General features: G+C 38.4%; 1 protein-coding gene and 1 long non-coding RNA gene across 5 annotated transcripts; both read right to left on the bottom strand.

Moving 5' to 3' along the window:
* Window positions 1-210: 210 nt before the first annotated feature.
* On the bottom strand, window positions 211-55,703 carry RBPJ (recombination signal binding protein for immunoglobulin kappa J region). Of its 4 annotated transcripts, XM_030493278.1 has the most exons (12): window positions 55,530-55,701; window positions 34,615-34,673; window positions 22,294-22,332; window positions 18,922-19,017; window positions 12,171-12,336; window positions 10,869-11,043; window positions 9,240-9,377; window positions 8,912-9,024; window positions 6,677-6,817; window positions 5,490-5,645; window positions 4,653-4,756; window positions 2,073-3,831 (listed from the first exon to the last, which is right to left on the bottom strand). In XM_030493278.1, exons 4-12 carry the CDS (start codon window positions 19,008-19,010, stop codon window positions 3,516-3,518), a joined length of 1,398 nt encoding a protein of 465 aa, XP_030349138.1. In that variant the 5' UTR covers window positions 19,011-19,017; window positions 22,294-22,332; window positions 34,615-34,673; window positions 55,530-55,701; the 3' UTR covers window positions 2,073-3,515. The 4 variants fall into 4 exon arrangements, with proteins under 4 accessions (XP_030349136.1, XP_030349139.1, XP_030349138.1 ...); XM_030493276.1 differs by lacking the exon at window positions 34,615-34,673 and having other exon boundaries at window positions 211-3,831; XM_030493277.1 differs by lacking the exon at window positions 55,530-55,701 and having other exon boundaries at window positions 34,615-36,560.
* On the bottom strand, window positions 28,819-34,601 carry LOC115611009. Its single transcript, XR_003992428.1, has 2 exons — window positions 33,397-34,601; window positions 28,819-32,300 (listed from the first exon to the last, which is right to left on the bottom strand). It is a non-coding gene; the product is annotated as an uncharacterized LOC115611009 (long non-coding RNA).
* Window positions 55,704-60,948: the final 5,245 nt, after the last annotated feature.

Below are 60,948 nucleotides of genomic sequence, written 5' to 3'. Positions count from 1 at the left end.
CTCAATCCCACAGTACAGTGCTTGAAAACAAAGTCAAAAGTCTGGCACAGGAAAGTATACACATTTGTTCAGTACTCATAAACACAGCTGCTTTTGAAAGAAAGTAAATAATATGGTTAATAATTGAAGAGCATCTTAGTTTCAAGATGGACACCTCAATGGAGTCATTCAATCAACAAGTGGGTGGCTTACTTCCAATAGATAATTTGTTTCACTTGGCATTAAAATTTTGTATATGGGGAAAACCTCTGATTTACGTCTTGAGTTCATGTCTTTTCAGGTAACCATTCTGATCTTATAAGTCTGTGCAATGAAAAGAAGTACAGAATACCATTATTAACACAATTGTGGGATGCCCTCAGGGCAAATAATTAGGAAAAACATCAGCAGCAGATTATTAAAGACTATGCTAGTGTTGAATTCTGAAATGCAGTTCCAAACAAAAGAAAGTAAGAAAAAGGCATTGCTAAATTTGAGCACTTAATATGCTTTTTATGCTTTTTCTTCCTACAGTTGGAACTATAACAACATTCTGAACACAGACTCAATTTCTATGTATATAGAATTAACAGCAGACTTAACACAGCTAGACTTGAACAGTTATAATAGTTTCATACTGAAACATTCTAAACGTAGTTTTATCAAAATCTTGAGATATTGTTAATAGTATGAAAATTGATTAACAGCTCACAAGGCCAATAAATGTAACAATATCACCCCACAGGAAAAAGTTCAGGAAGATAATATATCTGAACAACTGGACATCTTAACAACAGTAAGGACCTGGAAGACTATTTCTGTACTACTGAATAACTACTGGCAACAACAGAGCCACAAGCCCAAGGGTAAAATGGGCTTTAAAATAATCTTGTAAGCAGAATTTTAATAGTCTCTTTTTTTCACCCACTTGGCTGTAGTGTGTAGAACAGCAGAAATTAGGCTAAGTCATTAGGTTCTTTACAAGTCAAGGAATATTACATCTATTGGGCAAAATTACTGTAAGTACAGAAACTGAATATAAAAAGTATTGCATTTATATGTAAAAATTTTAAAATAATGAGTATAAAAGCACGTGTCAAGTTCTGAAAAGCTATTTTAAATAGTCTTTGAAGGTTAAAAGGCTTGTTATGGTTTGCCTACTGTGTGTATATTGTGGTTTCTTCTTGAATACCCTCTGAATCTGATATATATTTATCGCTTATTTTAATTCTCAGTCTAATTGGTGATGAAAATCTGTGGCACTTGAATTAAGCCATATTGTAAGATAATTATGTGCTTCTAACAAAAACACTGTGAAATGATTCCTGCCACAACACAATTAAAACAAAGTTTTATAGCACATACAAAGGTAAACAGATTTGCAAGTAAATGCCAGTAAACAGTTTAAAACAGAGATAAGGCCACAATGAATTCTGCCCTTGGTCACTGAAACGGAGATGAGGTGAGGCAGTATTCACTAGTGCTAAGAACCAGCATTGCGACTATGTCATGGGAAGAAATTTTATCAAGCAGAATAGCAAATATGAAGGCCTGTGGTAGAATATAAGCACATTTTCAAAGGACAGTGGCACCAATTTTACTATTAGCTAAATATGCTTTATAATCAATTTCTTCCTTTAACCACACTGCTTCACACATACAATGGAGCACTAAAGCAAACAAGTAGAACGGAGCATCAGAGTACACAAACATGGTGCAGAGACAATGCTTTAAAATGGTGGTGGGTGTTGAAACTGGAATAAGTGGTCAGAAATAAAAAACCTATGAAAATAGTCGACACATAAGCTTGTAAGCAATGCACTGTAGGAAGCCACAGGTTCACACTTACACAGCAGTTGTGACTCTTGCTTCAGGGTATGGAAAAGGCTGAACACAGCACAAAATTTGTATTTTGGCTTTTAAAAAGGAAGATCACACTATCAGAACTTGTCCTATGAGTCTATGCCTAGTTGTGTGACTACAAATGAACTACCGGGGTATACTTCCAAATACAAATGAGGCAGGCAGGTCTACAAGAAGGGACAAAAACATGGCAAAGTCAAAATGAAAAACAAATGCAACAACCAACAAAGTCAAAGTGCAAATGAGCCTTGAATTTATGATGGAGAGAAGACTTGAATGCTGCATAAGCTGTTGGCAGGGAAAGAGAAACCCACAGGAAATAAGGATGGGAGGAGTTAGCATCTTCATAGTGCTTTTATGATTTTCTATTTGCCCATTTCTAAGTAATAAAATTTACTTCTCTAGTTATTATGGTATGATCACTTCACTATGAAAGCACGTTCTCAATACAAGTGTTACATCAAAGTCTGGCCTAATTTACTGAACAGTATGAAGAAAAACATGCTTGTTGTGATTCTCAAATGATGAAGGGCATCACCTACCAATCCCATTTGTAGCACATACTTCTCATGGTACTTTAGTTACATGCCAACAAGACAGAAGACATGCTGCCAAATGAAGTTATTGGGGACATTCCACTTTTGAAATAAAACATTTAACTTACACTTAATACAAATTATGTACAAGATTAGAAAAACCTGAACAGATCCTGAAACGTTTTCAGATGTAATATGACTGAGCAAGGAAGAGGGGGAGTAACCCAGTAACAACCCTTCAAAAACACCAACGTATGCCTGTGACATGAACAATCATTAATATGACTGCTTGAGATGCCACTTTTAAAAAAAACTCATGTAATGTTAGAACCTCATGAATTATCACTATAAATACATATTTAAAAAAGGAAAACAGAAATAACTATTAACAATGACTGAAAACAGAGCACTAAAGTTAACATACATTGCATGTATTGCAGGCAAGGCAGAGGCATTTTTTAAAGCTTTTGCACAGACTTCATATAATCTTAAAAAAAATATGCTGGCCTTTACAAGGTTCTACTTGCTGAAATAAAAACAATTTCAGTCCATAAAAAGTCACAAGACTTCAGTTTAAAAAAAGGAACAGTTCCAGCCACAGACCAAAAATATATATATTTTTTTAAAACTGGAAGAGTATGGTAATTAGATTATACAAGCATGGTCAGGCTTGGAACCTGAATATACTTCAGAGCAAAAGCTCAGAGGAAAAAAAAATATAAACTATTTGGTAACAAAAGTGTACTATATGTTGTGATACAAAAAAGGTATGGTGAAAATGTACCTTTTATACTAAAGCTTATACAAGTTCCTTGGTCCATAAAAACTATGTTGTGTTCATGTTTTCTAGTTTGCTTAACATGTATCCCAGCCACATTTTTTGTTTCTTGCCCATTAAAAAAAAACAGCTGAAAAATAGATTTTCAATAAAGTTCTTATGTTTCGGATGTTGGTGGTGATGGTTGGTTTTTTTTTTTTATTGTGGCTTCTATATTTAAGATCAGCACTTGCGGGTAACAAGGTTCAAATAATATCACCTAAAATGGAAAGGTGTTTTCCCATGAAACCACAAAAATTGTTCAGTTCTCTTGAATGTAGCACTCAAAAGTCAGTTAAAGTCCAGACAAACAACAGTAGTTAGGAAACTACAGTTGCTGTAGATGATGTGACATTGGTTGGATTTGTGCTGACATTTGTGTAACTTCCCTCGCTGTTTGTATTTGTTTCACTGGAAGCCATGAGGCTTGAGTTGGCTCTGAGGATTGCTCCAGCAGCACTGCAGTGTGGTCGCGGCCCTGGTTCTGGTGTGTATGTAAAGGTAAGGCTGGTGGAGTAAATTATGCCATCGTTACGGACCAAAGTTACTGGAACCTGGACTGGCTGACGGACCCACCTCCAACCCTCTCGAAATGCAGAAATGTCTGGAACAACACACAGCATGCTCTCTGCGCACCTGAAAAACAGGAGAGTCAACTGAGCACAATAAAACTTAAGCTTAGAGAATAGAACAGATCAGAATAGTTCAGTTGGATGGGTCTTACAACAGATCTTCTAGTACAACTGCCTGACAACTTCAGGGCTGACCAGAAGTTACAGCATATTATTAAGAGTGTTTTTCAAATGCCTCAAACACTGACAGGCTTGGGGAATCAACCACCTCTCTAGGAAGCCTGTTCCAGCGTTTGACTGCCTTCTCAGTAGAGAAGTGTTTCCTAAAGTCCAGTCTAAACCTCCACTGACACAGCTTTGAACCACTCTCATGCATCCTGGCACATGATACCAGGGAGAAAAGCTCAGCATCTCCCTCTTCACCCTCCCCTCCTCTGTAGAGGGGAAGGCTGTAGAGAGCAAGAAGGTTACCGCTCAGCCTCCTTTTCACCAAACTAGACAAGCCCAGAGTCCTTACCTGCTCCACACAGGACATTCCTTCCAGCCTACATCCTACCAGCTTTGTTGCCCTCCTCTGGGCACATTTAAGTATCTCCATATCCTTCTTAAACTGTGGGGCCAAGAACTGCACACAGTGCTCAAGGTGAAGCCGCACCACTGCTAAATACAGTGGAATAATCACCTTTTCTGACCAGCTGGATGCAGTTTGCCCTCTTGGCTGCCAGGGCACACTGCTGACTCATACTGAGCCTGCTGTCAACCAGCACTCCCAGATCCCTCTCTGCAGGGCACAAAGTATACACTTCAGTGTGTACACGTGAATATACATTCTTCAAAGCATCCAGTAAAATGTAATCACCATAAAAGTAGTAGGAAATATTGTACCTGTACATGGTTTCTGCTTCCACATCCCCAAACCAGACACGTAAATTTGGAGTGAAGTTCTGTCCTGTAAGTTCCAACATTGCTACATCCCCACCACCATTCAACTGAAAGGAAGTGAATAGAAAAAAGAAGAAAATCCACTGTAAAAAAGTATTAATAAAAATATACACCCCCCCTCTGAGGAAAAAAACCCAAAACAAACAAGAAAAAATTCTTCACATGCATATAAGAGCTGTAAACAGTGCTGTTTCTATCAGCTGGATAAAACTGAAAGAAATACCTGCACAACTGAACTGTAAAGAAGTAACACATCTAAAAGATACTGCCAATTAATTTGATATTCTGAAGGTACTTCCAAGTGGAAGTTTTGATAGTGGCTACTCAGAACAGGAGTCAATAAGGCTTTGAAAACAAAGAACAAAGAATCTTTCGGAGAACGTGTTAGGAGAGCTCCAAGTTTTTCCACAGCAGAATGCTGATTTTCTTAATAAGGCTTCTGTCTGGCTCTCTTTGATCTATGGTTGGCTGGTTCAAGAGACAAAATCAATTTCTAAATAATCAAACAGAAGTAGAAGTCCTAAGGATATTACTACCATAATACTTAAAGAAATAAAATTCTTAATGTATAGAACAATATTATTCCTAAGATGGATAGGCTCATGTATTCTGAAACACAGGTAAGAAAAATTGTTGCAACATAAAGTAAATTTCCTATTTATAAAGCAAGTAAGAATGCTTTCCTACAGTATTCCACAATGGTACCATGAAGGTTAAATCTGCATGACAAAAATAATCTCACATAAGAGAGTTTATTAAAACAAAATAAAATCAACTTACTTGAAGACTTTCTACAACAGGCACAGGTGTCACAGGAGCATGGACCGGTCCCATCCCCTCATAAAATGTGTATTCTGCTTTATCTGTGCTAATGATTGTCCAAGAAGCTCCATCATTAATCATTTCTTTATTTGGTTCTTTTGGGCATGGAGTGGCCTTAGAAAGAAAGAAAAGTTTTCAATCTGACCTGTAGACTCATTTGCCAAGTCACAGAGCTAAAAAACAACTCAGCCAGTAACAATGTCTATTTCAAAAACATGTTTCCTTATATATTCCTGTAACCAAATGACCTAAAGAAACAGTCACATACATTTCAGCAAAAGCAGTAGAAAACTAAAGCTTGGGAAAACACTGTAACTCTCACCTATGATACTGTCATCTTTCCAACCTTTTGTTTATTATTGGGTTTTATTTCAGTCCAGCTTTCAAAGTTTTAACATTATTCAACAGCCAATAACCAACAAACTACACCAACTAGAAGAAGCTATTTAAAATAGATCTTGTTTTAATAATGCAAAGTGACTAAAACACCTGCAGATTGAAGTATAATACTTTTCATTAGCTATGATTTATATAAGGCCAAGATTTTGTTTTTCTTTTTAGAGAGTTCTTCACCATCCACAAAATGATAGAAAACACAAGCTTACAGAATCATACTCATATTTCAGTGTTTGTGCAGACATGGGAGAGAAGCTGAACTGACAACCTTGCAAATTAGTCAAACTTTCACTGTCTCCCTGTAAATAGTACTAAAATTAATATACATGCATACATAGAAAATACACCGACAACTATTTTTTATAGCAACAAACACATCTCTAATTCCATCATCTAGCAACCAGTAAGAAAATTGTGTATAGGTTAAACACAGGTACAGAAAAAAAATGGGACTCAAAAATTCTAATTTTAATACCTAAATTCTGTTTTCTTCCGTTAAGCTTTAATGATATCTACATATGTAACCATAACCTTCACTCTTCAAAATGTCAGATAAACTTCAACTAGTATGAATTTACCAGTTTAGACAAAAAGTTGTTAAGATCAAAGCTGCATTCTCATGTGCACTCTTCATTTTGCTATGATCATGTAAAAAAGCACTGAAAACAGCTTGCAAGGGAAATGGGTAACAAAGATAGGAACCACAGATCGTTCCAAGCTCAAGCTCAACCCCGTTTTAAATAACTCACTTGAAATTGGATTATTCTCTCCTGGGAAAGGCACAAATACATTCTCTCAGTGTCTTTAAGGTAAAATGCGCATTTATGGAGCTGCGATACTGGATCATCTGCATCCAATAACGCTGTTTGTTTATCTACTTTTCGAATTATCTGTGAAAGAAAATTGTACATATACATTTAGGACAATTTCTGTACTTCATTACATTGGAGGTTACATATGTACTGTTAGTAAAAGGTATTCTTTTAATTTCCATGCCTCCTGTTTAAATACCACATTAGATTCATAATTCTCAATGCTTTTGAAATAAAAACACAACATTGAAGTGACACTCAGTACTACATCTTCAGTGTGCTGCATGCATATATATTTTATCTTTTTTTGCTGTAAGAGTAGGGAAAAAACTTGATGCTTCAGCAAAATCTACTTTTGTTCCATTTCATGGTACAAACAAGCAGTAGGTCAAGTATTAATAGACTTCTACAGAATCTTCCATCATTGATAGCATCCACAACATTCTGTGGCAGACTGGCTGCAGAATGAGAACAGTTGAAAATAAATATTTACTTTGTAGGTATTGAGATGTCCTTAAGTACAGTTTTGCAAACACAACAATCATAGTGTACCTTAACAACAGGTGGTCATTAAATATTACAGACAACTGCAAAAAACAATTGTTCCTCACATCTGGCAGTTCAATGAAAAAGTATCTGCTGACTTAACTCAGAGCTGTTATACTGATTTATTTTCAAAAATTAAAAAAGTTATTCCCTTACAGACAGTGGAAATCTGTAGCTTGGAATTTTAACTCAACTTCTAGAAAAAAGTTTAATACTTCATTTTATGCAACATCAGCAGAAGCAGCAGCCAAAGTGCTTGAAGTTTTCTAAGCCGACAATCAGAAAGCCAACCATGTCCTCTGGAATTTCTAATGATAATAAATGGCATTATTAGCAATGTAAGTTTCAAGGTTAACTTGTTTCTTCAAAGTTCTTTGCATTGACCTATAAAATGTCTGCAAATTACCTTTTAATCATGTCACCTTCAATCAATCTTATAAAGCAGCATGACAAATGTTCCCAATAGCAAACCTAAGAGGAACCTTTAGCCTAATTTTAATCTATTTCTACCTAAATACAAGGTTTCTGAAATCATAAATGATGGCATCTCCTTTCAGCAGTACGAAAATATTAACATGAAGCCCACAGATAAAGCGAGATCCTCTTACTGAATGTCATGTGCACTGAACCAGATCAGTAGTAAACAGGCCTGGATTTTTCTGTCAAATAATGGGAGTAAAAAAAAAAACTATTCAAGTGATCATTTTATCCCACTTACTCTGAGCAGTTTTACTCTTCTTTTTTAGTTAAGTTTGATATTAGGAGAGAATTTCTCATTACAGTCCTAGTAAAATAAGTCTGGAAAGGGGAAGAAAAGCCTGCCTTCAGGGAAGGTTGGTTTTACATTGGCACATTCTAAAAATTGTTTCTAGTTAAAAGTGGAATTGGCAGAGCCTTGTATGAAGTTCATAATGGGCTGCAAACCACAATTTCACAGAGGACTGCATATGAAGCATTGTTTATTATCAGTCACATAAAATTCCACTTAGGCTGACATTAAAAGTGCATAAAACAGGAGGAAAAAAATAAGCTGTAATTATACAAGGGCTGAAATTGTCTCTTTCTGAAAAAAGTAATTCCAAAGGCATTTTCAATGTTCCATATTTAAAACAGACAGTATTAATAAATGTCCAAAATGCTTTTGCAAGCTGATATTGATATCATTATATATGCCGAGAAGTACACAGAAGTGGTTTTAGGTTCAAGTTGGAAGAGCATTTTTAAAGCTGTCCTGAACTCAACAAATGGAATGCTCCTACTGGCTGCAGAGACTTTACTCAGCTATTTGATATCGGTATCTAAAGTATTTTGCTACACTGGGGCCTACATTACTGTTTTTAAAATAGACGTTTTCTTAAGGACAGCTTGCAGATTAACCTAGTTTGGCAGGTCTGAATTCTGAAGAATTTTCTACACTTATGCTACAAGCTGTTCTCTGCTTACAGAATTAATCTGCAGATGCAAAAATACGCTTTTACTAAACTGAATGCCATTTGCCATATAAAAAATATATATTACTAAAAGGAAACATAAAGCCAAATATTGTAAACAAGCAAATGCAACTATGCAATTACACTACATAGCCATCTACATATTAATTACAGCACTGAAGAAATTAAACTGTACCAGTCTTGGGAGTGCCATGCCAGTAACTGAGCATACAAGTTTGACAGTCTGACCATAATGTATGTAGCCATCTCTCACTGTGAACTCTTCTCCTTCTGATTCATCATCATCCACTGCATGAAACAGGAATTTGCACATTATTTGTTTTATTCACTGTTTACCCCAATAGGAAGAACGTTTAACATCCCACTATTCCATCAAATATACACTCAGTAACAAAACAAATCCACATATGGGCAATTAATATGGAGGAAAAAATGCAGGACTTTCTTTTTTGTGGGGATGGAGGGAGGGAGGTGAAAATATACATTGCTTCATTTTTACTTACAGAGGTGAATGTAAAATGCTCCCCACTGCTGTGAACTGGCATGGAAATTACCACCTTCTACGTGCAAATATCTGGTGCTAACTGTTTGGGATCGAAGTCTATTAAATAGTGCCACTTTTGTCCCTGACGCAATACATACTGCAAGGAACACATACAGACTTGAGATTATAAAATTACTTCATTATTACACAGAAAAGTAACAAAAAGTCACAAATACAGTAAAATAAACTGATGAAATTAAGAAACACTTCTCAACCATTGGTAAATTTAGAAAATATTTATATTTGTGACAGATCAAAAATAATCACAAAATTACAAGTGGGTAACATACATAGTGGCTGTTCTCCAAAGGCATGCTAGTTCACAGAATTTTTCCACTTAGCCAAATGGGACAGTGCTTGCCAGCTGAAAACTCCTTCTGTTCCTAGTTCTCAAATAACTGATTATTTGAGCTTAAGCATTAACTCGCCCTTGTGAAGTACTTCCAACAACTTTCAGTGATCATTCAGAGTATATATGAAGTATAAAGAAATTATTCATACAAATCACAACCAATTGAAAGGAAGACAGACATAACTATGTAAAATTGTAACCATGCAACTTGACATTTTCGTATCTGAACTTACTTAGCATTCAAGAGAGAGAGAATGCTAAGTCTGCTCCCCTGAAAAAATCTGCAACTAGCATTTTGCCATTAAAACGGGTGTGTTTATTCTACTTGGTTCATATTTACTATCAAAGAATGCCTGGTTCATATTCACTGTCCATCAAAACTATCTGTCTGAACACAAAGTCAACAGTGCATACTCTGAGCCCACGGGCGTGAACTGCACAGCAACAGATTGCCTTTAGTCATGTGGGAAGCTAGCACCCTGAGATCCACATTCCATAGGTGAACGGGTTCCAGCCCAACACATATGGAAGAGCCTTTTAAAGCACTAGTGAAGAGAGAGAGAAAAAAAAAGGGTATCTCCTGAGGTGCTCCAGTGGAATGGAGGCAAAAAATGTGAGGGAAAACCAAAAATGCTCCCAATTATACATGAGCACCAGAGATATCTTTATTGGAAAAAACACAGTAAGCAAATAAATCTGGGTAAAATATCACCAGATTATTTCTTGACCAATAACATAAAAGGAACCACGCAAAACATATTAAAAATAAAAAAAACATGCAAATGGCATGAGGTAGTAAGAAGGTGGCTGTGATGTGACCAAGTGCAGTTTGGCTAACGTGATGCTATTCATTTATCAGAATCTGAAAGCTATCTCTTTGAAACTGATCAGACCATCCTAAGCACCACATCATGGCAGCTTAAGAGATCTAACAGCTTAGAAAGCCGAGGTAGAGCATTCTTTATGCATTTGTCTACAAGGATTCACTCCTCAGAATAGTTTTTCTGGTGAACCTTTTATATTTACTAAATAATTAACTGTGACTGCATAAAACTCAGTGTAGACTGTACTGGAATACTTTAAAATACACTGATGTGTTCAGTTCTGAAATACATTAGAAAAACAGAAATTGAAAATTCCATTGTATTTACTTTGCAGTCAGACCTCAGAACACGTAAGAAAAAAATCAGGAGGAGGCAAAATGAATTGCTACATAAAGAACTGTAAAATACTTACAGTCTGCATTTTTCAGTGACTGTTTCTTTTTAGAAGGCTTGGAGATGACTTTGATCCGTTTACTGAGGAACACACCGATGTCGTCACTATTGCCATAGAACATTTTTACCGATAACATGAAGTGCTTTCTCTTGTCTGAGTCTGATATGTATAATGTTTTGGCAGTGCAATAATTCTGTAGGTGAAAACATACTGTTGTTTCTTCAAGTCAACCCAGTTTAAGAAACTACATATATTTAATTATGAACAAAATAGGAAAACTGATGCAATAGTTTCTAAACCAGATCAGAAACTGCTTTTTCAATCTCTTCCATATGGATATCTTTTATGACTACTGTTTAGCTTTGTGAAGTTTAGCACCCAACTTCAGTGCTGTTCTAAAGACCCTTACCAGGACTAGTTTAGAGACTATAGCTGTGTCAAATCCATCTCTGAGTGATCAAGAGCAGTTCTAAAAATTACATTTCAGTAGAGCTATACAGGCAGTGCACTAGGCATGCACGAGAGGCTGCCTGTGCAGAAAAAGTGTTCAGCCATATTTTTCTTGAAAGGATGGGAGATGATTGGGTTTTGAAATTGGAGGAAGTTACTTTTGGCTAAGTGTTACATGCTAGTTGACAACAGGAGCTTCAAAAAAAAAAAAAATCTCAAAAAGAACTTTTATTATTTTCCCTATTCAGCAACATATGAAGCATTTCTAAGTAGACTGGGTTGGAAATACTAGGTAGCTATAAAATACTGCTTAATAAAACAACCAGCTAAAATGAGCACTCACGTGCTTCCAGTTTTATTCCAACTGTTTAAGTCATCACAAATAACATACATTTTTTTTTATAGTAATTCATATCACTGTAAAAAAAAAACCCAACCCTACTAAATTTAAGATGCTATTTTACTGCATTTTTATGCAAAGGGACTTAAAAACCACTTCTGGCAGCAGATGCTGTTCAAATACTTCTTTGTTAAGATTATCCATTCACGTAAGCCAGAGAGAATGACACAGTTTGGGCCAGAAATTTTACTTCAGTTAACCACTGATGCCTACCAAATAATCTAAGTTTACTGACTCTGAATCAACAACCTAAATATTAAAGGTTAGCACCCTGGTGTGATCCCATGAACCAAATCCACCTAATTAATTGTCCTACACATTTTTGACAGATTTTTTTAAACCTCTCATGTAATAGCTGCTACAGTGTAACAAAAGTTATCAAAAATAAGCAAAATTATTCCTTGAAATATGCACCATGTAGCTATAATATCTTTTGCAGTAATCTGAGTGGTTTACTATGATTCTTCTACCTTTCCTTCCAAGTTCAGCTGTTGCATTTCTTGGTCACTGTTTCCTATTCCAATGAAGGCGCAAGGTTGTGACTCTTGCTCAGTGCAACCATCCCTTTCCATTTGCTCTTTTTTTTTCTTCCATCCACTGCCCATAAGATACACACATGGAGGAGGACAAAAGAACCTGAAAATGAAAAACACATTATAAGATTACACACAGCTTTCAAGAAAATTCTTGAGACAGAAACTATTGTGTACCCAAAGCTTTCTCAGCCCAGTCACCCTTTGCATTCAAGTTTATACATGCATGCCCTTCATTTGCCTGAAGATTTTCTAACATACAAATCAAAAAAAGAGAAAAAGCAAAGAAAATCAGCATGAGATGCAGTCACTATTTTTCCAGTTCAAAATATGATATGTAACAGTCTGCATCTCTATAAAACAAAAACAATTTCTACCCTTAGAAAGAAAAGATTCTCAAAGAAAGTAAAAAGGCCTTGGAAGTGATGACTGTGTTTTGCTTTTATAGGTGCTTAACATGACGCACACAGAACAATCCCACAAACTAATTTAATGGACGACTGCTGACTATAATTCCTAAACACTTGGTGTTTCATCATTAGCAAGGAGGGAGTCTATTTCATCAAAGCATAAATCTCTTTTCTTTCAGTTTTTAAATGGAATACATTACATCTTCATAGAATCACAGAATAGTTTGGGTTGGAAGAGACCTTCAAAGGTCACCTAGTCCAACCCCCCTGCAATGAGCAGGGACATCGTCAACTAGATCAGGTTGCTCAGAACGACATCCAGGCTGGCCTTGAATGTCTCCAGGGATGGGCCATCCACCTTCTCTCTGGGCAACCTGTGCCAGGGTTTCACCACTCTCACTGTAAAAAATTTCTTTCTCACATCCAGCCTGAATCTCCCCTCTTTCAGTTTAAAATCATTAGTCCTCATCTTATCATGATTGGAGGCACCTCCCTGGGATAGCAACAGCCCACTCTGGAGCCTTGCACCAAAGCACAGGTGACAAGGCTTTTTCAATTACTCTACAGCACAAACTGAAATCAATCTAAATGCTACTTACAGAACATAGAATCATAGAATCGTAAGGGTTGGAAAGGACCTTAAGATCATCTAGTTCCAACCCCCCTGCCATGGGCAGGGACATCTTGCCCTAAACCACGTGGTCCAAGGCTCTGTCCAACCTGGCCTTGAACACCGCCAGGGATGGAGCATCCACAACCTCCCTGGGCAACCCATTCCAGTGCTTCACCACCCTCACTGTAAAGAACATGTTCAAAATAAACGCAGCATTATAATACAGCGTATTGGTCTTTAAGTTTCTGCAAATTATTAAAATGCAAATCCTAATCCCTTCCTACTACAATTTTTTGATCTCAGAACCAGGAATGCATTTCCTACTTTTCAACTGCATTTATTTCAAACAGCACAGATGACACGACCTAATTTTCCCCAGATGCTTCTCTAAAGGAAAAATGATCTTAAGAGCACTTATTTTGGTGAGGGAGATAGTGCAACAACAATGGTCAAGATAAAAAAATTCATATTAAAGTAGCATGTTACTTTCTATATGACCAATCTAATTTATATGCCCTCTGTCACCTGACATCTAGATGTAAGTACCACAATTGCCATCTGCTTGCTGAAACTTTCAGCATGTTTTAGGAGAACAGAAAACTGAAACACAGCAAGAAATAACTGCTTTAGCATCAGACTGAGGAAATGTCTACTGCGGACTGTGATCACATTAAAAAAAAAATACATAGATATACACAGATATATATATGCAGATGGGAAGGAAGCAAGAGGGTAAGAAGGAGTCACATTTTTAGACCCCCCCCCCCATTAGACTGGTAAGGGGTCAGGCAAGGGCAATGATCATGCCCAAGCACTGCTCAGGAGGCCTACTCTACTTTGCCATCCTAGATAGGGGAAACATGATGGTGGTCCTCTATGAACAATACTTTTCAAATAGGGGTTATGAACTAACTCCCAACTTTTTGGGGAGGAAACTTCAAGTAAAAGATCTTTTGGAAACAAACTCATATTGCCAGAAAAAGCACACCATACAGTTAGTCAGCTTGTGAACTCCGATGACAATGCAAGACCCTTTCAGTGTCAACAGATGTATCTCAACAATAAGGCATTTCAAATAAGAAATTATATACAGACTAAAAATTAGTATCAACCTTTATTAACAGAGCAATACTTTGCAACCAGACTCCTTGTCTTCCAAATAGGTGTAACACCATATAGCCAACACTACACATTTACCTTTCTTCCTCATGTACTCTTTTGTATTTTTCTTAATGTTAGAACACAAGGAAAAGAAACCCCAAACCCTCAAACTTTTTCATGTCTTTTTTCATTACAGCTTTATTATAAACCAAATCCTTTGAACAACTATGGCCACTAGATGGCAATGAAGATCCAGGAGAAACGAGTTTTAACCCACTGAGAGAAAATAAGCCACAACAATTAAAGCGCTCTTTTAAAACTAGAACACAGAGGAAAAACCTTGGAAAACTATGGCTTACTGCACAAAGAAAGAAACTTTTAAGCTGAGGCAATTTTATGTTTGGTTTAAACTACGAAACAAGAAAGAAAGAGTCTGGACATCCACAATTGGAATGGACATCACAAATGGGTTTCCTTTTGTGCAGCCTCCTAAGCTTCAGATATAGACAAGTACAGTCCCGGGGCTTTTTACTTTGTATTTACAAACCCAGGAACTCATGTACAGAAGAGATTAATTATAATTTTTCTACCCAATATAGTGTGAGTAAACCATGAGTATTTCTGATTTTCAGAGATGATTAAAGAAAGTGTCTTTGATATGTATAAAATAACTGCTGGAAACAGGTTCTCTCATTAATAAAATATTTTTGATGTAAATAGGAATGTAAATGTTTATGTGAGAAGCTGGCTTTCAGATAACTACAATGAGAGAAAAAGAAAATCACCTCCCTAAAATAACTAATTTAGGTAGTTTCCAGTATTACTGATGGGAAATAAAGTAGGACAATGTTTGGTGGAACAAATGAAAATACTCTTCCTTCAGCCTTTGATTTAGAGGGCTTACCTCTCTCTCCTTTAACCACAAAACTAAAATAAGACTGAGTAGGAGGTAAAAATTCTTCTGAAGTATTAATTTGACCTATAGTAAAAAGAAAATCATGTTGGAGGGAAAGGCAGCTGTGTCTGGTTCTTCTGAGCTTGCTCAGAATATTCAGTACAAGAAATAATGCCGGAAAATCATGTAGGATGCAATTTCCTCATTGGGTTTATAACACATTCTCTTAATACCTCTTTTCTATGCCATGAGCAGAGTGGCACTTCCTTGCTGAACATGCAGTAAAACAACATAGGACTTTATTGTTGAGTGTTCACACTGTTCAGATTCTAAAAAGTCTCAGTGAAAGGTAAATATGGAAATAGTGTAAGCAGCACAAGCCAAACACCCACACTCATCAGGACTAAACATCAACTAAGTATCAAAGCTGAATGCTTTTGAAAGATAACAGCCATCCAACAGGAAACATTAGGCAAAAAGTCTTAAATTCAACTGAAGTCCACCCCAAGCTTCTTACCTCCTGGCTTCTTTGTCAAACTAAACAACACTAACTTTGGAAAGATCAAGGCTAGTAACAGTAGTTCACTTAGAGAAAGCGGACATCCTTACATTACTGTTATTTACAGACAAGTACCAAGAACACTCTCAAATTAATCCAGAAAGCGTCCATTCACATGGCAACAACCTGGAACTGTGTTTCTGTGAGGCCTATTTAAACCAGATCACACTACATGAGACTGTGCCACCCACAGTGAGTTTTCAACAGAGTATTTCACCATACTAAGCCTCACCAGAACACTGAAAGGTAGTTATTGTGCTAACCTTTTAATTATGCCATGCGACATTTACTAATGATAAATATTTTCCATGACCTCACAACAAACAAGGTTTAAAGACTGGAATAAAAGGAGGAAGCTTGTTTAGGGTTTTTTTTTAGGTTCTATGTTGAAAGACATGTCAAATTTAAGAAATAATTCCCTTTGTAATGTGACTTCTCAGTTACAAAGACCAAAATTTAACCAGATTATATCCATGCCATAATCAAGTCCCACGGAAAACATGAAATTTCTCCATAAAACCAGGTATGAAATGGGTTTCAGTTGATAAAGCAGATGTATGCAAAACAACTCCCTTCAGAAATGGTGTTTAATGCAAAAATGGTGAAAACTTGATTGACCAGCTGCACAAAGCAGCCTTAAACCTTCCCTAATTTTGCTCAGTCCAGCAATACGAAGAGCCAAACGGCATGTTCTGCTATGAATAAACCAGAAGCAAATAAAAAAATAAGAAGAACTAATTCAGCAGTCAGTTTCACTAAGTAACTTAGGGCACAAACGGATGCAAGGATTTGATAACTGGCATTTTTCTTTATGCTGATAACAACAGGACATCATTACTAATGCTACCAGTCTGGGAACTAGCAGAACAGCACCAGAGACAGTTTAAATGGTGAGTTAAAGCATAAGAAAAACTAAAATATTTAAACAGGAAAATGAAATCTTAGTATGTATTCCCAATTTTAATTTCACACCCATACCAGAATAGCAATCAGCTGACCATGGCAAACATCCAATCATTCTCATACCTAGTCATCTTTTGTTGAGTTCTAAAATTCTCTAGACTCATTTGACATGCTTCCATTTTTAAAGAGGTGAATCTGAGATACCTTTTATCAACATATGCAGCTGTGCTGAACTGCACCTCCTAAAACCTAAAGTGGTAAAAGAATGCCTAATGTCAGTTAGAAATTGTTTCAAGCAGTGGGAAACCACTAACTAGTTTACTGAGCATTACTAGTACTTCAGTAATGTACATGCCAAAGTGCTTTTAACAGCATCAGGTGAAGTATACACATATATTGAGGGCAACAGGAATTTATGGCAGTTCTATGAATTACACATAGGAGCTTTCAGAAACTTTTAGCAAATAACAATTTGAAACTTTGCTCTGTATTCTTCAGAACACTTATTTAAGTTTTCCAAACTGTAACGGAACTTTGAACAATCAAAATTACATACTTTATCTTTTTATTTTCTCCTTTCTTTCAATGCAACTTGTTCTCCAAAATAATGATACACAGGACAGCTTTGCAAAATGTTCCTGCCCTCATGAACTGCTGTGGCCCCTGGAGAACAAACTGACTGAAGTTACAGACACACTGTTTAGAAAAATCACTGTCTTATCTGCAGGCACATGCCTCATTTTTTGGGAGTAGTATGCTTTACTCATCTGCAGTAATGAGTCAACTATTCAACTCTTGAATGACAACACAATCTGACAAGATTACAGAGACCTCTATACTGCCATGACAAATCTTCTTGGCTGCAAAGGGTTAAAGTTATCATTTACTACTTAGTAGGGCCTTGCACTGCAATGCTTTTGCATTTAAGTTTGGCAGTGAGCAAGAAGGCTGTACAGTTATACAGCAGATATGCAGCATACTTGTCTGCTTCCATGCCTTTCCTCCTTCCTCTTTTGCTGACTTTCCATTTGATTCTCATCAAGAATTTCAGACAGACCTAAAAAGCACTTTGAATTAACAGTTCCATGGAGCTGCAGAACCTGGACCCTGCCCAAAAGAAAGGGCTAACAGAAAGGACCACACATATTGAAAAGACAAGCAGTCAGGCACAGAATACTGAAGAACAGTTGAAAATATAGTCTGCATCTCTGATTCATGGACATCAGGAAGTGTGATTTAGATTGGCAGCAATGAATGGAGAACTTTGCAAGCTTAATTCTAACATTCCTGTTTTGTAACACTTTCATGTTTAAGTATGTTAAAATCTCAAATCTCAGAAAACTGTGAAAAATATAATGATGTAACAGGACACAAGAGTGGCAAAAGTAAGGTTAAAACTTCAAAACCGCTAATGTACTGAATATGTGGTCTTTTGTGATGAACAAATATTAATAATAAAAAGTATCTGAAAACTAACCAAATACTGCACTACTTATTTTAGTGAAGTCAAAGGTAGAAAAATACAACTTATACTTAAAAATCTATTTTACCATGAGAGGACTAGAAATCTGCATCTGAAGGACTGTCCTATTTGCTTCTACTAGTCATGAAATAAAAATATCACATAGAGAAGACTGCAGGAAATTCGCCTTTGCCTAAAAAGCATTTATCTTCATGTTTACAGATTCTGTACTTTAGAGAACTATTATTGTAAGTTGTACTGTATTGATTTTTACAAGAGAATGTTAAATTAAAGAACCATAAATACGGTTATGATTGACCTGTCAATATTTAAAAGCTTTTACAGATCTGATTCAGAAGAACATCTTACAAAGGCTGGCAATTTCCCTTTCATATTAATTTGAAATTACTCAAGAAAAACCTCCTCTACAAATAGTCACCATTAATTACCTTGCTTACTCCAGACTTAAAATGGAAGATTTAAAATTAGAGCCATTTTAGTTCAAAGGAAGAAAAACTTCACCCACAGATAGAGAACCTGTTGGTAGAAACAGGCATCACTACATGGGATGCCACAGCTTTGCAGCTCTTGTTACATAATTAAATGATTACAAGCACACATTTTGGTTTACCTTTCTTCAGGCTATAGCGTGATCTGAGGAATTCTGCAATGTACTACACACCAGACTACATCCTATAGTTTCCCTAGCTGAGAACTCTAGAGGAAGCCAGCAAAGAATACTTACCTTTTTTCATTTCCATACGACTTCTGCGCAACTTTTGCATGGAGTATTAGCACTGTTTGATCACCTCGCTCCTTCAGGTAATTTCGCATTGCTTCCCTAAAAATTAAAAGACAAAATAAGCTTTGAAAATTCATTTGTTTTGTTTATAATCATCCAAAGACAGTTGTAAGACAAAAAACCCCAACACCTGAAGTTCAAAAAAGGCAACCATTAATAACATCAAGATGATTTTGTTTTGGTTTTTAAGACAATTACACAGTGAAAAGAAGCAACTCTTTTGCATGAAGCTAGCAGTAAGGGTCTGTGGTCATTTACAAGTACTACATTTTCCAGAACAGATGCTTGTGATGTAAATTGCATCAATGCCAATCACTACACCATGTGCAAAGTCCATGCCACAAATATTTGATTAGAACACACTTTATTAATTCAATAGTCTCCTTAACCAATTTAGATACTAAAAAAAAAGTTAGATTCTCCAGCTTATCGTTTCATCTAGTTTTCTAGAGGAAGTCTCTACTTCCTGCATACAATTGGGTAAAAAAAAAATTAATTAGATTTTCTATCGTTCATCATCACTGTAATGACAGACGTCATATAAAAGCTGTAATTACCTCAAACACACCAACAGTAATTCCTTGAGAGAAGTAAGAGAACAATACACCCTATCATTCTTCTGTATAATAATCTAACTGCTCATTAAGCAGCATGCCAAATTCAACACCCTGGGGTTTAGCTGTGTCAGAGTGCTGACAGGAACACTTATAAGTCCCTGGAGGAGCTTTTGCAGGTTGAATGCCCACCAACGTGCTCATCTTCAAAGTCATCAACAGAGAAACAAATTATGAATTTAAAGGAAGTTATATGAAGAGATGAAACCCAACAGAAGAGGGATTTTTTTTGTTGTTGTTTTGTTTGGGGGGTTTTTTGTTGTTGTTTGGGGTTTTTTGTTTTGTTTTGGGTTGGTTTGTTTATCTGTCACTTTGGACAGATTTAGAAAACCAAACATTTCCAGTGAAAAAAAGATGGAATATTTTGGATGGAAGCAGTATTGTGTTGACAAGACCTTTTCCAAAAAAAATCCCCACATACAGTTTCACAGGGGAATGCAAGTAGGTGGGGGGGTGTTGGACAACAACAACAATCCAGCTTTGCTAACGATGTTTTGCAAATTCTTGCATTTGTCATGTCTCCATAAGACAGTGATCAATGTGTGAAATTACCTGTGTAAACAGCACAATATAAGAGAAAAGATTTAAATTTCTGTTTTAAATTTGGACTAACTTCATCTATGTATATTTGACACTGGTAAAACTGATGCTTATCCATGAAAGCACAGATGGAAGATCCATCGCAAAGCATACAGACCTACTTTAATTTACAACCACTGTTTAAGAATACATTTTACACCACAAAGCATAATTCACTGTGAAATCATTATTATACATTTCATTATGATATATATTAGCTTCATGTAAGTGGTTTAAAAACTTTTTATCTGACAATTTGAAAGACTATTAAGAATACTGTAATAGTAAATTAAGAACATTTGTCATAGTAAAAACTTTTGACTTGACTATCATTTAAAAAAACACCAGCAACCCATGCACAAAAACGCTAGGTGCTAGTTAATGTTTATTTAGCACTGTATGAGGATGAAATTCTGCGTTTTCTACTGGTCTCTTGTTACAGTGGCCTTGTACAATCCAAGCTCCTAGGAGAACTAGGAATGTTCCCCTCAAACCCCTCCCACTGATAAAGAAAATACGTAACCATTGTAATTCTTACACAACATTTTTCTTCTATTAAATCTTAAAAACTCTCTACGAAGGTAGTACTCTCACAGTTTACATCTAAAAACTAGCACAGTATTAACAAAGTAGTGCTGTTCTGCTGGAACTTGCATGATGATAGATTATTAGACAAACAGGACTGCCTTTACACAAAGAGGCAGAATAATTTCCCAATAATTGAACTAAATGCCTTTAAGGGTTTACAGATACATTTTTTTAGCATTACATAAACCAAACATGCTCTTAAAAATGTGTGTTAAGGTTTTTCCATTTCAGCATTGTTTGTTTCCAGCCTCTAGCAGCATAGAAAAGGTTTACAAGCCACTGAAGGACGGCTAGCAGTTCCCAGCTGCCTACTCACAGGAAAGAGTACCTGGCATATCTTGTAGCTAAAATCCTGCACATGAAATTTAGAGTCACTACAGTTAATAGAAAACTTATTTAAAAGACCTTACACTAAATAGTCATTATTTCTGTTGTTCTTTTTAAATCATAGAAGATAAATTCTGTCAGTAACTTTACAGTGATACTAACAGATGTTACCACTCAAGATGGAAACTAGCTCATTACTTAAAACTTAGTATCCTTAAATATCCCTGAAAATAGGTAGGCCAATAGGAAACAGGAATGTTTGTTCAATTACTTGTAAGTCAGTATAGATAAATTTTGCATTGAAATGAAGTTTAACAATACACAAGCTAACCTGAAGCTTATCCAGAAACATGATGAGGCAGATACCCATAACACAAAACGTAAATGCTCCTCCCCACCCTTAGCTTTACATGAGGCATCATAATTTCGTTCAAAACATCAGCAGGCCAGAGTGATGTCTTTATACAGCACTATTACCACACAAAACTACTGAAAAAATGCACACCTATTGTACTTCAAGCAGACAGTACACTATAAACTCCAGAGCTACTTTAAATCACACAGTTTGTGGCACACAATAACAAATATTTGCACAGGACTGTGTTACAACAATGGTGACTACCTGACAGCTTCTGGTGTAAATATTTCCAGACAGACCAGGAGCAAACCAGGCATTGCACTTCAATCACTCTAAACACTTTTCAGAATGGATTGACTTGATGGTACTAATTGATGCTCTCTCCGACTGCTTAGGTTTCACCAAAAATTGGTTAAGATCACTCCTTGACAGTACTGTGTTCATTTTGCTTCTTCTACCTGCTGCATGACAGCAGTAACACAACAACTGAATTTTGGCAGTAGAAAGTGTTATATGACCTCACAAGACACTTTTACTCAAGTAAAGAAATCCGGCTCATTCCTGGTGATTTAAAACTACGCAGATTCACATCTTACTGAATAAACTACAATAACTGAAATGTGAAGTCAACAGCATTTCTCAAAATGCATTTTGAGTATCATATTAAAAACAAGCCACTAGCTGCCCAAAATTTTACCTCTGGCTGCTGATTGCATACAATAATTGAAAAGCTCTGATATTTAAAATTCTAGGATTAGCAAGCCAAATTTTTTAAACTTAGAAATCCTTCTGAGAATGAAAAGGGTAACTTTAGAAAACTGTTAAAACCAGACTTTCTTTGATGCTTACCTGGTGAGCCGTTTCGGTTGAGGTCGCTCTCCAAATTTCCTGAAAAAGAAGATGATGCTAATTTAAAAGTGCTTAATCATAATTTTACAGTGAAATACTATCCCAATTTTACAACTTTTGAAAATGTATTGGAATTTGGTGTATTTTCATTGTAATTTCCTATTAAATTGAAATTACAATTTTCATTGTAATTTCCTATTAAAATATCAACCACCTCCCAGCAATAGCCTTTCCCACAATAGCAGAGAGGTTTCTTTTTCTGGAACACTGGATAACTTTCTTTGCTAAAGTCACATCTACTTTCTCTCTGAATCAGTTTTGAAAAGTTCAGATATCACAAGTATGTAAATAGCCAAGAGATCTTTGCCATAGCATTGACCAGAAGTGCCAACAAAAAGCAGTTATTATCACCATACAGAAATCAACAGACTAATCTCCAAGTTGACAAATCACAGTGAATGCTTCCCATGAGGACAATTCCTCATAAATTTACTCATCCTTAGTGACTTCTTACAAAAATGATGACAACATATTTCATATGTGCTTGTACAGAATTATAACAAACATCTCTCTCATGGAATGTAGCTAAGCACGATCCAGAAATACCCCATTATACACTTGTTTTTTTAGCCATAATGCATAATGTGTTCTGAGGCAGCTGTGTGTCTTCCAGAGCTTTAACACTGTTTGTGACAGAGAGGACACTCCTTACACCCAATTAAGAGTTTCGACAAAAGCCTTTATTTACATAAGACACTGAGTTTACACAGGACAGAAACATTTTCATTAACAAAAACATCCTCAGATTAAACCAAAATGATCAGGTAAAAGACGTGAGAAAAGGAAGGCTGTACCCTGCAATGTACATCTGCAATGTACATCTGCTCAACCTGGCACGGAAGTACAACCACAGCTAAAATGAGGAAAAAGAGGGAAGTCAAAAAAAAGAAACAAAAAAGGACAGGAAAAAAGAGGCAGGTTTAGTTTAACACCTTTCTATCTAAAAATAAACTGAGGCACAAGAGACTGTGCTTCTGCTGCCAATGTTCATAAATATCTCTATGACTTGCCAAACTTATAAGTGGTCATATCTTTCCCTTTATGCTTCTGGGATAGTGAAAACACCCCCTCTCCTAATATTGCCCTACAACAGTGTTGGAGGCTCCCTAGGACAAGAACTTCATCTTTAAATGATGTGACAAGAAATTCCACTGTTGATGTAGAGGGTCTGTCCTGAACTCTACAGCAACTGGTGGTGGAATGATTTCATGTATTCCAATTTCATTTGAGTAACTCCAGAAATGCACAAAGTAAAAATGCAGAGCTAATGGCACTATACAGTTGAGCAGAATAGGGCTGAAAAGACAGTGACAAGAACATTTAGCAAATTTTGAAGTTATTTTTCAAAATTTGAGAAATTAATCTTCTAAAGCACTGGCAGTCTTTCCTACGTAGAAGAACTGAATAAACAAGATTAAATCAAAATTTTTTTTTCCAGTTTAAACAATGAAATTAATATTTACATTTCCAACCAGACGGAAGCTCCTTTCACATTGTACTTTGCTATTGTTAGCATAGTGTTCATTTGTTTGGATTTATTTTAACTTTAAATGAAACAATGAAACCAAAATTTTGCTGCAAGATTTGTTTCCATATATTTTCAATTTTGAGGTCTATGGGACACATACTTCTTTTCTATTTTCCTCTGTGGTATGTATCACTGCATTGTCATATTTGTAATGCAGAAAGGTTACAAGAAAACTGACATAGCTTTGCAGTTTGGCAGCCAGAAAGTTATATCCTAAAGCTTTTCTGCTTATCTTTTCAGGATCTGCCTAGCTTCATCTCCCAAGCACACCCTGTGCCTCCGATTTTCCCTGGATAACAGTGCGAGTACGTGTGTGCATCCCACCTCACCGGTACTATCTATGTAGTTACTGTTATCCCCTGAAGACCTAGGATCATTAAATCTGGCAGAGGATTCACCTGTCTGTGACTCACTGACTAGACAACAGATTATCTTTAAGCAATAATTTACAGACAAACAACATCCCTATAGATTAGTTGCCTGATCTGGAGTAGAACTACAGTCTTTGTTTCAATCCCTCTGCACATTTTAATTCACCAAGAAAAAAAATTAAGAGGTGCCTATTTTGGAGCAAAGCAGACACTGCACGCACCACACTTGCTTGTACCATGGCCAACAGATCCAATTCAAGATGAGGACACTAGTACATCAGAAACCACATTAACACAAAAAAAAAAAACAGAGCAGAGATGACACATTCCCCTTGCACACACAGTTACTGCTGCCTAAAAAAACCTTATTACTAATAGAGGCATCTATACAAAAAAAGATGCCATTACTTAAAGAAATAAACACCATATCTTTCTTTAATCAAATCTTCAATATACCACACAGGAAAAAACACCAAAATCCCCATTCTTCAGAGGCAGAGCAAAAGCACTGAGTCATTCTGGAGATGCACAGGGTAAACTCTGATCATCTGATGCTCAGTGCACCACCTCTGTATTTCATATGCCAGCTTTCCCTTGCCTCCTCCATCCAAAATAAAATTAGTGATGTCACTGTAATCAACTTGTGAACCTGTATAAATGCTACCTTTAGCAACATAAACCTTCCAAAGAGATGATGCAAACTAAATTTCGTAGATCTTTTGTTATTTATAGAATCATAGAATGGTTTGGGTTGGAAGGGACCTGAAAGATCATCTCGTTCCAAACGAGATGGGCAGGGACACCTTCCACTAGACCAGGTTGCTCCAAGCGCCGTCCAGCCTGGCCTTGAACACTGCCAGGGATGGGGCAACTGCAACTTCTGTGGACAACCTGTTCCAGTGTCTCACCACCCTCACAGTAAAGAATTTATTCCTAATATCTAACCTAAATCTACTCTCTGCCATCTTAGAGCCGTTCCCCCTTGAGCTATCACTACATGCCCTTGTAAAAAGTCTCTCTCCAGATTTCTTGTAGGCCCCCTTTTAGTATTGGAAGACATTAGAGGGAGAAGCAAAATAGGAATAAATAATATATGAATATTTACTGAAAGTCCAATTTTTTTACTACCTCTGAATTAAATTCAGCTACTTTTTCCTCAATAATGTTATCTTGATGGCCAATTGATGGTTATGTACCCTAGCCTTAATGTCACTGAACAGCACTTTCCTATACCACCTCAAAATAATTTCAAAGATCCCATAAATGTTCCTCAGAACTAAGAACTTGAATTGACCCACAGACCACTTCCATCACTAGACATTTTCACAGGGATACTATATTTTAGTAACAAATAATGTGACTTTGTACAGGAATGCTAAAAATCAGATTATTTAAATAAGTGTCCAATAAGTACATGAGTAAGGCTGATTGACATCTTACATTCTTACACATTCAGTAAAATGTGTAATTCTTACACATCCAGTAAAAAAATCTCTGCAGCTCAACAGCAACAGTCAAAGAAGTTAGAATTCAACAAAGATTAAGAAAGGAATAGGAAACACAGACATTACCATGTCACAGCATTATTCTGCCACACACACTCAGTCCTGAAAACTGCCTGCTGTTCACTGAAAACATAGCAGGGAAAAAGTTATCTCAGAATAATAAAAGATACCACAAAAGTCAATATGGATGATCAACAGTTTTTATATGCAATTGGCTAAAACACTTCAGCTTTTAGTGAGAGTGAGCACACAAGAGAAAAGTGACAAAGACATAGGAGGCTAATAGAAGATATGCAAAATGTAAAAAAGAGATGACTATTCTCTGTCTTGCAAACACCAGAACTGGAAAATATATCTAATATCTGAAAATTTCATTTTAGAATTTAAAAAAACCCATCTTTTCCCTTGTTCTACAAACCTTGTTATAACTAAGTTGTGAAACATATTGCTAGAGGATATTGTGAAGGCTAAAGCACAAATGGACTCAGAAGATTAAACAGAAGTCTGGTACAGAACTCCATTAGCTTCAATTAAGCATAATAACCTATTTTTTTACAACCTTGTTCTCAGGAAAACCTAAACTGTTTCCTACCAGCAACAAAGAAGTTACCAGGAGGGAAAAAAACCCCAACAAATCAACCCAGTCTACATTTAGCCTCTTTTATATTGTTTGTCTTCCATCACTGATGACTAGAAGGCACAGTCCAGTGAAATACTCCTATGAACCAGGCATATTCCACAGCAGCAACTGCATCCAGGATGCCAGATTTTCAGTCATTCCAAAACTCAAGACATACAAACAACACATGAAAAAATGAACCATTTAATAGTTCACCTGGTTTACTCATTCCCTACGTTTGCAAACTTGATGTAGATACCTGTATTGACAACACAATCTGAAGTACAAAAACTATCAGTAACTACCCTGCAGAAGACTGAGGCCTTTCGCTTTTTCTGATGTTACGACAGCTCATCTGAAAGTGCAAGAAACACATTATCTATGGTTTTGTGCTAAATGACAGACATTGTACAAGCTATGATTGCTGTTATTTCAAACTTGTGTGTTTGACTGGCGTGTTGAAAAATGGGCCAATTCAGACATTTCAAGGTTACCTGTCAGAGATGACAGAGACTGCATTATTTTTCTTGTGTAGGTTTTCCCTGGATTTTCTGGAATTTCTCTCGATATTTAGTATTTCTAGTCCTCTTCTTTGTTTACATCTTGAAAATTTGCAGATTGATGGATAACAAAAAGATACAGGAGAGGAAACTAAAAATGTATCATAGTTCTATTCTTACAGCGGTTATTAAACAAGCTAAATATATATAATTTTAGATGCTAATTATAAGTTATATATCATTATATCTGAATGCTCACCAAGTTCCTTTTTCTATTTTACTATCCAAGAGCCAGTACTGTTTCAGGTGCACTGTACTGGAACGCTCAACATACAGTCAAGTTGCCATTTAAATTCACAAAACAAAAGAACTTTGCCAATTCAATTCAGGGCAAATTGTATTTTATTAGTATTTCCCTATCACACTGCACTGCAAACTTGAGTGCGAGCATTAGTCACACCATAATGACTTGCTGTGGCAACAAGTTTTACTTGTTCTAATAATTCTTTTTCCAGTGTTTTCTCTAACCAGTAGTTTCTATTCTATTATTTTCATGCATTTTATTTGTTTTCTGATGCTTTACATAAACTAATTTCACTTCTCCATTTTGCACTGTAGGCATAACTTTTCTCCCACATCACATCCCAAATCATTCTTCTTTTCAAGTCCATCCTTTTCATTTCACAAGTCCCAGTTTGCTATTCAAACTTTCATTCAAACTTCTTTTCCCCATTCAGAGAATGGGAAGTAAACTTACTTTTTTTACCTCTTTACTGCCATCAAGTAACTATGGAAACGAACAAGTGCACTAACATTAATCTTCCAAGTACACTAACTACTTTTACTCAAGTGTTTAATATTCTCAGGTTAGATAAAAGCATGACACAACATATAGGGTAAGTTTCAAATATTTTCAGAAAATATCAGAATACCAAATCCTATTTGGAATTCCTAGCTCTGATACAATAGGTACTGTATTATAGTTTTCTATGGCTGCAGGAATATGAATGTCCATTGCTTCCAACATCTACAACGGAGCACAAAGGCAAAGAAAATCTATAACTTATTATACGCCTTCACTAAAAGTACCAAACTTTTTTCCTGTTAGACAGTGTTACTTTCTGGAGATAACCATCATTGTAAGGGCTGAATTACTTTTTTTTTTTTTCCAATGGTTCTACATCTCAAGTCAACTTCAGAAGGAAAAATAAAAATTAACCAAGAGAGTTGTGCCATTTGCAAGAAAAAATTATTAAATAAATAAATAAAATCACATGCTATCCCATCCTCAACTTCGAAAATCTCTGGTCGCTAAACCGCTCTAGAATCCTCCTGCCTGGAATATGAACTTCAGATTCATCCGGCATTGGCCTTCAGGCAAGAACATCCTTTTCACAGTCCCTTATAAATTTCATTCACCTTTATTTACTGAGCACAGAAGCCTTAAAAAATATTTCAACAACATTCAAATAGAGGAAAGCTTTAGTCATCTGCCTTAAGAATTCTATCTTCAGTTCGCCTATAGACTGACACAATTCTTGGCATCTAGTAGGAACAGCATGGATCTTTCTGTAAATAATGCTCTCCAGAGAGGCAAAAAGCAAAAGAGAGTTGTCAAATTTGAATACAGCAGGAATAACAGCTGAGCAGAAAGTAAGCATGCTGGAGAGGCCCATGTGGGGGGAATTGCAGGAAGAGTGAGGACTGAGAATGGGAAGACATGAGTGGCAAATTAGGACTTGCTAGGTGAGAAGAATGGGTCTGAGAACATTATGGGAAATTAGGCAACAGAAATAGAAATAGAATAGAATAGAATAGAAATAGAATAGAATAGAAAAGCCTGTGGCAAGGCAAAACATTTAGATTTAACTCTAGAATAAACAAAGACTAGTAAAAATACACTACAGTTACTGTTTTCTCTGTTGTTTTTTTTTTTTTTTTTTGTGACAGAAGTTTTCATGGTGTTTTAAAAATTTCAACACTGAAAATAAAAGCAAAATACTTGCCTTAACCTGAAGAATCCAGAAACATAGCAAATAGCCATGTGTTGAGATCTCTTTATTTTCTTTTTGCCTTACATAAGCATGACGAGATCATCATGGGTGTTAGGGGCTAAGCTCGGTAGGCAGCTAAGAGCCACGCTGCCGCTTACTCTGTCCCGCCATCACACAGGTGAAGAGAAAAGCATGAGTGGAAAGCAAGCATACTTGTAAGTCGAGATAAAAATTGTTCAACAAAAGAGAAGTGGGAGAGAAACAAAACAAAACAAGCCAATCGCTCAACACCTCCCAAGGGTAGACCGATGCCCAGCCAGTTCCGTAGCAAAAGCTGGGTAACCTTGCTAAACCTCCCTCCTCTCCATTTTATCACTGACACTTATATGGCATGGAATATCTCTTTGGTTAGTTCAGGTCATCTGCCCGGTTGTGTCCCCTCTCAAAGTCTTGTGCACCCCCAATCACTGTGGGGGGACGCAGACGGGACATAGTGAGAAACCTTGATGCTGTGCAAACACTGTTCAGCCAGTGCTAAAACATTAGTGTGTTATCAACACTGTTTTGATCGCAAAGAACACAACATCAGACCAGCTGCTACGAAGAAAATTAACTCCATCCCAGCCAGATCCAATACAATGAGAAAACTGAAGAAAAATTGATGCTTTCTACATGGGAAGCAAGTGCCAGATTTTGAAAAGGCAGAGTGCCTGTTAAATGGAAAAGTTTAACTCCCAAACATCCCACTGCAAAATCATTTCCAACTGGACACCTGTTGGTGCTTTTGACTGATTTAGCAAGGGCACATATCACAGCATTTGCAGCAGAATGTGTTAGAGGAACTCTTTAATAAGCTACACGGGATGACTGTAATACCTCAGCATGGATTCTGGAAACAATCCCCAGACAAGAGCTCCGAAGGAAACGTCCCTGGAAGGAAGTTACCCTGTAACTGTTCAGTGCAATCCTTCCAGCTCCTTCTCCTAAAGCACAAACCTCTCAACATTGTCAGAAAGAAGATATGGCCATCACTATTCCAGGGCAGTGTAAGACCCAGAGACTGATCAAGTGGCAAGTCCCATTTGCCTTAAACAAAGCTGTCAAATAAATGGGTTTTGAGACGAGAACAGTGTGCTTCACACAGGCTTACTAGGGGATAGAGATGATTAAGAAAACTAAATTAAATACAGAATAGAGTGATTAAAGAAAGTTTTTAGTTCCTCAGAGGAGGTCTGAGGGAAACAATGCTTGAAACAGGAGGGGTCTAATGAAAAGAATTTCAGATTTTTATATAATCTCCAGAGAAGTTTCAGAATACACTGTGCGATTCAGAAAGAAAGAACTTAAGAAATTCCAGCCTCTGCTCTCCAACAATATGAAGTGACAATGAAGTTTGGTGAGAGGCTGAAGTTAAGTTCCAACATTTCTAATATCTACCAAATAGCTGGTATCCCAAAAGCCATTAAGTATGACAGGACTGGGGAGGAAGAAATACTGCCACTTCAACTACTATAGGTATACCATAGTTAGGAGAGTAGCAAAAGAAACCTCTGTGCTTCACTTAATCCCAGTTCTAAAAACAGTCAACTGTCAGATGCAACCTTCTCCCACACCTCTTACACAGCTTGGAATCTGTGAAAGAATGTGAAGAGTTTGCGGTTGAACAGTGAGACAAAAGCCTTTTAAAGAACGAAATTAAAATAAGGCAAGTAATTTACAGGTACTTTTTATCATTCTCCCTCAACTTTAAAACAACTGCTACATACCTGGAAAGCTAGAAAGTCTTTCAAATGTACATTCAGCTTTTAACACAAGACAATCTTCATCATAACAGGATCTACTGCTTCTACTATAAGAAACAAAAATACTTTTAAAATAATTAATTTCAAGTTGCTATGTGATCAGTTATTACAAACACATTAAGTGTGGTGTACTACAAGCTCACCAGTATGCAACCTCACTAGGTTTACTTGGTCTACTGAGGTTGTATCTAAGACCTAGCAAAGTGAAATACTAGGTTTTCTAGGTTTACATTTAAAGTTTGAGGATTAATGTAAAGTATTCTTTTGCAGCCATTAGCAGAGACATCACCTAAGAAAGCAGAAAGAGATGGATTCAAGTAGCATGCTGGGACTCTATTTTCCCTCTCTCTTTTAATCCTCTATCCTTTGCCCATTTCCAGCTTTAATTTGCTTACTGCAGACAGATGAGTGAGGAACTGAAGAAGCACTGAGGAAAGTTCACACTCACGGACTTTAAACACGCTTAAAATTATCAAAGCCAACATATATACAACAGTGTCCATGTACAGGACACACTGAACACTCCTCAGGAACTATCCCTTAATCTTCCATTTGTTAAAAACGTCTCATACAGGTTAAGCAGTATACAGCAACCTACATGGTAAGACTCAGCCACTCCATATCAGACTTTGGTTTTGCATATTTCAACATTTAGAACACCACAATATATCAACAGTAAAAGCAAAGCAGCAGATGTCCGTTTTAAAACAAAGGGATTTGCTCTTAATGTAGGTGTATTTTCCTGTGTGCAGATTTCTCTGAAGACAACATGCAAATACTGAAAATATTTCTGTGCGTTCACCTACACAACCATATTCTCCTATAAACTTTTTAGAATACAACTCCAAAGGGAAAAGATCATCTATCACTAGGAAACATTATCCCATCTGTTGATTTTACAGACACAAAGAGAATTCCTATGTATTAAAAAATGGCCATTTATGATTCAGCATGAGCTGGCATATAAAAAAGACCATAAAATTTGGTTTCTGCTATGATTTGCCTGTGAAATCCACATTAAATATAGCTGTTGATTCACATCACTTTTAGTATTTGTTTGCTGTTGGACATACCAGATGCATTTAATTTCTGTAAGTGCACCTTATTTTACACTGATATCCTTTATTTTTTAAATGAAGCTGAAAACAGGGCACTGCTATGATTTACCAATGATAAAAAGGCACAGGTCAAAAAAGTGATGTTTTACAGATTCAACACATGACTAAAAAAACCCAAAACACCTACAGGACACAATTTCTCAGCGATTAATGCAAAAGACAAATAATTGGATCTACGAATTCAGTTCGGATGGAACTAAACACAAGCAATTAATATTACTTATGCTCAAACAGAACATTTCACGTTTATCTTTTCCATGGATAAGAATACTGAATAAATGAACCATATAAATGGCTAAAACAAAGACCTTCAGAAGGTCTTCTCCAAAACAAAAATGGTTTCAATATCCATAGGTCTGATCGTTAAGGGAAACAAAGACAGTTGTACTACCCGTAACATCCATTGCTATGAAGACTTTGCCCTGAAGATAAGGACTTGAACTAAAAGCTAACCCATTTTTTTGAATAAATACAGTTTTCATATCCACACATAATGTACAAAGAGCCAACCTCAGCCAACCTGCTTTGAAATACTACTGACCCCATGTACCTTCTTTCTTATCCATCCAGAGCTAACCACCACACTGGAAACACAAACTAAAAGGCAAATAACCAAGCTTATATTGTCAAAAGAAAGGACAAGTGATGAAGCAATTCTCTCAGTCACTCTAAACTCCACAGCCTACGATTCCACACAACCTTCATTCTTCAGAAACTTGTGAGCAAATGCACTTTTCTCAGGCTACCCTGTTCCACCTCCCACACATACTTTTAATTTGCCTTCTACTGCTCTTTACAGTTTGTTGTAACTTAATGCCATACAGCCTAATACAACCCAACCTACACGGCAAGTGTCCCTAACTACTGTGGCTTTACCTGTGTGGCATCTTAGAGAAAGGAGTTTTTAAATCCTTAGACTAATCATATCCTAAACATTTTATGGTCTTTTACTATTTCCTTTCACTTAGCACAACCACACAAGTTGTTGCTGTGCTACTTCCTCAATAAAAATACTGCTGTGGCTGTTACTCAGTTCTAAGAAAGGTCAAGATGACACTGAAGATTATGCAGATCCATTACACTGCAGTGATATACCTATCTTAGGAGTGTTCTTTTTTTCTGCTATGAACACACTTTGATTTATGTAAGGACATATGTAGGACATATGTAACGCAATACACAGGTAAATGATGCATTTCAGAGGCTCTTATTCATTCTATAATATCACACACCTGAGGTACAGAAACTGCTTCAGAAATGACACGGATCTCCCTTGTTGCTCCCTCCAGGTACAACTCTGCGCAAGCATGAACCTCTATTGCTGATGAAGTCAGCAAAATGACAGTTTCCAGATCACCCATCACAGCACAGGCTGGTTCATCATTCAGGATGAACACATGCACTAACAGAGTCACATGCAGTCATCAGCTCACTCTCACTTTCTCCTGCCAGCAGCTCTTAGGCCCTGATTCCCATCGGGCTGTCTACAGTAATAAATATTGCCGTGAAGACTCTGTCCTGAGGATTAGGAGTTGAACTAAAAGCTAACCCATTTTTAAAAATAAATTCAGTTTTCATATCCACACACAATGTACAAAAAGCCAACCTCAGCCAATCTGCTTTGAAATACTACTGACCCAATGTACCTTCTTTCTTATCCATCCTACAAAATGAGGTAAAGTTAATTACAACCTCACCAATTGAGACTGTCTAAGGGACATGAACAATGCTAGCATTTCTCCTACTCCTGAAGTCCTTTTCTCCTCTGTAAAGAGCAAATGATGGGTGGTCTAACTGCACTGTGGTTCTGTGGAAGTAGGGGGCACAGCAGCCCCCGAAATCACAAAACCAGAAAGTTTTTCGTCGCTACACAAAACATTCCCTCTCTTCAAGAAGAATAATAAGGAAAAAAAAAGACCCACCTGCTCCAGGGTGAATGCCACCAACCATGCACTATCACATCTTTGTACTGCATGTTCCTGCACTGCTCCGGCCTACACTTAAAGAATTTAAGTCCTCCAGCACAAGGAACATGTTATGTGTTTCAAACAAGTCTTCTACTGTACAGCCCTATATACACTTTTGGCACTATATCAAATAATGCTGACATAAATACAATAGAAAAAGCTCTGCTTCATTTAGTCACGCCCTCTCACTGGAAGTCACTGGTTCAATCAGAAACTCCCTCTCCCTTTTCTGACCCGCTTTCATCCTCCCACATTGCTTTCATTATTGTCCTCTCTCTTTTCCAATCCCCATAAAAAGAAAATCGCAGAACCACAACTGTAATTTAAATACAGCTTGCACCGTATCAGTAAACAGGCTCACTTTTGAACAACTTACAGAAAGTAACCAAATTCACTTCTTCACAGTAGTCTACCTACATTTGGGAAAAACCTTCATGCAGTAAATCACTATACTTGTTCATGATGCTAAGAATCAAAGGTCTAGTCCAAAAAGACCGTAATTTTAATCCAGACAGAACTCACACAACTCTGACACACTAAGTAAGGCAAGATGGTCAGTAATGACAGCTTATTTAAGAACAGTGCCTAAACATATATCTGGAAATGTGTTTTCCCTTTTGCTTTTTGCTGCAGATACTTGCAGCAAATATCTCAAGTATATTAAAGAACTTAGATATATCAACTGAAAGGATGCTATTAAAATGTTGGAATGGTGTAGAATGTGAGAAACATCATAAAAAAATTACTCCATGTATAAGATTCATTTATATTCAACATGCTATTATTTCTTTTTTATTAACTCCCTAATAACTTTGGCTCAGATGTTCAGTGGAAACTGCAGATTTGCACACACTTACCTTAGCAACTGATAGAGTTATTAGCTTGAAAAATCAGCACGCCAACAGAATCTCAGTCCCTAAAACACAATATAATTTGGCTCAGCTATAACTGCATAGGGAATATGCAATATAAGGCTCATTAGTTTTATCTTTATCCACTCAAACCAAAAAAGACTGTTAGGAAAAAGGAAAGCAACTGCATGTAGTTCACAAAATTGGCTACTATGGTAAACTGCTCATACCTAAAAGCAGTCTGAAGCATGCTTCCACATGTAACATCCCAGATTCACAGCTCTCACTGTCAACTACTTTGCTCAGTGTATGGTTATTCAGATTCTTCTCGACCATCTAGCACAGTAAAATTTCCCCTGGATCCTACCTTGCACATCACCTGTGAATAGATTATTTCACAAGTGAACTTCACTTTTATTTCCTAAGTGATTCTATGTCCCCTTAATCATAATTTAAGTACCAGCAAGCCTTTAAAAACCAAGCAGTTGCCTTTTAAGAAATTAGATTTCTAAATATGGTAAGAATAGAGTTACTGAGTACTAAAGAAGTGCTTTTTAGTTTACCATCTGCCCATAACTGCAAATAAGATTTTGTCTGAGGAAGGGTTTTTTTTCAAGTTGCATTAGGAATCAACTTTAATAAATCTACTGTTACCTCTGTTGCATGATTATTTGACAAAAGTCACAAATCAGACATAAGAGAAGGCTTTTTTGCCTACTTTCCTGCCAATATAGGAACCCTCCACTGTACTATAGTACCTGAGGATTTGCTCAACATTGCTTTCAATGACTGAACGTCTGCTGTTCAGAGAATCATTTCCCTCTTTAAATATACCTTCCATCTTTCATTGGAAGATAAGCATTCACCTTCTGTGCAGAAGGCAACTTAAAAACATTGAATAAAAAAGAAGCACAAAAACTTAAGGTTCATGGTTTTCTTTGAACTACCACTGTTCACTGTAATGCCAAAAATACATAAGAGAAGCAGAAATTGTGAATGATTTTGTAAGGAAGTGGTAAAGAACCATACTGAACTGCAAAGGAGGAAGATTCAAAAAGCCAGCCAAACCTCACTAACCATAAAGGCAAATACGTATTTATTTTGAACATCCCTTAAAGAGGTAACACGGTCTTGACAGGGATGGTCATTGGTCAGCTTGACATTTCTAACCACTGCTCTAATAAAATAATAGGTTAATCACTCTTCCATGAGCTTTTCTTTACTCTATACCCACATAAACAAAGGAGTGACTGCTTCCTATCAGCAGAAAAACAAGGAGAACGTACTAATCTGTCTCTAAGGGGCTTACTGTCCTGCTCCAAGCGCCTCAACTGGCTCCCCCTGCACCACCTGCAGAGCTCAGATCTTCTCAGGGAGCCAACTCAGCCCATCAATCTGTCACACCACTAATACACTGGGAAGCAGGAGACAGAAGGAAACCAGTGGGTTTGGTTGCAGAAAGCTGTTTGGTCACCTCAGCAAATTCAACTTTAACAGAAGCCAAAAGAGATTACACAGAAGGAGCAGCTAAGCTTGTTTTCGCTTACATTCTAGCAAGCCTGTAACTCTCATGGGAAAGAACTATATGTAAGAAAATAAAACAGAGAAATTCTGTAAGGAAAACAACTGGCAAAATCCAAGTCTCAAGCATAATTAACAGATCTTACCAGCAGACTAACATCCTTACTCAAAGTTTAGCTCAGGATAGTTCTAAGACTCTCACCCCAAATGCAGACAGAACTTAATGCAAAATGACAGCTAAGTATACTAACATCTCTAAGGTTTAAGCAGACCGACTGACAAGTCTTGCTGTGACAGTTCAAGTCACCACTGTCTCAAATGTCTTTCCCACCTCTCTGCTAGGTCAGGGTAAGTGAATGTGTCTGTGCTCCAGCTGCCCCAGTTCACAGCTGGAGCATGGCTTCGCAGGCAGCTGAGCTGATTTGCCACCACCAAACACAGGGTGTCTGCCAGCTTCCCCCCAGCTACCCTGACCTACCCTTACGCACCCCACTCCAGCACTTATCAGACCTTTCCACAGACAGATTGAAACCAGTAACCCAGAACAAAACCTGTATTTTGGGAAATAAGGGGGGTGAAAGAAAGGAAGGAAAGTGAATTTTACTGATTCAGTCATGAATCCAGTGAGTGCCAGCACCACCACAATGCAATCAAAAAGAACACTCAGAGGAGAATGTGACCTCCCACTCTGGTGGCAAAGCCCTATTAGAATGCTGGTGCATCCACAGCTTCACTTTAGACCCACTTCAGTGTATTTTAAACAATGTAATAAAGTGCACAGTAATGCAATAGTATATACAGTGCCCAGCCCACCAAAGCAGAAGTTTCAAGAGCCATCTTTAAAAATCTTCACTATATTTTTACACTTCTAAAAAACACCTTTAGGAAGTGAGGATGATTCCCTATTATCTTCTTTCTCCAGCAATTCAGTCAGTTGAGACAACTTTTTATATTGTAGAATAATTTTATTTAAACACAATGTTATCACAATCTGCAGCCTCTCCTTTCATTCCCTTTCTTCCTCCAACTTCCATACTCTAAATCTCTCAAAACACAAAATGGAAGCAGCTCCGTATATATGTTAAAAGGAAACTGCTAAAGTTTATATAAGCTTACTGCTATGCAACTATGTCTCATCCACTGATTCTAGATACTTACCATATGAGCTATTATGGTGTCTAGCTCTTTAAATAATCAGATCCACTTGTGACTGGTATCACAAGTGATACCAGTATGTAAGCAGAGAATAGGTTATCAACTCATAAGCAGGTTTTCATGCAAACACTAATTTCCAAATTGGCAAATAAAATTAATCTCTTCAGTAGATTAAAATGATGACACAAAACCTGTGAATACATATACTTTTTAACAAAGCTGTATTTGGCACCAACCTGTTTCACAAAATTACAGGGTTTTCTAGATTTCAGATGTTTTATTACTGCATCACCCAGGAATTATGTGGTTACACCAACATTAACTGGGTGCAGTTGCAAAATGAGCTGTCAGTATCCTAGAATTAATCAATCTCAAGTATATTGTTTCATAATTAAGCTATGAATACATCATCCCATGAATATAAAAATAGCTGCAATAAACACACATCCCAGAAAAGGGAGAATTAGAAGGCTCTTTTTCAACTTTCTAGGACAACTAAATCATTTGGAGACCATTCTTCACTTTGAATCTTTTCCACTGTGGTTGTGCTAAAGGTCTCCAACTGGGAAGCATTTATATACACAGATTAGTCTTAAAGGTTTAAAGTCACATAACTCGACAGCAAAACTAGGTGATATTCCCTCTGCAGTTTACAAACCTCTGCTTTAATAAAAACATACATGTTTTAAAATATTTAAAAACTTCAGAAATGTTGTTGCTGAATTGATTCCTAGTTCTATGTTTCCAAGAGATTAATTTATTTTTCAGCTACAGCCCCTGCAATAATGAACAGAGCATTCCCACATATGAAAGAAATTCACATGCCCATTTAACAAATACTTGACTACTGAAAAGAGAAAAACAAGGTCTGTACAGCAAGAAGGGTATTTCTGTTTAAATTATACAAGCTAGACGTTCCTTTCAATTACTGCTATTTTTAACTGCAAAACTCTAATATTTAGAAACAAATTACTAGAGAAATATAATCTCCACAATGCCCATCATGAAATATGATAATACTTTTAATAACTGTTGTGGTAAATGGGTCAATGATCCCTGAACAAGATAATTAAACAGACACTCCAAAAATACACTTCTACTTCTTCTTATCACAGTTTACAACATTTACAACAACCATATGAAAAGATTAGATTACATGTCTGGGATGACAGCAGGCTAACACCTTATCATCCTTTCTCCTGGTATTATAATATCACAGTTCTCTTACGTACTTCACACATGCTCCTATTGTGCCCAAATAGCTTTTACAGGGCATTTTTCATAAGAAAAAAAATATCTGTGGAGCACAAATGCAAAGCAGTTATTATTGTCCATTTTTTTAAATGGAAATTGTGTGAATCATACTTAATTCAAGTAGGCTTGCTTTTCAGGTTTGTCAAGTTTAAAATCCACACAGATGCAAATTACTGGTAAAACTTCTCCCTGCATCTTAATGAGGTACACTATAAGCTATGAAGCCAACTTGAAAACAAGAACGTTTCTGAGACAAATTCTACTTGACCTAGGTATTCCAAGTGTTTAAGAACTAGTATTTAAAAGAATGTTTTACCCAACAGCACTTAACTTCTGCATGATCTTGAACCTGGGACTGCTACAACACTTGTTGCCCAGAATAATGCCTGTGCTGGCACAAATTTTTGTGTAAGGATTTTACTGGATGATAAGCGTGCCGAAGCAGTGTTGTGAAGGCTCCCAACTACTGAGCTCTGAACCCAACCTCTTTTCAAAACATTGCTCATCCTTTCAAGTACATTCAGGCCAGAAGGGAAAGTAAATTGTCAAACTATTTTGAAGTACTAAACAACCAAATTTAAGAAGTCATTTCAGTCAGCAGCTACTACTGCATCTCGGTTGTATCTTGACTGGTTTAAAAGAGATGGCCAACACAGGGCTGCTGAGTGTGTAGTACGTGGAATAGGCTAATCAATAGGGAGATTTGCTTCCCACAATTCCTGCCTACTGCTGCTTCAAACAGGCAGACTGAGCTCTCCAAGAAAAATTGGAAAATCATGGACATACGCTATCATTAAAGTTCAGCAATCAGATAGATAAGCTGAACTCCCGAATTAAAACATGCAGATGCCTGTGCAGTCAAGATAAACGAACAAAAAAGTCTCATCCTGCAGAAAATTGGAGGATGACCATACTAGAAGTTACAGCCTAGAATTCAGCATTGTAGAGAGATGGTATCTTTTCTTCCAAGGCATTAACGCATTCTGGAAAACACAGACATGCTAACATGTCCACAGAGCAGGCCTAGTACTCCAGTAACAGCTAATACTCCTTCATTGCTTTAGTTTTGCAGTTTACAAAAAAATGAAGCTTATGCTACAAAACCTATTAACCATCTTTGCAGTAACTTTGGAACCCACACATCAGTTATAACTAAGTTTAAAAGGAAGAAAAGAGTTTTCAAAGTTCTAACAATTAAGTTGCTATGAGTTGTATGAAATCTGGAAGCTGGATAGTCATTTTCAAAACACTGACGTCATTGAAAAAGACAAGCAGAACTTGGAAATTACACACTGTTTCAGAGCTGGTCACTTTGCATGTACCATTTGAATAGATTGTAAGCATATGCCTTCGCTATACTACAGCTACACTTTGCCCATTAGGGATGGAGGAACTCATGGTACTGTCCCAGAAACTTTCCTTACCATACAGGGCACAAATGCATAGGAAACACAAGTTCTTTAGGCTAGCTGTTATTAGAACAACTTGGAGACAAAAAAAAACCCCATCCCTGTTACTTGACAACAGCATATGCAAAATGCAGTCTAAACAAATGAAGAAAATACAGAATGCCAATTTTGAAGTGCTTTAATTATCTTATAAGGTTATGGGAAAGTTTAAATACTGTCAAAACAGCATTCACGCATACAGAATAAATACCAGCATTTCATCTTGCAAGTCTTCTCAATTTGATATCTACATTCTGTTCACACAGGCATAAGAAATATAGAAACCAACTGTTTGCTTTGCAGTCGGATTGTAAGCAGAGGGTCTCCAGAATTTCTAATGGTAATAATGCCACTTAACTGTTGAGTTATGCACAATTTTAGGGCCCCTGCCTTAAGTGGATTTTTAAACAAAAAAACCCAACCAACCAAACAAAAAACCCCCCACAACTATGAGTTGCATACTGAACTTATTTATGACTGTAAAACTGCTGGAAGAGATATCAAATTATGTTATATTTACTAGCCTGAAAAAAAGCATAATAAAATATTCTGGCAATTTAAAGATAAACACCAGAAAAGTATATCCCTGAGTTACCTGGGGTTTTTTCCTCCCCCAGTGTTTCACAGGTTATTGCAGTAAGTTTGTGTGCCAAGTTACCTACCATATGAGCTATGGTGGCGCCTAGCTCTTTAAATAAATGGTATTGCTATGGGGACAGAGGAAGAACTGCTGAACTGTTTCTATGACAAGAAGGGTAGTGGGAAAAGTGAAATGTGAGCGGCAGGTTTGGAAGCCTGAGGTATTTTTCACTTCTGTATTTTTTCCATATACACAGGAAACTCCCTTGGGGGGCAGAAAGACCAACTTCCCTACAGCTAAATATGAGAACATGTGTAAAACAGAAAAGCCATTCAATGTTTTCTTAACCTTAACAAAAAATAAAGAATCAGACAAAGATTTCCATACTGAGATAGCTAAATCTGATTTTCCCAACTCCAAAATTTCTTCTGACAACAAAGTTTCTTCAGTAGTAGGAAGTTCAAAAGAATTAAAAGACAAAAGATTAGGATGCCTCCACACACATATTATCTACCTTTGTATTTAGAGGATTCGTTCCCTTCCCCAACCCCCGATTACCGCCCATCCATTCCCCTTCACTCCCTTTTGCTGCTGCAAAGTGAGTGAGGTCGTGAGGAAGGTCCGTTAAGACAGTCCACCCAGAGGTACAGAGCCTTCTGCTCCCACTGTAGTGGATGCAGGGGTTATTCTTATTCAGGCCAAGCCTCCAGCAATCCATCTGCCCATTTCCAACAACAGGATTAGCAGACAGCTGAAGAAGAGTAAGAACCAGACAAGTTTAAATGGTACTTCCCCTGAACATTCTCCTGTGTGTGACTGTTTTCAGTTCAGGGGATTTCTGAGCCCTATGTTGATGCCAGGAATGAACACAGCTTTTATTAATAACTGGACCTCACATGGTCCAAGTATACTGAAGACAGTGAAGGACACATAGTATGTGCTTTGGAGACCAACGGGCAGTGAAGAGACAAAAAGGGAGAGTTTTGCTATCTAACACGACTACACTAGACGTGCAAGGGATTCCCAAGGCAGCTTGGGATCATCAGTATGATCAGCCTCAAAGGGCCACCCCACTCCAGAACTAAAATTCAGTTTTAACATGCCAGCAACGCAAGTGCCATACTGGAGTGACATTTGAAAAGCCCGCGGCTCGGAAGCCACAGCCACTCACCCTGAACTGAACACCGTGACAGAACACCACAGCTGCCTGAAGGTGCATGCAGAACGTATGCACAGCTGTCAAGTGCAGTATGATTAATAAAACTAACTAGAAATGGTAAAAGAAAGCAGAGTGAATCTCTACTAGTCATGTCTTTGCTTTTAGAAAACAGAGCTTCTACATGTGAGAGTCCCAACCAGTTTTGCTCTGGTAACATGCAACACAGCCCTGCTACCAGATGTTTCCAACTTTTTAGAACAAAATAAGACCAAAATAAGCAGATCCAGCAGAGGGTTGGTTTTTTTTTTTTTTGGGGGGGGGTGGCCATTATTTATTTTGTTTAGTTTATTTAAGGTTTTTCTTTTTCCCCAAGGAAAGGATTTTCCAGTTTTCCCCAGAGACTGGCAACTACAAAGCACAAGGTCCCTTTGGAAACAGATCTTCATTAACCACACACACAATGTCATGACAGGCACCCAACAGCTGCTCAACTATGGTACTCTTAATAGTTACAAGATCTGATCGATTATGTCAAGCACACCTTGCGACAAACCTAACATATTCATCAGGAGGGCATCACTCTTCACAACATGCAAGGAGCACAGAGAGGTCTCAAGAGCTCCAGTTGTCCTGACTGGTTTTGTAATGAAAACCAACATAGTCCATCCTTTCTGTAAAAAGGGCTCCCTGAACCTGCATGCCACCCAACAGATGACGTTTACAAGCAGCATGAGTTATAGTTGAATACAGGCTACTTATGGGAATGATACTGTGCCAAGACGTAGGGCACTCTGAACTCTTGAGTCCTCAAGATGTTTGTAACAGCTACAATTAACTGTAGACACTGTAGAAAATGGACAGAATAAGGAATCAAGAGGACTGCAACAGAAAGGCAAAAGCAAGTAGACAATGGGATAAAGGCCTCAGGCAGAAGGAAAATGTAGTGGATTCCATTATGGATTATTTGGCAAAGGAGAAGCTGATAAATGACTCAAGTCTTAGGAGAACAGCATGAAGTTACTTTCGGCTTCCAAGGCAGAAATTAACAAAACAGCTGAAAAAAGGAAGAGGCCACAGACAGAAGGAGCAATGAAGATCTGGGACAAATCTTAAGTGTTTGCTTCCTGTTTCTCCAACTATGGTCCAGTGTTGCAAGACTGAATGTTTGAAGGCTCCTTTTACCAAAGGAGAAAGGTTGCACACATTCAAGCCTCAACAGCTAAAACTGTTGTTCAATTCTGATATCCAACGGCCATCCCTATTTGACTCCTTAAATTTTGTTGCAAAATGAAGGGGGGGGGGTGAATGCTTTAGCCAGAGCTGCTTAATGACTGACAGTGAAATGAGGCTCACTGTTGAAAGAAAAAGTGCACCAGTGTCACACATCTACTTCAGGAATATCTTTACGTTAACCTTCCAAGTATGTATTTTTTTGTGGCGCACCAATAGCAAACAAGTTCATGACAAGTATATCACAAAATCTACAAACTACTAAAGATGCCTCCTCTTATGAGAACAACAAACATAGGAGAGAACCACAATCAAACTGGTAATTTTTAACCTATAATAAAACACCCCAATATGAATACTATTTCCCTAAGGTTCTGAAATGGTATTAAGAAAAGCAAATTCAAACACTGAATAAGGCAAAAAGAGAAGTTACAATTTTATGCAGAACGTTACACATGCTCCTTTAAGCCATCTTATGTTAGAAGAAACTTTATGTATAGTAAATATTAGTTCAAGTTGTAAAACAAAAGCTGTATAACAAACAACCTAAAGTTTATCTGTATACACACACACTCCTTTTTGGGCAATGCTTATTTACAGAATTCAGCTTTCAAAACCTGGTCTCAGCTTTACTTTGTTTGCTTTCACCACTTCAAAAACAAGCCCTTCTCCCAGTTCTGCTGCTTTAGAAATACACCATGTTAGTAAGAACAAAGTGTTCTGTTTCTTCACCACTCTCAATATACTCCCCACAAAGCCACTAGGAACAGATTGCAGTCCCTGAATTGATTCAGGATTCTATTTTATCCATCCCTCTTGAAGTAGCAAAAGGATAACAAAATAGTAAGTATCCTATATACTTCTGAGGTGAAGAAAAGGACAGAAACACATCAAAAGAGAGAAGGGTAGGGAAGTAACCAACAAAACTCCTCCAAAACAAATGATCCTCCACTATGTTTTCTTCCTATCCCTCACAAAATACATTTCCTGCCTTCACATTACTAACACTTAGGATCTTCCTTTGGCTTTCCCCGTATATCTTAGTTTTCCTCATCCCTCTGTATCTATGTTTTGTCTTTTGTTATACAAGATATCTGGGGTTCTTAAATTCTTTAGATTCTATTTTATCTCAAATCCTCACCAGTTCTTTAGCTGGGGGACAAGCAGCATACCAGAGCTTATTAGACATCCCCTCTCACAATCAAAGACACTGATATGGCCAAGCTCCAAGTTCCAAAAAATAAGGAATAGGGTTTGGACTTGACTTAAAAGAGACAGTTGTTAGATTATCACATTGGGTGAGTAGTAACAGTGACTTCCCCATTCTGTAGATAATAGTGGTGATGCTTTAAGTACAACACAAGCCTGACGGGGCTAGTAACAGCAAAAACTGGGGGGGGTGAGAGGGGGTGGGGGTGAGAAAAGAGAACATGACAGACCCAGAGTAAAGAGCAACACTGTTGGGAAGTACTCTGGAAGTACTGCTCTGGGCAAAGGTAAGTGAATGCAGATTGCCCAGGAACAAAGAGAATAGGGCTTATACAGAAACTTCACCAAAAAAAGGGGGAGAGAAAGTATTCCAGTATACTACTCCATAAAGAGATGTAGAAGCAAAACTGAGGGCTGTTCACAAAGTTCAGGCAAGAGCAAGGCTGAAAGCAACTATGTAAAACAAAAAACCTCAACATTACTTCAATATGCTTTATATATAACAAGAGGAAGCAGAATTGACCAGATCTAAACTAGAATCAGAGGAAAGGAATTTCAAGCAGTGGCTATACACATTTTTCAACTAATGTCAAAACACAGACGAGAAAATATTAGTTAGGAAAACAATTTGGACACTGGTACAGTAGTCGTCTTCATCTTGGAAAAAAAAAAAGTATTATTACTGAAGGAAACTGCCTAAAATCAGGACATTAAATAGGAGAATACCAAACACAACAGAGCAAGTCTCAAAAGTGCCACCATAAAACCTACATTAAGAATATATCTGAAACAACAATATCCACAATTTGAATCCTATGCACAAGAAACACAGAGGAAAATCTCCAGGAAGTGAAAAAGTCTCTTATCTCTACAGATGTTATACTCATCACTGCCCAATAACTCCTGGCAAACACAGGTCTGTTGCTTTGGGGTTTAAGAACTGTTCTAACTAAAAAAGATAAACTTTCAAAATTGAACTGATGTAATGCGACTTTCATGACTATGCAAACTGACAGGTCTAACCAGTCTACTGTTAACTTTGAGAGCCATACAGCAATAAGGTGCGAAAGCCAAAATCAGCTCAGGTTTTCTGATTGCTTGCTAAGTATTGAAAAATATTAAGGAAATTAGAAAATTTTAAAAATAAAGATTTTTCTCCAGAAAAACTATCTGGATGAAACACTGGAAAACCATTGGATATGTCCAGAGAGTTCATTCTTTTATATTTTATTTCCAAATGGAAATTCCACCTAGATTCAGGCAACACTCACTCAAGGACTGGCGTCAAACTCTGTCTTGACAGGTACCTTTAACAATCTTCTGAGGTCACCTTTTATTTACTAGAGTCTCAAAAGCTACATGTAGATGCAGCAGCTAGTCCAAAAGAAGAACAATTATCCTTACAGCTCAAGGGATCCAATAAAAAGAGCTGTCCTATACTTTCTAGTAACCTTTAAGAATTGTGAATGACTGTAAGAGCCTGGTCTACTTTTCCTTTACTGCCATTTGAAGTATGATTTATCACTTCAACAAGCTAACTGTGAGCAAAACCTCTCAATAAGACCTTTTTAAAACATTGTTTCATAACAGCTCATTTGTTTTGCCTGCTAACTATTGTGAAATACAGGTATTTTGCTCATTGCAAACAAAAAAGCAAAAAGTTCTGATGTTTGCTTTAGCATAGTTCTCATGTTTGTTTTAACACAGTTCTTAGTATTTTGAGAATGCTGCTATCTAAACATAAGCACTGCAAACACAATTTTTATCTTCTGTATTATCAAAACTGAACGTGAACCTGGCCAAAATCTGTATTATTAAAACAGATATCAGAGTAAGTTTTTCTGCCCCAACTTTCCTGTTTCTGATGACCTTTAGCAAAAAATTCAAATCTAGAGAACTCCCTATTTTCAATGTATAGATAATATATTGCTCTACCACTCTTGCAGACAAACCAAGAGGTACATTTGCCTTCATAATCAGCAGCAGAACAATTAATATTGGAAGCCACTCTTGTAAATTTAGTGTTCATATGAAGATCTCTCAAGCTTTTACATCATGATTAGGATTCAAAGCTAGTATCATCTGTGCCGAGTTTGTCACAATGCATCAAGCGTGCTACAACCCTCTTCCAAAGAGGAGGCCTAATGCCAAATACTTCTTTTGATTGACTACTCTGCATAACTTATTAATGAGAGATTTGTAACACACATGTAAACAAAAGCCAAAAATAATACCAACCACGCACTACTAAAAAGAAATGGAATGCATCAGGAAAAGAAAACAAACGAACAAACAAAAACCACACAAGAAAAATCGTAACACCCTAGGACTCAGCGCTGGCAAAGTTGTTTTGCAGTATCCCCCTCACTTCTGGAAGATATTACATTATTAAGGATTTTTCTAGTCATCGCTGTGTATCTACTACAAAATGAAGCCAGCATGAAAAGAAACAGACACACATGCAGAGTAACACCAGTCTTTCACTAAAGCTTTTCTTTTCTGAATTCTTACACTCACTACTGAAGCCAGAGCTGGCTGGCTGATTTGGAAAGCAGTAAAATATTTTGAATTTTAAAAATAAATACCTATACAGGACAATTTCTTCAGTAGTGTTAACACATGGCTACAGCACATTGCAGCACCACTTCATTTTAATTCAAGCCACAGTTACCTACTGGTCATGCCCTACCCACTGCTTTTATGTCTCAACCATATAACAACAGCACCTCTTTAGTGTCTATTCTAATAGCCCTCACTATTACCAAAACACATTAATCATGAATATAGTCACTCGGTCTTCCTTACCATACCTTTTTGTTACACAGATTAAAAACCTAAGAAAGTCTGCTATCTTCTGACCATCTTTCACAGTCACAGGAGGGAGAGAAGATATGATTCCACCTCTCAAAACACAGAAAACTGCACAGCGAATGGCCCATAACCACACAGAGCAACAAGAACCGAATCAGGAGACTAATTCTATTTCCACCTCTCCATGGACTCTATGTTTGACCTTGGCAAGTCATCGGTTTTTTGGCTTGTTTTTTCACGTTCAGGACATGAAGGGCTTTTACGCAGATGGCTGGAACAACAACAACAAAATAACTGAGTAAGTTTAATTATTATTTATTCCATTATGCCGGGCCTTAGAACTCCTCTGCAACGGCATAAATTTGGAGTGATTCTCTAGACCCTCATTTTGAAGTTCTCTTTACGTAGGAGCACCGATAAAAGCAGTAACCCATTATCAGAGAGCCCCCTGCACCATATCAAAAAACAGATAAAAGCTCCATTTCATAAATTCTTCTACTGAGCAAACAAATTTAACCTTATTTTCTACACCGGCAGTTCCCAATCCACAGCCTGCAGAAGAAACACCACCTGCAAGATCCTTTGCCACTGCTCCCAGACAAAATTAAATTTTAGATTTAAAGTAAGAGCTACCAGGAAGAGGAAAGCAGGATATTGCCTAGAGTATTTTTCACTGTGTGCCATTTCTATGGTCTGTCAAAAATTAGGGACCAGTATTTTACACATTTCAATTCCCTCTCTCAGGCTTAGAAAATTCTGAATTTCATGGCTGCCTGATCAAGTTTCATTCTGATACCAAGTTTCCTGGTAACCTCCCAAAGCACCACACGCTGGAAACATGCCACAAGTACAGGTTTGAAAAAGACAAAGTACAGATGAAATGTTTTACAGACTAAGCAGTTCTAGCAAGAATACAAGTAGAAAGACTTTTTCCCTGATGCATACAGGGAAGTGTCTACTTGTGTCTGTATTCTTAAAGGGAAAATTGTGTTAAATCTGCTATCCAAATAACTATAAATAATTAGATTTATAACAACAAGAAGACCCATTGCAATATATACCCATTGAATCTTACCTACCAGAAGCAGAAAAATTAAGTAACAGGTGTAATCTCACACAGAGCAGTCAAAAATGACCACTTGCCAATACAGACTGTTGCCTATTACAACTGTTCTGGATTTTGAATATGCTGATTAAATGGCACTTCATACCAATTAGTCATACAATTACAACGAAAAGGAAATAGTTTTTGCTCTTGAATAAGAAACAAATTAGGAAAAGTTATGGTTGTGTGTATATACACACAACCACCTTAATGCCTTCATGCTTTCTAAGTGAGGCAACAAAACCAACTTTATTTAAATAAATTACAGAAATATATACTTAAATTCAACAAGAATGTTTTCAAAGACTTACCTACATAAAAAGACATATTCAAAAAAGAGCCTCGCAAACTTACTGAAGAAACATGCTGTGACTGAAATGTTCAGATTGCTTTAGAAATACTAAATTGTGCCCCAGCAGCATGCCATTCATTGAATAATCTGATTAATCAAAATAGTGAAACATTTCAATAATTATATCTTATGGTAAGATTTTATACATATCAGTCAAGCTTTTTTCAAAAATTACATAAAATAGTAAATGGAACACAAAACCAGTGTTTATCCTTGTAAAGTTACAGCCTTTGTCTATTCTGAGGATGCAAAACTGCGACCTTAATCCAGAGGTTTCTCATACTGTCCATACGGAAAGCCATACCTTCTTCTCTTTCTTGCTAAAAAAGTTTACCGCTGCAGATACGTAGCTTACGCATTACAAACTGAAGAGCGTGAAGCTGCATGGCCATATATCACTATTTGGCTAACTAAACTCCAGTTGAGGAGTATGAACCATTATTCAGAAAATGAAGTTATTTTAAATAGTATACATAGGCTCTGAAAAGTGGCCAATGATGTCACATCGAAACAGGCAGTGAAAGAGCTTTTTTAGGCTGGAAAGAGTACTTAACTTTTTTTTTTTTTTTTTAAAAAGGCAGCAACCACAAAATAAACAGACACACACGAATTACGAGTAAAGAGCACCACAACATCAGTAGAACCCCAGGAAATGAGATAATGTCAAACTCTAAGTTTAGCACTTACTTTTGCAAGACTCGGTAAGAATCTAATGATATGGAAATTGCTACTTTCTATTAATAATTTTCTCTTCAAAGAAATGTATCAACTGTTTCCTCTTCTGAGTTTTTATATTGAAAAGAGATAACCATAATTCCATAGTATTTCTTTACCTCATATAATCTTAATGATTAATTATTGCAATTATGTTCAAGACAAGTATGGTAAGTGTATCATATTAGAACTTTGTAAGCATTGCCACACAAAAATAGTGAAAGTTCAGTAATATCAACAATTTTACACCTGTAATTATAAACCTGCCTTGAAATACTATAGACTTAAAAGGCATATAGAGTTTTGTCAACAGAATTAAGATTTCATCTGGCAACATAGCTCGTGATGTTCACCTTTTTCCTGTCTTCACCTAAATACACAGGGAAAAATGAGCAACTCTGCTGCTTGCAGAGAGACACTGCAACTGCTGAGATTTTTAAAATACTGCAACAACATAAACAAAAAAAAATAGTATCCACTTAAAAGTACACCTTGCCTGTGAAATGTTCTTGGGAGGCAGTGATTCAGCATATTACAGTGCTATATAGGTCAGTTAATATTGTGCTTGCAATTAATGTCCAAAGAATTTAGAGCGGCAAGAATGACAAACATAGGAAAGACGTCCTAAAACTTTAAAATTCTGCTGACATGATTTGCTCTCCAAATGTGAAACTATCATTTTGCATAAATTACATTCTTCATTGCCAGTGTACTGTGTAAGACAGAATACTTGTTTGTATTAAGCATGCACTTTACAAGTCCAAAAATCACAATTTCTCTCTTCAATTTTATCAAAACCCAAAGATTGCGTAGAACAGGTACGTATCAAATCTTAACTGTACCCTTCACCAAAAATGAGTTACTAACTATAAACACTTTTTCAAAATCTTTTCCCATGAAGGCACCACAGGTCTTTTAGGAGGACTTTATAAGTAGCTATAGGCTACTTTAGCTTCTTTTCACATTCTTTTTATATATAGAAATTGCTGAAGTTCAAGATAATGAAAACCAATCATAGAATGAATTATGACTGCAAAGTAGAAATTAACAAGTCAAAGGAAAGAAACTCTCATTCACAAACCAGTGATCATTTATGCAATTCATAGAACGGAACAGCATGCTTAAAAGAATTATCACTGCAAAGAGATATCAGCAAAGGTTACTGCCTTTTAACTAGCATTAAAAAAAGCATCCATACTATGCCTAATAAAACAGTCTACAGATTATTCCTGGAGAAATCAAGCTATAGAAAGATTATTTTCAAAGTTTCTTTGTGCTAATATCAACCAGAATAAGTCAGAAATTATGAAGAGCTACTTAATACAATGAATAAACAATGAAAGCAAATAAAATCCAAATCAAGAGCTTAACTTCATAAAATTGCACCTACTGAAATGACAAAAGGTTAAAGAATATTTGCAAGCATCTCAGAAGACTCCTTCAAGGATATAGTGCCTACAAAGATTTCCCAATAGCCAGACTCAAGACACTGACATGCTCTTTGATAATGATTTAAATGTCAGTCACGCAAAACCATCTACTCATTTGATTGTAAATGAGATTTTCCCAACCTTTAACACTCATCATGTGCATACACACTGTACAATAGTCATAGTTATGCTATTACTCAAATCTTAATAAGCTCTATGTTTAAACCTCTAGTGACAGTAAAAACTGTAGCCTGAAGATCCCATGATCTTCCATTGAATTCTACTCCTATAGTCTCTATGATCCTGTTTCCACATCTTGAGCGTCACTGAAACCATTCTCACTAACATCTCACCGCCTAACCCTCTGATGAGGCTCACAATCAATATGTAATTCTCATCTTCCTAGATCTGTCAATCACACAAGACTACCAGCAGTGCTTTTCCAGAAATATTCTCCCTGGTTTCCTTGGCGTGTTGATCTCATGATTCATCCCTTATCATTCTAATTGTTCTTTCAGTGCATCCTCCTTAAGAAGCCTCCACATTCACCTGCACTATTTTATGAATCATTTAATAGATTCCTGTCTTGCACCACTTTCCAGTCTCATTTCCTTTATCCTGGGCCAGGATTGAAATCCAACTATTAACTCCCTGCCATTAATCACAACATGCTACTTTCTACTTCATATCTCCTGCGTTTGTCCAAGCTAATACCCCAGCTTGCGCCCTTCTCCGTACAGATACCTTGCTATCAGCTCAGTCTCAGCATAGACAAAACACAGGTCTTACTCCTTCATTGCTTCAGTGCCCTTTCTGCTACTGCAAGCTATTAACTTTTGGGACTCTAAACTAAGCGTCAGCCCTCAAATCATGGTTCTGTATAGGTCCTAGAATTAACCTGTTTTTCATATCCTGGGAATGTCCACTGCATCACTAAGATAAGCCTTTTAGTAGCTTAAATTTTATTGTATGACCACAGCAGTTCACATCTGAACTACAGAAGCATCCTTGTTCATCTTTCAAAAACCAGAGCTGACCTTGTTCTATTCGTTCTGAACACTCCTCTCTAGATAGCTTTTATAGCCTAAGGTCAGATCACACAAGTCTCCCCTTCACCCCCCATCTCTAGAGCAGCATCTGCTTCGCTCTCTAATTCAAGACTCTTACTGGTCAATACCCTCATCCCAAGATTACTAATCAGGACATAGATGAGGTTCATGTTTCAATCAACTGTTATATTTTCATCTTTGAACTTCTCCACAAAGCAGTACCTTATTCTTTCAAAACACACCTACAAGTGTTTCCATAGCTCTCATTAAAAACAAACAAACAAACCGACTAGATGGTTGGCACACCTAGACCACTGTGCTAAAATTCACTGCACTGATGCCAAATACTCTCCTGTGTCATCACAGGTCTGATGTGTCTTACCCCTAAATCGTTAAACATTCTGGGTCAGGAAACACCTCTTAACCACAGAACTTTGGGATGACTAATTCAGACACATAATTTAAGTAGTCTGATACTTTAAAAAGTGGTACTAAAACAACTGTCTACTTTACAGTGCCTATGGAAAACATCTTACCAGTGATAAGCTCACTCAGTTATTTTGTCTTTTTCAAGGCTTCCTGACCTGTTTGAAAAATAATCCAAATACAATCTTTCATATTGCGATGACAGAGGTTTTCACTGGCAATCCAGCACTCAAACCAATGCCTAGCACTTACCACTTTTATCTACCTTTTCTAAATTCTGATCACTTGTTTGGAAGCACAGGAATTGCAAAGGGGTTTTGGTTTGGGTTTGGTTGGGGGTTTTTTGTGCTTTTTTTTTTTTTGCAATAGCTTCTTGCATTACTTTCTAGTATTTTAAAGATCAGGCCATGCCAGGCTACAGAGAAGACACTATTCAATATTTTATGTCACTTTAAAGTGACACAAAATTCAGTTCTTAGGATTAGAAACTCTCTCTGTCATATGGTTGTGCTAGGTGTGGCACAGCAAGTTTCAAACTAATGGAGGCCTACATGCATTTTTGTAGTATCAGTAATTATTTCAAACAAAATGTTTTGCATTCAAAATGTGCTTCTCTAATTAAAAAACATTTTCATTAATTTTGTCATCTTACAGTGACGTTTCCCTAAATCATTCACAAGCAAAACCAAAAGTACTCCACAAAACCCCAAAATACTATCTTATTATCCCAGCCATAAGTTACCCACTTCATTTTAAATAATAGTTCAAACAGTTAGTAAATCATTTTCAGTTATTTGTTTGATGCTTCTGTGCACTTTCTCATTATATCTAGTTCTGCCTCTGTGCAATAGAGGTTCTGTCATACCGTGCACACGGGATGTGATGCAAGTAGCAGGAGTGTGCCACATGCTACAAACAACAAACTAGAAATGTACTCTGACTGCCCCCAGAATCACTGCAGTAAATTCCTACGACTTCATTCCAACACAGCATAAACCTATGTACCACCAGGTAGGATTAGGCACACAGTTTTTGCCTGTGGAAAAAAACATAGTGCTTTTACATTCAGCTTACACTGACTGCAGAAATGCCATATGCTTTATCTCAAAGTTTGAGCACCCCTAAGAACTGCAAACTGTCCATTAAAATACATGGTATTTGCATACTACATTCTTCAGTTAAGCTTTTTAATTTCAATCAACTTTTTTTCCTGTGCAAGTCAGCTTTTATAGAAAGAAAACTGCCTTTACTATTTGGGGGGGAAAAAAAAAAAATCAGCTACTGTAGTAACATCAATTTTTAATACTAACACACACAGACAGCTCAGCATCAGAGCCGCACTCCAAACACAGGACATAAAAAAAACAGACTCCTCAATGTAATCTAACTATAACATTAACCAAAGTTAACAGACTTCATTTTACCAATGTTAAAAATATTTAACAGTAAGAAAACAAGACTACTTTTTCAGAGAATTATTCGACTTACAGATTTTGAACAATAAATTCAGCATTAAAAACCTAAAATACACAACTTTTTTTTTCCACTCTTGATAAAATTCTGGTTTTCCTAATATTCAAATTATATGATCGTTTAGTAAAAAAACAAATAATCTACAGTTGTTACTGGCAACATTGTAAGAGATCTCAGAGAAGAATAAAAGTAACACCACAAACATGAGAACGCTTCTGACAAACCTGTAATAATCAATAAACAAAAGGAAATGGAGCCCAAATATTCAGATGAGTAAACTAATAGAAATGTGGAAAAACTTAGTTGCTAACTAGAGCACAGACTGATACTTATAGCAAACTTTAAAAGCATTTGCTCCCTTCTTTCAACTCTAACCTCTAAAACAGTACACTCCAACAACCACAACAAACAAGACCAGCTTCCCTAAAGAACATTTAATTGGGAAAACGTGTATCAGCCACAAGTTGCCTTTATCAGGAGAGAAATCAAGCAAAAGCTTCGGTTTAGTTTTCGACAAACAAGAGTGAGGAATTGGAAACACTACTGCAGCCAAACAAAAAACAAAATACCATAATGCTACCTTCTCCATGAGAACAAAAGCATCAACCACCAACTCCACCCCACCCCCAAGCAGGCTGTTGCTCTCTAACCACAGAGCCAATGCTGTAGACAATGTAATCCCACAGGGAAGACAGAAGGTCACAGACACACTGTGAAATCATAAAATAAGGTCCACGTTGTAGAAGGACAAGGCAGTACTTTCACCAGTTAGAGTTTCATTTGCAACAAACAGGTGGAGCACAGAAACAGCCCGTTCATCTCTTGACTGTCCCTTCCCTCAACACATAGAGGGAGGTCACATGTGCTCAGCCTAGTCCAAAATTAAGGACACGGCACGTACAATAAGCAGCAGAATTCAAGATGTGGTGAGGATGGCAATACGCAATGTAACACTGCAGGTGAGATTGCATACTGTGTACCAGCAGTGGATCTGTTATTATTCATCTGCTGTAGGTGGCTAAGAGGGTGTCACTTATTACAGTGACACACGCTGCAGCTGGCTAGCCGTGATTAAGTATTACCCAGTGTGGCTGAAAGGGATGGCGACTATCATTCATTACGCTCCGGCGTGGCTTAGCGGGGTGGGGAGGCTGCTACCCTTCGCTGCAACGCAGTATTTGGAGAAAGGCAGCTAAAACTCCCTAAAGCCCTGGGAACGGTGCACGGGGAGGACAGAAAGGCAGCCTCAGTCCCCCAGCCTGCGGGACCGAGTGTCCTGCTAGCAGCCGCGGAAAGCCTGACCGCGCTCGGTGCGACCGGGAGCGCTCCACCGCAGCGCTCGGCGGTGCCAGAGCCACCCCGCTCCCCGGCAGGGCCGGGGGCCTTCAGCTAGCCCCCGCCGTGCGAGGGGACTCAGGCAGGGCAGGAACGCTGCACTCAACTTCTCCTAACCGTAGGAGCAAAAGCCTTTGTCCGAGCGCTCTCGGTCTGCGGCCGAGAGAGCCCAGGAGTCCCCCCTCCTGCGGCACGTTGAGCTGCGGCGGCAGAGAAGGGGGAACGGCCTGTACCCGCCCCGGGTCCCGTCCCCGCTGGGCTCCGCTGCTCTCCAGGAAGCCCTCTGAGAGGGACCCCTCCGGAGCAGCCGGATCGAGCGCTGACCCCGCACGGAGTCCCGACCGCTGTGCCCGCGCCGAGAGAAGCGGAGCAAGGGGAGCGCCCGGTGCTGCCGGGACCTCCCCGCTGGGGTGCCTCCGGGCGGGGGCCCCGGCCGCTCGCGGCCTGTCACCCGGGGCGCGGGGGGCCTCCTCCCGTGTGCCCACCCGGCGGGATCCCAGCCCCCCGGGGTTTGCGCCCCGGGGCCTGCCCCAGGGCCGTCCGGAGAGCAGCCCGCGCTTCCCCCGAGCGGCGGCCGAGGCGCCGGCGGGCAGGAGCGGAGCCGGCGGTGCGCCCGCATCCCCAGAACCAGCCGGCTGCCGGCGCGGCGCCGCGAACCCCCCGCACTCACCCTGTCACAACAGGCGCCATCTTCCACAAACTCTCGCCAAAACTCCTACTCTCGCGAGAGCGCCCCCCTCCCCGCGCCCGGAGCGCGCGTGCGCGGGCCCGTGAGACACGCGCGGGGCGGAGGGGGGAGAGGGGGGGAAGGCGGCGCGCGCCGCCCACTCCGCGCCTGGGCTCTCCCCTCAGACACAACAGCCGAGGCGTGGGAACCGCGCCGATCTCGCGAGAGCCGCGCGCCGCCGGCCAGCGGGCAGAGCGGAGACCGGGGTAGCTCTCGCGAGAGCAGAGCGCGCGCGGCCGGGGCGGGGGTGGGGGGTGGCACGGGGGAGCGAGGGATTCCCTCTGCCCGCTCGCGCGTCTCGCTTCTGCGCCTTCCCCCGCCGGCGGGGAGGGGCGGGGAGAAACCATTTGGGGCGAGGAGGAGGGGGGCGGAGGTGACCGGCAGCCCGCGGGGGCGGCCGGAGTGCCAGCGACGGGATCTCGCCGCTGCCTCCGCTTCCCCTCCTGCCCCCACGCCGCGGGGGGGGGGGGGCGCCTGCCTCGTGCTGCCTGTGGGCCCGGCACATGCGCGGCGGGCTGTGCGGAGCGGCGCCGCGGCGGGCGGCGGCACGGAGGTGTTCTTTTAGCCGGTATAAAAGCTCTCAGGAGCTCAGACCGGAGCTTCTGTGGAGGTTTTGTCAGTGCCTGCTTAGTCGAACCGCTTGAGTCAAACAAAACCCCAAGCTGATAACCGTCGAGCAGCTTCACTTTCTCTGTAGGGAAGTCCGACCCCACCGGCCGGAGGTAGTCTGTGTGTGTGTGGCGGCTCTGTCAGGCGGTACGGACTAAGCGCCTCCTCATTCCTATTTATTGAGGTTAAAAATTAATTCATACAGAACTGCATACAGAAAACAGCGGGAAACTGAAAATAAATTGATTTCCAAATAGCGCATAAAAACTAACAGTAGGAGGCTGGGATGTAGAGGCACGGGCATTATCGCTAATGGATTTCTTACACTGAAGTGTTCCATCACTTCTTTGAAAAATCGGTTCAAAATGAAAAGCCTATTTTCATAATGTTTGTTGTCATCTGCAACCAAAAGCACAAGATGCATTTGTTCCGCAAACCCAAGCTGTTGAGTCTGCTAAGGCTCAAGCCAATGCAGCAAACCTTGTGGTGACCTCTCTGATGGACTGCTGAGGCACAGGAACAGAAAGTATCTGCAGATGTGCTCCAGCGTTTTGATATAGCTAAAGACGACCCCCATTTTGGATTTGTTTAACAACACTGTGGTTTCAAGGTGAGGGTCTGTTTGTCCCTTAGAAGACCATGTTGGAAAATTAATCCTTTTACATTAAGGAGTCTGCCCTGTCTGTTCAACTTCCTCTCTGTCTTTAGTATAACATGTCAATCTAACTTCAAGCACAAATGCAATGTTGCTTTAATGATATGCTGAGCTTCCAAAATCCACATAATTTTTATTACTTCACCTCTGTACCTCTGCACCTCTGCTGTCTCCCAAATTAGAGAAAAAGATAACATTTCAGTAATCCTGTAAATGTGATTTTGGGTTTCTCTCCCACATACGCTCTCCACTGCTAACATTAATTCAATGAATAATGTCTCAGATGAGTAAAATCATGTTTTAAGAGATTACTTGGCAACAAAGTTTGCTGTAATTCTACTCACTGTGCAAACAGCTATTGTTTGCTCTCATTAAGGGACTTTCCCCATCGTGATTTCCCCCTCCTCATTAGGTTCGAAAGGACTTTGGTTGGCTCCCTCATAGGTGCAGTTCTCGGCAAAAGCACAATGCATACTGGAAATCGTCTGTATTGTTTGCAGAGACCGGCTCATAATCTGTTTGGAAATCTCTTCCTAAAAACATCTCTCTTTTTTTTTTTTCCCCTCCCAAGGCTAAAGAATGATCTCAGCTCGTGCTCGCTCCGTTCCATTAAGAATGGTTTCTGGATATTTGCCATGGACTGTCTCTAGATGGTCATTTGATGGGGCCCCTCTTTTAGTGTGTTTTGAATCAAACTAGAAAATCTAAAAATATAGCACACAATAATCTGCAGTGTCTAGACTTTTAATATTTTACAAAGAAGGCATTTTGATAATCAGATTAATTAGATACTGGAGCAGGTATATTATTTCAAAGAATTAATAATTACAGAAACTACTGTAGTCTTTTCCGTCACCAACAGAGGTACATTATAAAGCAAATAACCACTTTTCTTTTTTTTTTTTTCTTTTTGATGATAAACAGCCTGTAGTTCAAAAGGCCAGGAATACTATTCAAATCAAAAACAATAGCCTGAAATTGTATGAGTAGCCAGTGGAAGGAAAGATAATAAAACCACAGAGGGTTTTTTAATATTGTTCATGCATTAATTTTTCTTCTTGCTGCTGTATGTTTGTATTTCACATAGTAAAGTGTGAGCAATTCCTGTTGACTTTATTGGAAACTGAAAGCATCTGGTACCCTGGGGAGCTAAGCCCTGCTTTCTGGACTATAATGAATGTAAACACTTCCAGAGCTGAAAAACACATTTAAATACAAGGTTTGCACCATTTAAAATTTTGTGTTTGCAATGCAAATCAGTGGTTTGACCTTTGATGTAAGCCCTGCTGAGGTTGGTGGAAGGGTTCTGAATCAGGCCAACACTTCAGAGATGTTCTGGAGAAGCACAGCTTGGAGGCGCCTTTGAAGGGTGTAATTTCCACAAGTGTTGGGCTTCGCTCTTCCCAGCAGACGCTTTGCCGGGTGGCTCCATCTGGGTGCTCAGATTCGTTAGCTGCCTTCAAAAATGGAAGGCTGTTAAAGAAGGAAATCCAGTTTACTCTCACTTGTAAACTGGGCGACAGGATCACATCCTCCTTCTTTGGTTTCACCGACATGTGCAGATGTGGACAGAGTCACGTCTCTCAGGATCTTACTTTGGGTGGAAAGAGGGGAAAAGACAAGGCAAGAGCCACTAGGGATCAGGCCCTCTGTGTGGACAAGGAGGAGGTCTTCTGGCCTGGAGTTTTGTCTCGCCAGTGGTACTGGAGGAGTTGCTGGCCAGCAGTGTTTCAGCAGCCCAGCTCTGGAGCAGAAGGGCAGACGGGAGCACGAGCACTGGGTGCAAGCTGTGATAATCGGAAGATTTCAACAGCTTGTTCAACCAGTCCAGACCAAACTTTCTCCAGCTCAGCCTCAGCTCTGGGCTTCCCCTAAGCTCATTCCTTTGGACACAGCATTAGCTAACATGCTGGCTGGCTTCTTGTTTGGCAGCTGTCTCCTGCCTTGCTGGCTTGGAGAAAAATGGGAAGACAACAGACCTGCACTCGTTTGTGTAGGAGCACTCTGTGTTTTTTACGTGCTTAGCACAGGCATGTAAGAGACACCCAAGGTGACAAGAGTCCCCTTCTCATTTGAGTCTGTCTTATAAAAAATAACTGATAGTGTGTCTTGTAAAATCCTACCTATTTATAAAATCCAGTGACTTTAAACAGCATTGTAAGTAGTGGAATCACACAGTTACCTGAATGTTCATTATAAGCAGCAGGTTTATCTCGAGATGTTGCAGTTCGTATCTGGTGCTGTAAATCACACATTCTAGTTGTAGGTACTGTGATACAAGCCTGCTGGAATTTTATAAGCACAGGATGTACAATGTGGTTTAACCGCGTGTCTAGGAAAGAAAATAAACAGGCAGTTGCCCACAGAACATACCTTACATCTGAACTGCGGTGCACATGCCAGCAAAACTTATCGCTTAAGCTGCTAGCTGGGCAGCTCGATGTCAGAAGTGCCTCTGCTGTTTGAAATGGATGCTATTGTTCAACATAGCTCAGAGGATTTGCAACGTTGTCTTGAGGACGATAGGAAGAAAGGAAGGGCTAGTTAGCAATCTGCAGCAGGAGTGTTGTTAAATAGCTTTTGCTTGTGTGTCATTACCTCAGAGAGGATGGTAGTGCAAAAGGAAAATCTGAATCTGTATCTTAGTGCCAGTGGAGGTATATGTATGCCTTAGTATTGTAGTTCCCAAAAGGTACAGTAGGGCTTGGGCCTCACTCTGGTGTTGCCTTGCAAACAAGTACAGTCCCTTCACAGAGCATTTTTATAATGTAAAGTTAAGATGCAAGAAGTGAGTATAGCAAACAATAGGAAGGAAGAGGAGGAGGGAAGATGAGGTTAACAGTAATAACATCATGTGATTATGTAGGTTAGCAGTGTGAACAGGTTAATGGCTGACTTTTTAAATACTTTTCTAAAACACACTGTTGAGACACTTTGCACTGTATTAAATTTTGCTCCTCACCCTACACCAGAAAAGTATCTTTTTTTACTTATTATCCATTAGGTGAAGGTCTTTTTCTGTTTGTGTAAAGTATTCTGCATTTCTCTTCTCCTTAGTTTTACTGGGGTCTTCTAAGAGCCCATCTCTGAACCTCTCTTGCACAGTGCTTATTCTCTCATGCACATAATGCCTGCCCACCAGTTACCTGTGGCACTGCGTTACTGCCTTAGCACTGCTCTCCACACAGCCATACTCTGTAGCAGTGGGTTGTGCCATCAGCTCCCCCATCCTATGTGTGCCTCTGCAGGTGCCACCAGACTTCACTGAATCTGTGATTCAGCTGAAGAGTAGAATGTCCTGAGGCTGGCAGAGCCTGCCCATCACCGCCAGGCACCTCCGGCCCCGCGTGCACAGCCACGGGCACTGGCAGAGCGGAGGTTCACTGGGACACGCCTCAGTGCTGCTGGGAGCATGGCTCCCGCGCTGCCTTGACCTTGTGCCATGCTCAGCGTGTGTACCCACCAAACCAGTTCTGAGATTAAACCAAGATTGCAGACTCGTTACTGACAGCGAGTACAGCAGGAGAAACTGTAAAAATCTCCCTGCTTCCAAAATGCACAAGAGAAAATACAGCTCCTTTTCAGTGTGTCTGCTCCCAGTAGGACTGATTTCGAGCAGAGTGTGCCAAAGGAAATTAGTTGCATCCCACTGAAATCAAGAGGACAGGAAAGATTTAACTAGTCAATTAGACCATGAATTATCACAAATAATGAACGAAGCAAAAGGAAGATTTTAAGATTATTATATGGCTCCAGATGTTTTATTTTATTCATATATAAATACAAATTGAATTTGCAGTGCTACAGTTCTGAATCAATGTGAAAACATGTCTTTGTGCAGAAAAACTTTTTAACTGGAGGTGCTGTTGCAGTTCTGTTATTTTCATGACATATATTAGCTTACCATCTACAGTGCCAGAGACATCTCACACCCAAGCCTGTAATTCAGTGACTGATTTTTTCAGCTAGTCTGCTCTCCCATTCATGAGGCTCTTTGAGAAAATGTATGCTGACATGCTTCACCTTTACTTGCAGGTAAGATGTGTTTTTGGAAAAGCCCTAAGAGAATGAAACTCATTTGGTTTGACAAAACATGAG

The sequence above is a fragment of the Strigops habroptila genome, chromosome 7 (genome assembly GCF_004027225.2).
Source record: "Strigops habroptila isolate Jane chromosome 7, bStrHab1.2.pri, whole genome shotgun sequence".
Lineage (NCBI taxonomy): Eukaryota > Metazoa > Chordata > Aves > Psittaciformes > Psittacidae > Strigops > Strigops habroptila.
Note: the sequence above shows the minus strand (reverse complement) of the source record. Positions and strands in the feature narration are given on the sequence as shown.

What these genes read in the sequence shown, in the direction of transcription:
- RBPJ (XM_030493276.1), bottom strand. Translation starts at nt 55,549, where the DNA reads ATGGCGCCTGTTGTGACAGG. An exon ending in CTGTTGTAGAAAGTCTTCAA is followed by an intron (nt 4,757 to 5,489) that starts GTAAGTTGATTT and finishes ACTTCCTTTCAG; the next exon opens with TTGAATGGTGGTGGGGATGT. An exon ending in GAAGCAGAAACCATGTACAG is followed by an intron (nt 3,832 to 4,652) that starts GTACAATATTTC and finishes CCTGTTTTTCAG; the next exon opens with GTGCGCAGAGAGCATGCTGT.